General features: G+C 36.0%; 2 protein-coding genes and 1 pseudogene across 2 annotated transcripts; 1 reads left to right on the top strand and 2 right to left on the bottom strand.

Moving 5' to 3' along the window:
- Positions 1-1,295: 1,295 nt before the first annotated feature.
- On the bottom strand, positions 1,296-2,302 carry LOC127681588 (olfactory receptor 14A2-like; annotated as a pseudogene).
- Positions 2,303-23,478: 21,176 nt separating this feature from the next.
- Positions 23,479-24,417, top strand: LOC127681578 (olfactory receptor 14C36-like). Its single transcript, XM_052177968.1, has one exon. The coding sequence runs from the start codon at positions 23,488-23,490 to the stop codon at positions 24,415-24,417; it is 930 nt and encodes a 309-aa protein (XP_052033928.1). The 5' UTR covers positions 23,479-23,487.
- A 12,620-nt stretch (positions 24,418-37,037) lies between these two features.
- LOC127681571 (olfactory receptor 14A2-like) lies at positions 37,038-38,045 on the bottom strand. Its single transcript, XM_052177956.1, has one exon. The coding sequence runs from the start codon at positions 38,043-38,045 to the stop codon at positions 37,038-37,040; it is 1,008 nt and encodes a 335-aa protein (XP_052033916.1).
- Positions 38,046-72,089: the final 34,044 nt, after the last annotated feature.

Below are 72,089 nucleotides of genomic sequence, written 5' to 3'. Positions count from 1 at the left end.
TGTGCACTCACCATCTCAAATATATATGATGACACAATTAAAATAAAAGAAATTGTTTTGAAGTTCACGAATCAATTTTATCCTGAAACAAACAGTAAGAGTGTATTTGATCTTTAAAAACATTATGTACCTCATATATTAATTAGCACACAGCAAATCTTTTCATTCTAAAAACATGATAATGTGTGAATAAAAAAAGGCAGAAAATTCAAATACAGCAGGGGAAAGTTGCAGGAAAAAAAAAGCTTTTTGTCTAGCATTTGAGATTTATCATGGGATCATGTGCATTTCAATGGCCTTAGGCCAGCATCCCACTCATACAGTTCTGCAATTTTAGCTCAGGTGACACAGTAACTGCAAGCCCCTTGTTCAATGTCTGAAAGTCAGATAGCTTCACAGGTCAGAGAGCAACTTGCAGTCTCCTAGGATAGTCATAGAGTCTCCTCTCTCCAGTATTTTATTTTTATTAATGTGGCAAAATGCAAAAGGACTTTGTTTTTATTTTTATTTTTTAAAGATTTATTGATTATTATATGTAGGTACACTGTAGCTGTCTTCAGTTACACCACAAGAGGGCATCAGATCTCATTACAGATGGTTGAGAGCCGACATGTGGTTGCTGGGATTTGAACTCAGTACTTTGGAAAAACACTCAGTACTCTTAACCACTGAGCCATATCACCAGCCCAGTTTTTAAAACTCTAAAGAATTTGTTCCACAGAAAGTGCAGAAAAATGGACACACAAATTTTGAACTTTCCAGTGTCTCTGATAATAGTCTCAACCTGGGTGTCCACTATTTGTCTTTTTGGACGTGGCTTATATGATCTTTTCCAGGTTTGTCGTTGCCTCAAGAATTTGATACTTCTTCAAGAATTGCGCCAACAGCAATCTAGGCCTTGTGGGTTGCTTCTGGCCTTTTAGTTCTAATTATTTGAGTAGTTAGTGCAGAAACCATATATAAATTATCCTTCATTGTTTACATGCTTCTTCCACCTCAAAAATTTTGTTATTGTTGGTTTTTTTTTTTTTTTTGGTTTGAAAATTCACTAGATAAGGAGTAATCAAATGGACAGATATTCATTCAATCTTACAATGAAGGTAATATTGCAAACTTTTTAGAAAGATATACAGTGAAAATGAGAATGGCTTTATCATAGAAGAGCAGAAGTTGGTATTGTAACTTTGTAGCGTAGCCTGATATAATACACTTTTTTGATCTTTTATCATATCCGCTTTCATCTGAGTGTTTATTTACTTGAGGCAAAAAATGAGCATCTACTTTTTTTTTGAGAGTCAAAAATTACAAAGCTTGCTGGGAAAATGTGAGCCACAAAACCATAGACAGATACTTTGAACTGTTGCATGGAGTAAACTTTTTGGGCAGAGATTTTGTTGTAATCTCTTCAAAGCATACTTTACATCACTATTTCTCAGGCTGTAAATCACTGGATTAAGTGCTGGAGGCAACACAGTATATAGCACAGAAAATAGCCTATCTGTAAGTGATGCTGTACTTGAGGGTGGCTTTAGATAGACAAAACAAGCAGTGGAAATAAAAACACTGAAAACAGTGAGGTGAGGGAGGCAGGTAGCAAATGCTTTAGACTGACCTTTAGTGGTAGGAATTCTCAGCACAGTTGAGAAAATGTAAAAGTAAGAGATCACAATACAGATGAAACAAGACATGCCCAGACAAACACCAATTCCTAGACTTGTATAAATGACCACAAGTCTGTGAGAGCAGGAAATTCTTAACAGTGAGGGAACATCACAGAAAAACTGTGGAATCACAATGGAGCCACAGAAAGGCATGGAAAATGTCCCAGCTGTGTATAAAGCTCCAAAAAGTACCCCAATAGCCCAGGAAACACCCACCATCAGCACACATTTACCACTACTCATAATGACTTCAGAATGAAGGGGAGAGCAGATAGCAATATAGCGGTCATATGACATTGCTGTCAGGACAACTACTTCCCCAGTTGCAAAAGAGGTCATAAAAAACACTTGGAGGGCACAATCCAAAATAGAAATTGAATTATTGTGAGTTATGCTATGGAAAAAAAATTTGGGATTGGAACAGAAATAAAGAAGACATCCAACAAGGACAAATTCTTCAGGAAAAAGTACATGGGTGTTTGGAGTTTCAGATCCAGAGTGATTAGAGTGATGAGGAGGAGGTTATTCATTATGATTGCTAGGTACATTACCAGGAAGAACAGCCCACATACAGTCTGTAGCTCAGGAACACCTGAGAATCCCATAAGGATGAAACCTGTTATTCTAGTGACATTGGGCATGCTAGAGTCTTCCACAGCCTGTCAGGTATGAGAAGTAAGCAACAATTAACGCATTGATATACAGAAATGCTCAGTGGAAGTGAACCCATGACACTACCTAGATAGTGAAACATTGTTTCGGCCCTCATTTTAACTTTATCAGTTGCCACTTTAATGGATGCATAAGTTGTAATAATTTACCATTTATAACTATTGTGCCATGTTATACTATAAATGTTTAGAAAATTTTTGAATTATATATCATCCATTTCTTAATAGAACTGACTCTTTCCTTGAAATTATAGTCATTCAGTAGATAAAAAAAAAACCAAACCAAAACAAACAAACAAACAAAAAACAGCAGAATAAAACCTTCAAGTCTCTCCCTGCACTATTTCATTTCCTTTGTCTTAACATTGATTCAGAGGACTGATATGTCTTGTATGGCCACACTTACCATTTAGCAAGAATTTGCCTAATGTTAATAAGTGTCTTTCTTGTACCTGTCATGTTTTCTAGACTCTTTGAGTAGAAATTTTGGTTGACTCAATCTTGCTTGGACAAAAATATTTTTCATGTATTTTTCTCAGTGATGAGCTTGTGCCCCTAAGCAGAATGATCATTTTCTGGGTACCTTTTGTCTCCTTCCAGATTAATATATAAAATAGCAAACACTTTGTGATGCAAAAGATCATTTCAGTTCCAAGCAGAAACAGTTTTCTGTAGATTTACTCCTATTCATCATTAGCAATTTTTTTAAATTTTATTCGATATATTTTTTATATACATTTTAAATGATTTCCCCTTTTCAATTTTAATATTACTAATATGATTCATTATGCTTAGAAGAGAGATAACTGTCAACCAAGTCACAGTTTGATCACTAATGGGTGAGATCAATAGCTCTTATCCTTTTTGCTAATAATCTATGACTTCTTCTTTCTATTTTCAAATACATACTTATATATTAATATTCTATGAAATTCCTTCCCTGACTTTTAAAGTTCTTTTGTATTTATTTCTGTGATGATTAACCACTTCTACTTTGTTGAAACTTTCTAAAATCTATGCCATACGATTATCACAACAAAACAATTCAAATTCCTTTGCTTAAGAAAATAATACTACCCATCACATTAAATTTATATGTAAAATAGGCATGCATTGTAATTGCAAACTCTCAGTTATACTTACAGTAAATATTTAAACATATACAAATAATATCTCTATTATCATGAATGTAAACAAGGTAAAACAAGCATACATTTTTTGTTTAAGATTTATATCATCTTAAAATTATAAAGTCATATAATATTGATATAATAATGAGTTTGCTAGAGTTGAATGGTGAAGCTTCCTTGAAAATGGAAGATATGAACTGTCCAGTGAAGAGCATTTATACATGCACGCTTGTGTGTTTGTGTGTGTGTGTGTGTGTTTGTGTGTGTGTATAAAAGTAATAAATGTGTTTCTCCTTCTTGCTCCTTCTTACAGGATGACAACTCTGTGACTAATTATATATTATTAAATGCCTAGGCCATAAGATTTGGCTCTTACCCTGGCTAACCCATAATTTATTTAACCCATTCAAACTACTTTATGTGTACCACATTGTTACATCTCCCTCAATTTCAGCCTTCTTCCTTGGATACTCCCTCAAAGTCTCCTCCAGAATCTCCATCAAATTTAACTCAAATCTTCTTGCAACTCCTTTTATTCTATCACCAAGTCTCAGAATCCTCTCTCTTCCTACCAGTGACCCACCTCCTATTTTCTGTCTCAGCTCATTAGACATGTTTTTTATTGATAGATGGTGCTCAGAAGAGATTCTCCATACATGTGTATAAATGTACACTAATGCATATACATGGATGTAATATTTTAGCAAAGCAAAACAACAACAGAAAGAAGATACTGTATTTGAAAGAGAGAGGACAGGTACATAGGCTGGGGGTTAGGGTCATGCAAGGAAATGGAAAAAATAGTTTAATTAAATTGTATCCTCAAAAAAGGTCTTATAAGAACAAAAGAGAAAAAAAGAAGAAAAGGTGAATGGTGAGAGCCTTTGCTTAGAAGATGAAACACATGTCTCTCTTGGAGACAATGTGAATTCATTTTCCAAAAGCTACATGATGGCTCACAATTGTCTTCGACTCCTGTTCCAAGGGATGTACCACCTATCTCTTGCTTTTATAGGGGGCAGATATGTACAGTGTACACAAACATCAATGCATAAAACACACAAATACACATGGAATTATAATAAGAAATATGTCTTCAAGAAAGTAAATACCTAAATTAGGAAACTGATTCACACACTCACATTTGTAGTATGGACATGTTAGGATTTCCTTATGATTTATTTGTAAAGGAATCTTGAGAGACCACCATATCAAAATATATCATCCAATTTTGCTTTCATATTTCTCTTTAACATTCAATGTTATGATTATTTCTTAATAAGATCCATCATATGCTGATATCCTGCTGATTCAAACTCTATCTGTAAGTACATTACTAGATGCTATATTTAAGTATTGCTTTACTCATTATTGATAATGGATACAAAGTTAAATTAATTCAGAATTTTTCAAATACCTGGAACATGGACTGGTCATCAGACATGTATAGGAAGGATTTCCCACAGATCCGGTTAAAAAGGAAAAAAATTCAAAAATATCAACATTCAGACTTTTGAAGGATCACATTAATGCTTGTGAACTCTATAATCATCAATTGTTGTTACAATTTCAGCCTCTGAGAAGACTCATACATAGGTCCTAAACTTTATCCCTTTCTTAATACAGAATAAAGCAAATAAAAATAAGAAAGTCATTTATGGTGTTTTACATTACTTTTAAATTTCCTTTGAAACACCATGAAATCCACATGTCTCTAATAGCCCTTTTTAAGGATATTAGCTACAGCCATTATACTCCCCAAAGGAAAATCTTTCTCAATACCCTTGCTTATTACTTACTTTTCTCTGAAGACAATTAATGTTAAGATAATTGGCATTTTCTATAGGAAGGACTGATCATTTCACAGAAAATACATAGAAAAGTCATGGAGAAATTGGTTCACACTTTCTCCAGGATCATATTAAACTAAATGCATATTATTTGGCTCATGACTTAAGCATAGGAATCATGCACACAGGATAGAAAGGAAGACCTGTTGTCCACAGTAAGGATCACATTCAACCTGAAATTATGAAAACAAATGCCAAGACAATGCCGATGCTTTGCTCATCCTTTCCTTTTTATTTAATTAAGGACCATATTCAAAAGAATGGTAACCTTACACTCAAAGTGTCTTTCCAAGGTCAGTCACTCCTATTTGAAAGACCATCATGGCTATGTCAAGACATTTCTAATGTCATTTTATATCACATGCACTTGAAAATGATTGAAAATCATGATGGTTTTATTTTTTGGCAACTTGATACCCAAGTGTATAATGCTTACACAATATCATATGTCTCCTGGTGCATAAACTTTCAAATTCATTGCACAAGGCAAAATTCACTTTGTTTTAAGGTTCATAAACTTTTAATGGCATCATTATTCTTCAGGAGTCTTCTCTTCAAATTTCATCTGAAGCTTAGGTTGACACATGATCTGTGAGCCTTTATAAAATCAAAATATAAATTACAAAGTATGTATACACAGTGGCACAGTAAAACATTCCCATTAAAAAGGTGAAAGGGATGGCAATACATAGCACAAAAATATAATAGTTTGAAACAAAACTAAAACATTAAACATCCAATACTTCAGCTCCAAATATGGTACTTGGGACTTATCATGCTATCATGTGGGCTTTAATAGTATTAGGCAGCTCCACAACTCTACTGCTGGCACCCCCTCACTGTCATCCTTATCGAAGATGGGCCATCTCTGGACTGACTTCTTTCTTTGGTAGATGTTTCAGAGTCCTGGCATCACCAAAATTATAAAATTCCAACTCTAACTTGGGATTCATTTCCTAATTACATGCAGTGACCAATCAAGGGGCGCTTCTGGGAAATTTTACCTTGCTACAGACTCTCTAGTTTCAATAGTCTGTAGAAACTTTGGTGCCAGCCTCTATATTCCCTTCAATATTGAATATTTGCTTAAGAATGATAATAAGAATACTGTAGTTTTCAGGAGACAGCAGCTGTTGGCGAAGATGCGCAGAAAGAGGAACACTCCTCCACTGCTGCTGGGGTTGCAAATTGGTACAAACACTCTGGAAATCAGTTTGGTGGTTCCCCAGAAAACTGGGCATGTCACTTCCAGAGGATCCTGCTATACCACTCCTGGGCATATACCCAGAGGATTTCCCAGCATGTAATGAGGATATATGTTCCACTATGTTCATAGCAGCCCTATTTATAATACCCAGAAGCTGGAAAGAAACCAGGTATCCCTCAACAGAAGCATGGATGCAAAAAAAAAATGTGGTATATATACACAATGGAGTACTATTCAGCCATTACAAACCATGAATTCATGAAATTCTTAGGAAAATGGATGGAGCTGGAGAACATCATACTAAGTGAGGTCACCCAGTCTCAAAAGATCAATCATGGTATGCACTCACTAATAAGTGGATATTAGCCTGGAAAACTGGAATACCTAAAACATAATCCATACATTAAATGAGGTACAAGAAGAATGGAGGAGTGGCCTCTGGTTCTAGAAAGACTCAGTGTAGCAGTATACAGCAAAACCAGAACAGGGAAGTGGTAAGGGATGGGTGGGAGAACAGGGGGAGGGAAGGAGGCTTATGTGACTTATGGGAGTGAGGGAACAGAAAAAGGGAAATAATTTGAAATGTAAATAAAAAATATATCAAATAAAAAAAAGAATACTGTAGTTTTACTTTTCTCAAGGCAGATAGAAATAAATGACTTAAGAAATCTATTTTGTATAGCTCACAATCCAAGGTGCAAGAATATAATTGAGGGTATTGGCATATGCTTAAATTGAAATTTAGCACACCAGTCTTCAAAATCACATGACAATAAATGCATTATTCAAAACATAAATGATATTATTGATTTTAGCCAATGTCTCTGTCTCAGATAGGGTTTCTTTTGCTGTGAAGGTACTTGATGACCAAAGATGACCAAAGATGATTAAAACAATTCTTTTTTGTAATTCTGTAAAATATATATTTATATAAAATAATTTTATAAGTTAATATTTTAATATATGAAATAAAATTTAATATATGTTATCCTATATATTAGGGGAGAAGATAAAAATAAGAAATTAAGGGGATTTTTTTCTTTTTTATTTAATTGGTTATTTTATATATTGACATTTCAAATGTTCTCCCCCTTCATACTTACCCTTCACAAACCTCCACCCATCTCCTCTCCCCTCCTCCTCCTCCTCCTCCTATTAGGGTTCTCCCCACCCAACCACCCATTCCTGCTTCAGCACCCTAGCATATCCCTGCCCTGATCATTGAGCCTCCACAGGACCAAGGGCCTCCCATCCCAGTGATGCCCAATAAGGTAATCTTATTGTAGCTAGCTGCTACATATCCAGCTAGAGTCATGTGTCCCTGCCCCCACGTGTACTCTTGGTTGATAATTTATTCTCTGGGAGATTTGGGGTGTCTGGTTGGTTGATATTGTTGTTCTTCATATGGTGTTGCAAGGCCCTTCAGTTCCTTCAGTCTTTTCTGTAAATTCTCATTGTGGTCAGCACACTAATTCAGATGTTTGGCTTCTTCTTTTAAAACAACAACAACAACAAAAAGGTATATTTTATGTATATAAGTACACTGTTGCTATCTTCAGATACCAGAAGAGGCCATCACATCCCATTACAGATGGTTGCAAGCCAATATGTGGTTGCTGGGAATTGAACTCAAAAAACTCTGAAAGAGTAGTCTGTGCTTTTCACTGTGAAGCCATCTCTGCAGCCCTACAAGGCACCTTTTTATAAAAGAAAACATTTCATTAGAGATGGTTTCCACTGTCCAAGGTTCAATACATTATCACCAGGGTGAGAAGCATGGCAGCATGCAGGCAAACATGGTGCTAGAGGAACAAATAATTCTATATTTTGATCCAAAAGCAGCAAGACGTTTGTCATCAACCATCAGATAGGAAAATGGTGTCTACATTGGGCAACACTTGAGATGAGGACCTCAAATCCCATGCCCACAGTGACACAATTTCTCCAACAAGGCCACTGCTACTCCAACAAATCTCATACTTTCGAATAAATATTTACATAAATATTTACACATCACAAACCTAACCACATATCATTTGAACATATGAGTCAACAAAGAATGCAGACCTATCATCAAAGGGAATAAGACATATTATACTTCAGTCAAAAATGAATGTCCATGGCATTGGCACATGGAATCAGGCTTTCTCAAATATATAGTTATATAGTTACAGAAGAAAATTCAGTTGCAAATTAAAACATTTTTTCAAATATGCTCATGGAAATATTAGCTAAGTGAGTTACAGAAAAACATGGAAATTTCACATTTCCAATATATAATTATATAGCATTATAGAATTAGGTTATAGAAAATAATCACTACAATCAATGAAAAAAGTAAATTGCTCTTAAATAGGATAGCATACAGAGATAATTCAACAGTTCAGAAAGTATTATCAAGATGGTTTGCACATAAATTTGATATTATTCTGAAATTTTCAATGTATGAAAACCTAATTATATTTTTTGGCTCAAGAATCAAATTACATGTAAAGATTATTTGGACAAAATTTCTCACAAGAATATGAATATTTCAATGCAAAAACTAGGTAAGAGTTGACTACTCTTACCTAGTGTTTGGTAGGTATCAGCAATTAATGTAAATATCTAGGCCTGGCTGATTAAGTGCTGAGGACAAGTTAGTGTTGATTCATCAGCCTTAAAGTGGGTATGAGTAACAAGCCTACAAGTTTCAGGAAACACTATGAAAGAGGTGATGGAAAGAATGTAAGAGCCAAAAGATTCAGAATGGGCCATGTGATTCTCTCTTCTGAACCTAAATAGAAAATGCCATTCCTGAACTCAGCATCTTCTGTTACTTACACAAAGCATACCCAAGATTAAACCCCTAAATATTTGCAAACTAGGGAAGGGATTATGAGGCCTGAATCCTTCCATGAATGCTATTGACAGTTAAGAGTTGTAAGTAAAATGATTGTCATTGTCATTAGTTGGGTAGCCTCTGTTCCATGCTCCAGTGAAAAGTTATATACCCATGCTCAGAAAGAGGCCCTGAATTATCCCACCGGGCCATAGAGCAAAAAGACATGAAGTGAAGTGAGGACTTACTCAGTATAAGGGATAGGGAAGGGATAAGATGTAAGGATGAAAGGGTGAATGTTAGCAGATATATTATATCTATTTATAAAATGATAAGGAATAAAACAAAGCAGAAAACATTTTTCTTGTAATTTTTTTGTATTCCACATTGATTTCACATTAGAGTTCAAGAAAAATCTCAAGCATTATCATGTGGAACAAGCTGTCACTTCATTATACTCTATTAGTTGCCTAAAATTGTGGCTTTCAAGAATCACTCTGGATAAGGAGTCAACAAATGATTTGTGATACTATACATTCTCATTCTGTGTCTAGGTTGGTATTGTTCATTCTGTGTTCTAATGTTCAGTGAAGAATATCTCACTTAGAAACTACAACACTTGAGGAGATTTCAAATAAATACTCATTATGTTATTTGTGATTTACTTGTTCTTTCATGTTCCTATCTCTTTTGTTCCTAAACTACACTAAAATAAATGTAAATGATAAAGCTTCTTAATTTAAAAGAAGAATCAAATAAAATAACATGAAACCTTCATTCTGTTTTTATCTCTTTCAGAATCAGATTTGTTCATTTTCTTTTTTCTTGAGAAAGAAGTGTTTCATAAAATCATGAGTCACTTTCCTCAGTATACTGAGAACCTAATATTGAGGATATATAACACTTGATTCATTTTTCACTGCACTTCCTCTGCATTTGAATATTGCATAAGAATCTAAGAAATTTAATGGCTACTAAAACTTGTTATATATGCCATTCTTATATTATCTCACTATAAACATGTCAAATGTTGTCAGCAATAGTTGGCACTATTGCTATTATTTTAAGCTCTATTCATGTATTTAAAATTTCACATTTCCCAGAAGTATCACATCCTTATTTAACAGAAACAATGTAGTAAAAGGAACTAGCTTTGTCATGGTTAAAAATAGTTGTAAAAGTGCCTACTATTGTAATAATAATTAGTCTCAGGTTTGGATTTCTACCCTGTCTTTGATCATTCTTTTTTCAGTTAAGAGATTCAATATTTTTATATTTATTAAACTCTTTAAAGCACTAGACCTGGGCAGATATCTACCCTCTAAATTATTTGTATCTACTTCCCTAACAATAACCCCAAGTTATAACTTGCTATGCGCTATTTGGGGTCCTCCTAGCTACAATTGACCAGCGTTCATGGCCAGGATTTCATATCTGACTTACCCCATAGTTTCATCTTCTTGGCTCAGATGGTAAAACAAAAATTCTGCCTACCTCTATTCTATTCAGATATGAGCTATTGCTATCTTCATTCAATCAGTAGTTTTAAATTAAAAAGCAAAGTTAGACAGCATCACTTGTTCTACTTGGATATTTCCCCATCCTTGAGAACAACCAGATTTGGGGACCAATATTTATCATTACACTATGCAACAACAGAACAAACCTCAATATTTCCCATTTTTCATCTGAGTAAAAAGTTACTTTCTTTCAATAATAATCAATATATAGCAGGAACAACTATGAAACAATTATGAAAATTGTAAGGTAATTGTAACATTTAAAAATTTCACTCTGGGGATGCCATCTTTGTGCTCAGGCTGACAGGACATGCAACCCCAAGTACCGAGATAGCCGGGTATAAGACCTCTGAAGACTAAGAACATAGAGCTGCGGACTGCTGCCTGTGCCCATGTCCTGGGCTGAGCAGCGGATCTTCTGGGAGCCAGGCAGGCGTGGGTCTTGGGCCCTGCGGGAAGTCAGCAGATGCCATCTCTACACACAGGCAGAAAGGACAGGCAACCCCAGATACCGAGATATCCCAAGATTAAGACCTCTGGTGACGCAGACCACCGAGCGGTGGGCCACCACCTGCGCCCAGCTCTTCTGTGAGCCAGCCAGGCATGAGTTCAGTGTCCTGTGGGAAGTTGGCAGCAGCCATCTTTGTGCTCAGGCTGAAGGGACAGATGACCCCAGGTACTGAGATATCTTGCGTATAAGACCTCTGAAGACAAAGACCACCAAGCTGCTGAGTGCCGCTTGTGCCCAAGTCCTGGGCTGAGCAGCAGAGCATCTGTGAGCCAGCAAGGTATGGGTCCTTTGCCCTGTGGATCCCCACCACAATCTTCATGCCCTGACAGAGCAGAGAGGCAGCACCAGGTTCAATCCACAGAGACAACCTAAATATACCATTACTTAGGGCAGAACACCAGGGATCAAACAGCACCCAAGAGGAGGGCAGCAAAACAGCAATCTGTGCCAGGGGAAACCCAGTCATCCAGCTGTGCAGAAATAGCCTTAAGAGGAGGTTCAAGCACTAGCCAGTGACAACAAGACATACTAACACAAGAGATAACCAGATGGCAAAAGGCAAACGTAGGAATCTTACCAACAGAAATCAAGGCAATATGGCACAATTTGAACCCAACTCTCCAACATCAGCAAGTCTGGGAAACCCCAACCGACCAGAAAAACAAGATTTGGATACAAAATCACTGGTCATGATGCTGTTAGAGTTACTCATGAAGGACATAAATTAATCTCCTAAAGAAATTCAGGAGAAAAATGATCAAAAGTTAGCATCCCTTACATGGGAAACACAAAACTCACTGAAAGAAATGCAAGAGAATATGGTTCAAAAGATGAAAGCCAATAAGGAGGAAACTCAAAAATCACTTAAAGAAATATAAGAGAACTTGGGTCAACAGGCAGATGTCATGAAAGAGGAAACACAAAAATCTCTTAGAGAATTACAGGAAAACACAAACAAACAAGTGAAGGAACTGAGCAAAAGCATCTAGGATCTAAAAACAGAAGTAGAAACAACTAGGAAATTGCAAAGGGAGACAACTTTGGAGATAGAAAACCTTGGGAAGAAATCAGGGGACATAGGTGCAAATATCAACAACAGAATACAAGAGATAGAAGAAATAATCTCAGATGCTGAAGATACCATAGAAATCATGGACTCAACAGTCAAAGAAATGCAAAATGTAAAAAGCTTGTAACCCAAAACATCCAGGAAATCCAGGACACAATGAGAAAACCAAATCTAAGGATTATAGGCATAGATGAGAGTGAAGAATTAAAACTTTAAGGGCCAGCAAATATCTTCAACAAAATTATGGAAGAAAACTTCCCTAACCTAAAGAGAGAGATGCCCATGAATATACAAGAACCCTATTGAACTCCAAACAGACTGGACCAGAACAAAAATAACTCCTGTAACATAATAATCAAAACCCCAAATGCAATAAACAAAGAAAGAATATTAAAGACAGTAAGAGAAAAGGGCCAAATAACATATAAAGGAAGACCTATCAGAATTACACCAGACTTCTCACCAGAGACCATGAAAGCTAGAAGATCCTAGGCAGATCACATGCAGACTCTAAGACAACACAAATGCCAGCCAAAACTACTATACCCAGCAAAATTCTCAATCATCATAGATGGAGAAACCAAGATATTCTGTCACAAAACCAAATTTACACAATATCTTTCCACAAACCCAACCCTACAAAGAATAATAGGGGGAAAACACTAATACAAGGAGGGAAACTCCACCCTAGAAATAGCAAGATAATAGCCTTTTTTCATCAAACCCAAAAGAACATGACCAATCAATTATGAAAAATGACATCAAAAATGATAGGAAGTGATAATCACTATTCCTTAATATTTCCTAATATCAGTGGACTCAATTTCCCAATAAAAAGACATAGACTGACAGACTGAATTCATAAACAGGATGCTACATTTTGCTGCATACAGGAAACACACCTCAGTGTCAAAGACAAATACTACTTTAGATTAAAAGGCTGGATGACAATGTTACAAGCAAATGGTCTCAGGAAACGGGCCAAAGTAGCCACACTTTGTAGTCAGTATAAATTTGTAGTCAGATAAAATTTACTTTCAACCTAAAGTCATCAAAAGAAACATGGAGGGACACTTCTTGCTGGTCAAAGGAAAAACACACCAAGAAGAACTCTCAATCCTGAACATCTATGCTCCAAATGCAAGGACACCCTCATTCGTAAAAGAAACTTTCCTAAAGCTCAAAGCAAACATTTCACCTAACACAATAATTGTGGGTGACCTCAGCACTTCCCTCTCCTCAATGGATTGATCAGGAAAACAGAAACTAAACAGGGACACAGTGAAACTAACTGAAGCTTTGGATCTTTTAGATTTAGCATATATATATATGTGTGTGTGTGTGTGTGTGTGTGTGTGTGTGTGTGTGTGTGTGTGTATAGATATATAGATATATAGATATATAGATATATAGATATAAACATTTCATCCTAAAGCAAAAGAATATACCTTTTCCTCAGCACCTCATGGTACCCTCTCCAAAATTGATCATATAATTGGCCACAAGACAGACCTCAACAAATATAAGAAGATCGAAATAATCTCATGCCTCCTATCAGATCACTATGGAGTAAAAGTGGTCTTCAATAGCAACAAAGAAAACAGAAAGCACACATACACATGGAAACTGAACAATATTCTACTCTATGACACCTCGGTCAAGGAAGAAATAAAGAAAGAAATCAAAGACTTTTTAGAATTTAATGAAAATAAAGACACAAAATACCCGAATCTATGGGACACAATGAAAGCAGTGATAAGAGGAAAACTCATAGCCCTGAGTGGCTCCAAAAAGAAAATGGAGAAAGTATATGCTAACAGCTTAACAACACACCTGGAACAAAAAGAAGCTAATTCACCAAGGAGGAGAAGATGGCAGGAAATCATCAAATTCAGGGCTAAAATCAATCAAGCAGAAACAGAGAGAACCATACAAAGAATCAACAAAACCAGGAGCTGGTTCTTCGAAAAAATCAACAAGATAGATAAACCCTTAGCCAGACTAACCAAAGTGCTCAGAGACAGTATCCAGATTAACAAAATTGGAAAAGAAAAGGGATATATAACAACAGAAACTGAGGAAATTCAAAAAATCATCAGATCCTACTACAAAAGCCTATACTCAACACAACTGGAGATTCTGGAGGTAATGGACAGTTTCCTAGACAGATATCAAACACCAAAATTAAATCAGGGTCATATAGATCATCTAAATAATCCCATAACCCCTAAAGAAATAAAGGAGGTCATAGAAAGTCTCGCAAGCAAAAAAAGCACAGAACCAGATGGCTTTAGTGCAGAATTCTCTCAGACCTTCAAAGATGATTTAACACCAATACTCTTTAAACTATTCCACAAAATAGAAACAGAAGGAACACTACCCTACTACACTACTTCCTTCTTTGAAGCCACAATTACGCTGATACCAAAACCACACAAAGATCCAACAAAGAAACTTCAGGCCAATTTCCCTTATGAATATCGATGCAAAAATACTCAATACAATTCTTGCCCAGCAAATCCAAGAACATATCAAAACGATCATCTACTAGGATCAAGTAGGCTTCATCCCAGGGATGCAGGGATGGTTCAATATAAGGAAATCCATCAATGTAATCCACTACATAAACTCAAAGAAAAAAGCATATGATCATCTCATTAGATGCAGAAAAAGCATTTGACAAAATCCAGCATCCTTTCATGGTAAAAGTCTTAGAAAGAACAGGAATTCAAGGCCCATACCGAAACATCCTTAAAGCAAAAAACAGCAAACCAGTAGCCAACATCAAACTAAATGGAGAGAAACCTGAAGCAATCCCACTAAAATCAGGGACTACTCAAGGCTGCCCCCCCCATCTCCATATCTTTTCAATATAGTTCTAGAAGTCCTAGCTGGAGCAATTAGACAACGTAAGGAAGTCAAAGGGATACAAGTTGGAAAGGAAAAAATCAAACTATCACTATTTGCTGATGATATGATAGTATACTTAAGTGACCCTAAAAACTCTACTACAGAACTCCTACAGCTGATAAACAACTTCAGCAAAGTGGCTGGCTACTAAATCAATGCAAGCAAATCAGTAGCATATATACTCAAAAGATAAGCAGACTGAGAAAGAAATTGGGGAAATGATACCCTCACAATAGCCACAAACAGCATAAAGTATCTTGGGGTGACTCTAACCAAAAAAGTGAAAGACATATATGACAAGAACTTCAGATCTCTGAAGAGGGAAATCGAAGAAGATCTCAGAAAATGGAAAAACCTTCCATGCTCATGGATTTGCAGGATTAATATAGTTAAAATGGCCATGTTTCCAAAGGCAATCTACAGATTTAATGCTATCCCCATAAAAATCCCAACCCAGTTCTTCATAGAGCTAGAAAGAGCAATTCTCAAATTCATCTGGAATAACAAAAAACCCAGGATAGCTAAAACTATTCTCAACAGTAAAAGAACTTCAGGGGGATTCAGTATACCAGACTTTAAACTCTACTACAGAGCAATAGTGATAAAATGTGCATGGTATTGGTCCAATATCAGGCAAGCAAATCAATGGAATAGGATTGACGACCCAGAAATGAACCCACACATTTATGGTCACTTGACCTTCGACAAAGGAGCTGAAAGCATCCAGTGGAAAAAAGATACTATTTTCAAGAAATGGTGCTGGTTCAGTTGGAGATCAGCATGCAGAAGAATGCGAATCGATCCATCCTTGTCTCCTTGTACTAAGCTCAACTCCAAATGGATCAAGGACCTCCATATAAAACCTGACACACTGAAACTAATCGAAAAGAAACTGGGGAAGACCCTTGAGGACATGGGCACAGGGGAAAAGTTCCTGAATAGAACACCAATAGCTTATGCTGTAAGATCAAGAATTGACAAATGGGACCTCATAAAACTACAAAGTTTCTGTAAGGCACAGGACACTGTCAAAAGGACAAAACATCAACCAACAGATTGGGAAAGGATCTTCACCAACCCTAAATCTGACAGAGGGCTTATATCTAATATATACAAAGAACTCATGAAGGTAGAACCCAGAGAACCAAATAACCCCATTAAAATTGGGGTACTGAGTTAAACAAATAATTTTCACATGAAGAACTTCGGAGGGCTTAGAAACACCTTAAGAAATGTTCAACATCATTAATCATTAGGGAAATGCAAATCAAAACAACACTGAGATTTCACCTCACACCAGTCAGAATGGCTAAGGTCAAAAACTCAGGTGACAGCAGGTGCTGGTGAGGATGTGGAGAAAGAGGAACATTCCTCCACTGCTGGTGGGATTGTAAGATGGTGCAACCACTTTGGAAATCAGTCTGGCGGTTCCTCAGAAAACTGGGCATAACACTTCCAGAGAACTGCTATACCATTCCTGGGCATATACCCGGAGGATTCCCTGGCATGCAATAAGGACACTTGCTCCACTATGTTCATAGCAGGCCTATTTGTAGTAGCCAGAAGCTGGAAAGAACCCAGGTGTCCCTCAACTGGAAGAATGGATACAAAATAGGTGGTATATTTACACAATGGAGTACTATTCAGCCATTAGAAACAATGAATTCATGAAATTCTTAGACAAATGGATGGAGCTGGAGAACATCATACTAAGTGAGGTAACCCAGTCTCAAAAGATCAATCATGGTATTCACTCACTGATAAGTGGCTATTAACCTAGAAACTTGGAATACTCAATAAATAATCCACATATTAAATGATGTCCAAAAAGAACAGAAGAGTGGACCCTGGTTCTGGAAAGACTCAGTGCAACAATATAGGAGAATACCAGAACAGGGTAGTGGGAAGGAGTAATTGGAGGAACAGGGGGAGGGAAGAGGGCTTATGGAACTTGCGGGGAGTGGGGACCTGGAAAAGGGGAAATCATAAATAAAAATAAATAAATAAATAAATAAATAAATAAATAAATAAATAAATAAATAAATAAAAATAAGTCACTTTGTATTTGGCAATTCAAAAGAAAATGTTTTATTATCTCTCCTATCATGATGAGTTTTGAGATGTGCTTCAATTTCTATTTGTATTTGCTTTATTAACTTAAATGTATCGTCTTGAATCTTAAACATTATTATTGTTATTATTATTATTATTATTATCATTGTTGTTTCACTGTTATTATTTAGTCTTTTTTTTTACTGTCCAGTCATTATCCCACTCACTATCTGCCCTCTGACTGTTCCTCATTCTATTCCTCTTCCCCTGTCTACTAGAGGTAGAGGGGAAGTCCCCACCCCCTTACCCTCATGGCAGTAGACATCCCCACACCCTGGGGCATGAAGTCTTTTGAGGATTAGGTGCACTTTCTCTTACTGAGGCAAGACCAGGCAGTCCTCTGCTGTATACATATAAGGGCCTCATATCACCTGGAGTATGCTGTCTGGTTTGTGGCTCAGTGTCAGAGATCTTGGGGACCCAGGTTTGTTGAGACTGCTGGTCTTCCTATGGGGCAGCTGTCCTCAGATTCTTTCAGGTTTTCGCAATTCTATTACAGGGGGCCCAGCTTCTGTCCATTAGTTGGGTATAAGTGGTACAGGGCTCACTTTCCTGAGTTTTGCAACCAAAGTTACTAATGGCCTGAGAGTGGGAGTGATGATCCTGACCCTTGCCACCTGCAAATTGGGTGAGCTAGCAGCAGGTATACTTGAGAGTTCACCCTGGTCTTGTGGAGGCAGTAGATGTAGTGGGCTACACAATTCTGCTACCATCTAGACCTTTGTATTGGACCACCTTTACATCTACCTCATTTATAAACTGCTAGAGCAGATCCAAAGCAGCAGTATCATGTCTATCATGCTTCTCAGGTTTGATGTAGGGCTCACTCTCTTGAGGGTTGCAAACAGAAAAGAATATATCCATTTCTCTAGAGTACCACAGCCAGTGGGGATAGGATTAGCTGTATTAAACCCTTGTACATCAACAAGATTCCAGGTATCACCCAGACCAGTGAAGTCCACAAGGTCTCTAAGAATAATATATGCTACAGACACTGATATAGATAGTATTCCATGACTACAGATTCCTATATGGTATTTAGTGACAGCACAAGTTGGGATTTCATCGATGCGTCTGGTACCGAAGCAGGCATACTTATATCAGGGTGTCTTCACAGCTCCAGTTCCACATCACACTTTTCTAGAATGTTGTATTTGTGCTTAAAAGATCACCCTCGAAATGGCTAAGGTCCACACTGGGATCCAGAATACCAAGTATAGGTTCTGAATGACTAATAAAGAATTTCTATTGGCTTAAATCTGTGTGCAAGTAATTTTCTCTGTTTAATGCCCAACAAAATTTCTGGAGTCTGCAGTAAAATCCCAAGAAAATGACATCAAGCATCAGGGCTCTCAGAGCCACAGACAGTGGGGAAGAATGCAGTTATCAAGGGGCTTCAAGGAGTGCACAACCTGAAATGTTCCAGGTCCCCTGGCCGCCTTTTGATCAATTGCTACCTAATGCTTCAGAAGAATATGAAACCTACAACCTAGGGGAAAAATAGATTAGAATGTTGTCTGCCCTGTCACTGCTGCAGATAAATTTTCACCAAACTACTTACCTGGGGCACACAAAATTTTCTGATTTGTTCAACCAAGGTATGGTATGACACAACTATGCATGATAAACTTGCATGTGATAACTCAGTCAGATGCCAGAGAGCCCTTACCCATGCAGGGTTCAGAAAGAGAGCTCAATACCCCAGAGAACTTGTGGAAACTACTCTCACTGAGGTGCAGTCTGCTAAGAAAGGAATATAAATATTTTATAGTCTTTATAAATATTTTCTAGATGTGTAGAAGTAGTTACAACATGGACTGAAATCCTCAAATAGTAGCCTAATATCTTGTGGAAATGGTCTCCTCACTTGGGGTCTCCCTACAATGAGTTCCAAATATGGACTGATGTTCATTAGCCCAAACTTCTTGATTACTAACTGAAGATGTAAGCAAAGAAAAAATAAGTTCATTGTGTACACAATTCTCAGAATTCTGGGGGAAAAATCTCATTAAAGTCTGGTAACAGATAGACAGAACTCCTTTCTCTGTTTTGTTTCTTGCCTAGTGTGCTTCATATGGAGATGGATTTAACCACTGTGAGATTATGATGGCAAAACTTTTTCATTCATTTCATAGCTCTTAGGCATGAATTTGGCAAAATTCTTCAGTCATGCCTTTGTTATGTCAATATAGGTCCTCCAGTCTTCCATAAAAGCTGTTCATTGGACTATCCAAGAGGCTGAGCCAAAACTAAGTCTATTCCCAGTTTCCCCTTGTTTAAGCTGAAAGAAACCAACTTGTGAAGGATCCTCTTATGTCCATTAAAAGATGGATATACTGTGTTGTACATTATTTTGAATTTAAAAAAATTGAGTGTAATTTCTAATTTACATTTTCACATGTTTTATAAACTGCAAAAAGTAAAACAGGAACTGAAAGACTTAAATATGTTTTAATAAACTCATGAAATTGAAAGGTGACATTTGGATTTGAATGTATGTATTGAAGAAAACATGTTGCTATTAGTCTCTGTTGTGATGAATACTCAAAGACTTGTATCTTTATTTCAATCCTTTGGATTCAAATTTTACTTTTTATTTTCTTCTTTTTTCTTTAGTTTTTAAAGAGGATGGTTACTGTTGTGTGTGTATTTATTTTTATATCTCTCATAAATTACTATCATCTTGGAGAGAATAGATAATGAGAGATTCAATATCTGCTTTATTTGAATTGTGAAAACTATAGATTTTTTTGTCCTGTGCTCCATACTTGTGCCAGACGTGTTACTTTAGATCATGGAGATTACCTGTATATTCACACAGTGTTGATTAGCTACATCACCATCACCATACTTTCAGGGGACTCAGGTGATACAAGGTCTAGTCCTTCAGCCTGTGTCTAATGCTGAATTTTAATTGGGTCCATTCTTACCACTTCTATGGAAACCATTACCTATCTAAATTACATCTGGGTATTTTGTCCTAATTAAAGACTGTGTTCCAAAAGTCTTTGTACTCAGGAGGATAACAATGACTTAGATAAAAGATAACAATACTAGTGACTTTTTAAAATACAAGTTTAGTATTTTACTAAAATGAAGACTTCTACAATCCATTATAGATAGGAATATTTGACTGAAGTATATGTAAGGTTTTGATTAGGAGAAAATGAGCAATACAGAGATTCATTCTCATTTTTGAGTGAAGAACAACACATGGGTAAGTGTACTGAGACCATGGTTTTTACCTTGACTTCCCTCTTAATTATTGGGGAATTGCCTAGCATCCCCTTCCTTCAGTTTGTAAAGTTTTAAGAAAAAGAAAGAAATTTCTTCTACAAGTATGAAATATTTAAGAAAAAAATACATGTCACATTTTTCACCTTTAATATAACCAATAATTTCCTTAAGAGAATGTATGAAAACAAAATCTATACTTTAGAAGAAAAGCAATCACAAAAAAATCTTGCTATTTTGTTGCCATTTCAGTTTAAGTTTGACAGCAATATCATAGAATATGGTACACTATCGGATCATTGACAAATTATCAAACTTGATCATTGTGTTTTTGTGCCACTTGACTAGCAATTTATACTTACAAATTCCTTTTATTTTTTTCTATAGTTACAAAATGTATACAATGTTATGTAAACAAATTCATTATTTATATCTTAAATTTACCTCATATTATATATTAATATATATATATTGTACACATAAAGTAGATAAATATAGCCTTGCATAAAATTTATATAAATCTGCTTTCACAACATTTTGAAATATTTATTTATTTGTTAAATTTTTGAAATTATAATAAATGTCTGCTTTTTAGGTTACTTTTCCTACCTCCAAACTGTCACATATACCTTCTTTGCTATCTTTCAATTTCATAAACTCTTTATTCATTAATAGATGTTTTAATGACACACATACACACACACACACACACACACACACATTCCTGACACATATGTTTTGCTGCCATGGATGTACCTTCCATGTTTATGCAGTGTCCTTAGTTCACTATGTGTATGCTGTAATCTGATACCAGTTCCTCTGCATGACCAGTAAATGTCCATAACTGCTGAGCTAGTTCAAGTATTCAAAATCAGTCTTAGAAAAACTGATAGAGTGTTCATTTGTATTAAACTCATCTTTTATTCTTCTATTTCCACTATACATAGCTTTCAGCAGAAAACCAAAAATGTTTTATTTTAATATTTTAAAATAGAAGTAAAAAATTTAAAGTAAATTGATAAAACCATTTATAGACTTTAACTCTAGTATTCATAAACACGAAATGATCACCTTTAAGAATGACTTAAATCCTATCATTAGATTTTACCATAAGTTTAAAAATTACCGTAAGTTTAAAAATGATATTTTGTTTTATATGTATCTATTTTTGTTTATAGGATGTGTTAGTAAAGATGACATAAAACACACACACACACACACACACACACACACACACACACATATGGATTTTGAGGAAGACCTATGAAAAAATAATGCTCTTGTTACACAAAAGACAGTGCTGCCCACTATTCTAAAGATTTCTCCACAGAAACTCAAGTCTAGGTGTTAGATTTTTGTGTAGTCAGTTTGAGTTTGGTTATCTAAAAACAGATCTAGAACTGGGCATTCAATGGTGTCTAAGATTTTCAAAATGATTTTCAGTGCCTCTAAGTATATTTTCCTTAAAATATCAACATCAGTCATTTCCTAGTCAATTCATTTAAGTATTTCCTAACTTATTAAGACATGCAATTAATCTACTTCTGAGCATCTATATCAATGTAATATTTTATTAGTAATGCTATTTATTTACATTTCAGTAAAAGTACCAAATATTTGCAAAGCAAACTTATAACACCAGCATTGTTCTGATAATCGAATTAATGCTGCATGATACATGTCTAATTTGCTCAAGATCTTCCAAGTCATAAATCTAAGTGGAAAGGCAGAAAAACAATGTCAGTTTATTTGAATCCATCCAGTGAATTAATTCTTCATTCTTTTCTCTAGGTTTATAAGGAAATTGACTTGTTTCATTAAAAGTAGAAAAATTTGCCTCAAGCGTGTGAAGTTAACATTGTCTAGGTTTTTAGGAAAATGGCCTATTTGAAGGTCTCCCACTTTATCTTGATCATCTTTATTTCTCATTTCCAATCTGTCTTTTTATGACCATGTCTCTCACAATCACTCCTTTCTCCCATCCCTCCATGTAGAGATGTACATACATGTGTATATATGAAATAATCATACAACATAAATGCATTTCACATGTAAATGCATATAAGTTAATAAATGCATACAAAGTTTTAAAAATTTATTATACATGTTAAACATCCCTGTGTGTTTTTAACTGGTGCAGGTAGTTTATGAAGAAGAGGAACTCACTGTATTATATAACTTAATATTAAGGAACAATATTTCTTAAGATAATAGAATTCATGTAATGGCTATTATTATGGAAATTAATTCTAAGTGCTTAACATCATACCATACCATTTCACAGACAGCCACATATATGTGTATTAACAACTAAGCATAACAAAAACATAGGAAACCAAAATGAAATACTTGATTTTTCAGACATAAGGCCAGTTTTTTTTATTCGATATAATTTATTTACATTTCAAATGATTTCCCCTTTTCTAGCCCCCCCACTCCCCGAAAGTCCCGTAAGCCCCCTCCTCTTCTCCTGTCGTCCCATCCACCCCTTCCCACTTCCCCGTTCTGGTTTTGCTGAATACTGTTTCACTGAGTCTTTCCAGAACCAGGGGCCACTCCTCCTTTCTTCTTGTACCTCATTTGATGTGTGGATTATGTTTTGGGTATTCCAGTTTTCTAGGTTAATATCCACTTATTAGTGAGTGCATACCATGATTCACCTTTTGAGTCTGGGTTCAGACATAAGGCCAGTTTTAGTAAACAAAAATAAATACTTTCAAAGCATGGTGACTTACCAAAGTTATTCTCAGTTGTGGCTTTTCTCTTTCAGATAAACTTATGCTTTGAGACTATGCTTAACTCTACCCTGGTGACAGAGTTCTTGGAAGTTTTTGCTGAGACTTGGAAGCTCAGAATCCTACTCAGTGTGCTGTTCCTGTTGATGTACCTGGGCAGCCTTTTAGGGACTCTTATCATCATAATTGTTACTATAGTTGACCAGACCCTGAACACACCCATGTACTTCTTTTTGAGGAATCTTTCTATTTTAGACATGGGGTATATATCTGTTACTGTGCCCAATGCTTGTATCAACTCTCTCACTGATCAGAGGAATATGTCTGTTGCTGGGTGTGCAGCACAGATCTTTTTGTTCTTATTTTGTGCATGTGTAGAGATTCAGTTTCTAACCATCATGTCCCAGGACCGCTATGTGGCCATCTGCAAGCCTCTCCTCTACCCTCTGATTATGAACCATCAATTCTGTGTTCAGATGACACTGGCTTCCCTACTTACCTCCCTTATCCTTGCAAGTGTGCACACTTTCAAAACTTTCCACCTATCATTTTGTCACTCTAATGTAGTCCCTCAGTTCTTCTGTGATATTCCCTCTTTGCTGATGCTTTCATGCTCTGACACCTTTAACAACAAGCTTTTACTTCTTCTGACTGCCATTGGGCTCAGTGGTAGTTGCTTTACCTTCATTGCTATATCATATATTCGCATAATATCGACTGTCTTGAAGGTTCCTATCAAACGAGAGAGAACAAAAGCATTTTCCACCTGTGTCCCTCACATTATTGTAGTGTCTGTGTTTCTTAGTTCTGGTGCCTATGCATATCTAAGACCTTCAGCAATCTCAGAATTAGTTGAGGATATGACTCTTTCTGTATTTTATACCACTGTTCCTCCATTCCTAAACCCTATTATCTATAGTCTTAGAAACAAACAGATAAAAAAGGCTGTGAAGAAAGTAATATTCAGATTTTTCATAGTTGAATAAAATATAGAAAATATATGGACAAACAAATATGCACACATACATCAAAGCATTTTATACTATTTATTGGAGAGATGATTTTTGCTTTATATATAGTGCTTATAATTTCCCCTCCCTCTACTCATCCTAGTTCCTTGCTCCTCACCTGTCCTCCCATCCTGATATCCCCCATCCATATCCTCCCATAAGTACATAATAAAAATAAAAAAAAATAAGGTTAAAGGAACAAAAGAAGCCTTGATAACACATTATGTGGCAAGAAGCTATAATGTTACCTTTGAGTTTGATTTCTTTTTCCATCTACTGATGGGCAGGCAGCCTACACTTAATTGTATTTTATTTACTTATAGTGAGTCACCCTTGGAGGAAACTACATTACCCTTAAAAGTACTTGTCAATTAGAGATTTTTTTTTCTGGGTCTTGTGTCCACTTCTCATTTCAACGCTAAGGCCCCATTTAGTTAGACCCATGTATGCCTGTGCATGCTGCTTACATGTTTGGGCATACATGTGCATAGATCACATTAATTTAGAAGCCTTTGTTTTTTTAGTGTCCTCCATCACCTCTGGCTCAAATATTGCTTCTGCTTCCTCTTGCACTATGCTTGCTGATCCCAGATGAGAAAGTTTTGATATATGCATCCTACCATTTGAATATGATTGTTCCAAGGCCTCTCAATCTTTGAATGACAACTGGCTGTGGGTCTTTGTATTTGTTCTAATCAACTGCAAAATGAAGTTTCACTGATAAGGGCTGTGCAAGGCACTAATTTATGATTATGGTAGATTGTCATTAAGAGTCACTGTATTGCTAAATTTTAAATTTTAATTTAATTTAAAACTTATAGAAGGATATTATTTGTTATTATCCTATGTCCTGGGGCTATCAAATTTCAGGTTCACCAGAGCAGTGGTAGGTATGTGTTCTGTATCAGGACATAAACCTAAAGTCAATTCAGGCATTGGTCAGTTACTCTCACAAACTTTGTGTCCCTGTTGTACTACTGTATCTTGAAGGCAAGACACTATTGTAGATCAAAGAGTTTATTTCTGGGTTTATGATATATTTCTGCTTTGGTAGTATATAAAGTACCAACATATAGAAAATCCACTGAACATAGTAGCTAAGGCACCTTGTAGGCACCAGCTTGATATCTCCATGTTCAGTAGAGAAGTATAGGTTATCTTCAGCAATGGGCCTTACTGTCAGTGTTTGGGGAGCAATCTATAGACATGAGCTGTGTTGCTTGTACCATGGGATCCCTTTATCTAACAATTGTACTTAAGAATACCTATCGGGGTAATGAGGGTTTCATTTGATGACAGTCAGGTGGGACTATGTCTTCTCCATTATTCTGCAATTCGCTGTGGATTGTTTTCATATGAATTTATATTTTAAGAAGCTTCTATTTCATTAGGTTTCTGTAATACTCTTGCAACAAGAACTTGTGGGCTGTCTCTTCCTATATTCCCTTTCTCATCCCATTTTTCTCTCCCTCAACATTACTTAATTCTCCCATTTGGGTCCCCATATCTCACCATGACACTTTACTCTATTTCCATTTTCTAATGATATCTAACTGTCTAACTGTCCCCACCTCCTCCCTTACTCTATAACCAATTTCTATCATTCTGTGGATTGGAGATTGGTTATCATTGACTGAAAGACTAATATTCACAAGTAAGTTTAAACTTACCATATTTGTCTACCTGGGTCTGGGCAACTTTACTCACAATGATTTTTTTCCCTAGTTCCATCAGTATACCTGTGGCATTTCTTGATTTCATGATTTTAAATTTTATTTATTGTTCTCTCATAAAATACATCACAACTGCCACCTACTCTCTCTTTCCTTCCCCCAGTCTTTCTAAATCATCTCTCCTTGAAATCAAAGGCTCCTCTCAATTTCCCATAAGAAAACAACAAGTATGCAAATAAAGTCACTTGAACTTGGCATAACAAGATGAAAAGAAACTAGACCTGTATCTTCATATCAAAGATAGAAATTGCAACCCAGTAAAAGTAAAAGGGTTATTCAATCAGAAAAAGAAATAGAAACACCCCCACTCTGATTGCTAGAAATCATTTTCTTTTTTGACAAATGATTAATAACCCATTCTGTATATGTACCACAATATCTTTATTCATTCTTCAGTAGAGAAAATCCTAAATTGCTTCAAATTGCTGAATAGTATAAATGGAACAGCCTTAAGCATGGCTGAGCATTTGTCTCTGTGGTAGGATAAAGTGACACTCAGGTATTTGTCTCAGAACAGTATATCTTGAGATAAATTGATTTCCATTTTCCTGAGGAAATGCTAAACTTATTTCCATATTGTCTACAAATTTCCATATCACCCATTAACAGTTTTGATTTGCATTTCCCTAATGATAAAACATACTGGGCATTTATTAAATGTTTCTCAGCTATTTGAGCATACTTCTTTGAAAATTTTCTGTTTAGATATATACTTTATTTTTTTAAAACTGGGGTTATTTGTTTTCTGGATATCTAGTTTCTTGAGTTCTTTATATATTTAGAATATTACCCTTCTATTTGAAGTGGAGTTGTTAAAAATGTTTTGCTAGTTTCTAGGTTGCCACTTTGAATGATTGTTTTCCTTTGGTATGCTGAAACTTCTCAGTTTCAAGGAGTTCCTTTATAAAATATTTATTATTATTTTTTTGTTTCACAGTATTCCCTCCAGTCCTAATTATCTCCTCTTCACCTCACAGTTGGCCTTGACTCTTGCAATGTATCTCCCAAAATAATACACACACACACACACACACACACACACGCGCGCGCGCGTGCACACACGCACGCACACGCACATGCATATACACACACACATACACTGTATCTCCCAAAATAATACACACACACACATGCACACGCACACGCACATGCATACACACACACACATACACTGTATCTCCCAAAATAACACACACAGACAAACACACACACACACACACACACACACACACACACACACACACACATGAGAGAGAGAGAGAGCACATAAATCCACACAGACACAGTATATATATGCATATAGATACATATGTATGTGTATGTGTATATACATACACATTGTCATTGGTTTGGTGCAAGATCTCTGGCTTCTGTGACACCATAAGTATTGCATCCTCACTTAGACCACTCCCCATTTTCTTGTTGTTAACTTGTGTCATGGAGATCCTGCAGCTTTGGTTCAGCATGACTAGAACTTTCCTAATCATTCCCAGATGATATAGATTTAGTAGTGTTTGAACTCAGAGCCTTAGATCTGGGCCTGTCTGGTACCTGAGAAGGTAAGTGAGCTTCCTTTTCATTGCTGTACCACAAGGGAAAGTTCTCCAGCAATGCTTCAGGTAACTCACACTCTGCTGCCATCAGAGAGAGGCAGAGTCAGTTCTCCTCCTCTCCTGCCCTCAGGGCCATTTTATCTGTGAGCACACACACACACACACACACACCTTCAGAGTAAGCTCCTTTGTGCTGCTCAGTCAAGGCACAGGGCCTACACTCCCAAGTGCTGCAGCCTCTAAGAGATGGGCCGTCTCGCCCATTCTGATAGCCTCCAAGGTGGTTCATCTGTACCTTTGCCATCAAAGCTAGCTCCAGGGTGGTGCCCAAGTGCTACAGCCAGTGAGGGGGCAGGGCTAGTTATCAGGCTCTCATTCCTTCTGAGGCTGCTCCCCAACTCCCATGGGTGGCAAATGGGGAATGGTGAAAGTATTATCTTCACATTCAGGCCACCAATCACCAAAGGAGATTAGGAGTGCCAGGTCTCCAAGCTATAATCTTCATGAGTGGCTCACCACAGACTAGCCACCAGGTCCAGTTTCACTGTTATGCCGGGCAAGGCTCAGGGCCTGTTCTCCAAAGGGATACTGCCTAGCAGAGATGTTGCAGACCTCTAGAATTCTCCAGTCAGTAAGAGACATGTCCAGGTCTGCACAACCCATATAAATTTATGTGGATCACTTTAAATTCATCTTCTTAGTACAGCCATTTCATTTTTCAGCAGCATTTGTTGAAGATACTTTTTTTTCTTTAGGTATGTTTTTCTTTATTAAAAATCAGTTATGTATATGTGTTCCATAGGTGTGTAGATTTATAAGTGGATTCTAATTAAAAACAGATTTCTTTAATTGTAGCACCATTTTCTGTAACTCATTTTGAAGCCATCAATGGTGATGCATCTAGCATCAGTTTTATTATTCAGGTTCATTTTAGCTATACTAACTATGCATTGTTTAGGTTATAGTTGGTGTGGGGAGTATGTTTGTGTTTCCATATTAATCAAAAAATTGCTTTTTAAATATGTGTGAAGGGCCGTGTTGGAATTTTTATGGGGATTGCACTATATAGAGCTTTTTTTAGGATAGCCATTTCTACTATATTAATTCTACCAATCTATAAGACTAAGAGAATGTTCCATATTATGGTATTTTCTTTACGTTCTTTCATCAACATCTTAATGCTTTTTTCATACAAATTGTCTTAGTATTCTCTTGTTCTGAAGAGACTCCATGACTACAGAGTCTCTTATAAACTCTTATAAAATATAGCATTTAATTTGCAATTACTTACTTCTTCAAAGATTTAGTATATTATCATCATAGTGGAGAAAACATGAGCATCCCAGCAAACGTGGTACTGGAGAAGTTGCTCAGAAAGAGAAGAGACATTGGGCTTCTTCAAAACTTTTGAAACATCATTTCATCTATAATGACACACTTCTTTTTTTAAATATTTTTATTTTCTATATTCTTTGTTTACATTCCAAATGATTTCCCCTTCCTGGATCCCCCCCTCCCCATATGTCCCATAAACCTTCTTCTCTTCATCCATTCTCCAATCACCTCCCTCCTTTTTTCCTCTGTCCTTATATTCCCCTCCAATGCTAGATCAATCCTTTCCAGGATCAGGACCCTCTCCATACTTCTTCATGGGAGTCATTTGTTATGCGATTTGTGACTTGGGTATTCAGGGCTTCTGGGCTAATTAATATTCACTTAGAGATTCCATTCCATGTGTATAATTTTGTGATTGGGTTACTTCACTTAGGATGATATTTTCCAGATCAAACCATTTGCCTAAGAATTTTGTGAATTCATTGTTTCTAATTTCTGAGTAGTATTCCATTGTGTAAATATACCACATTTTCTGTATCCATTACTCCTTTGAGGGGCATCTGGGTTCTTTCCAGCTTCTGGCTATTATAAATAAGGCTGCTATGAAAATAATGGAGCATGTGTCTTTATTGCAGGCCAGGGAATCCTTTGGGTATATGCCCAGGAGAGGTATAGCAGGGTCCTCTGGAAGTGTCATGTCCAGTATGACTTAAAAACAAAACACTAAATATCATAAGTTATCTTAAATATGTTCAAAACAATAATAAGAAAGCATTTTTAAAAGCAAAAACTTCTTAAATTTTAAAGTAATTTCCCCAAGTTAGATATAATTACTTTATAGACAATGTTCTTGTAAAATGAATTTATCTAATTTCAAATGTAATATTTGAAATTGCAATATTTGAAATTTCAAAGTATAATATTTGAAAATAATTGTTTTCTAATTGTTTGTACCAATTAGTAAACTCCACAGTTATTTTTCAGAGTAATAATAGTTTACGAGTTTTTCAATTTTACCCGTATTACAAAGAATAAAAAGACATAATCATAAAAAAAAAAGAGAATACCTGAAAGCTTTAAAACAATAAGCTAATATATACAAGATGGGTAGAAGTTAGGAAATCATCAAACTCAGGTCTGAAATGAAGCAAGTTGAAACAAAAAGAACTATACAAAGAATCAATAAAAACAGGAGCTTGTTCTTTGAGAAAATCAACAAGATAGATAAACCTTTATCAAGACTAACCAAAGGGCACAGCGACAGTATCCAAATTGACAAAATCAGAAATGAAAAGGGAGAAATAACAACAGAAACTGAGGAAATTAAAAAAAATCAGATCTTAATACAAAAGCCTATACTCAACAAAACTGGAAAATCTGGATGAAATGGAAAATTTTCTAGACAGATACAAACTACCAAACTTTAATCATGACCAGATAGACCATCTAAATGGTCACATAACCCTGAAAGTAATAGAAGTGGTCATTGACAGTATCCTAACCAAAAACAAAAAAAAAAAAGCACAGGACAAGATGGTTTGAGTGTAGAATTATATCAGACCTTCAAAGAAGACTAAATACTAATACTCTTCAAAATATTACACAAAATAGAAATAGAAGGAACACTACCCAACTCTTTCTAAGAAGCCACAATTTCACTGATATCAAGACCACACAAAGATCCAATAAAAAAGGGAATAGCAGACCCATTTCCCTTATGAATATCGATGCAAAAATGCTCAATAAAGTTCTTGCCAACTGAATCCAAGAACACATCAAAATGATCATTCACCATGATCAAGTATGCTTCATTCCAGGGATGCAGAGATTGCTCAATATATGTAAATCCATCAATGTGATCCACTATATAAACAAATTCAAAGAAAAAACCACATGGTCATTTCATTGGATCGCAAAAAAAGCATTTGACACAATTCAGCATTCTTTTATGCTAAAAGCCTTGGAAAGAACAGTATTTCAAGGCTCGTACCTAAACATAATGAAAGCAATATACAGCTAACCAGTACCCAACATCAAACTAAATGGAGAGAAACTTGAAGCAATCCCACTAAATCAGACAAGGCTGCCTCTCTTTCCATATTTATTCAATATAGTACTTGAAGTTCTCGCTAGAGCAATTAGACAACAAAATGAGGTCAAAGGGATACAAATTGAAAAGGAAGAGGTCAAATTATCCCTTTTTGCAAATGATATGATAGTATACTTAAGCAACCCAAAAAAATTCCACCAGAAAATTCCTACAGCTGATAAACAACTTCAGCAAGGTGGCTGGATATGCAATTAACTCAAGCAAATCAGTAGCCTTCCTATACTCAAAGGATAATCAGGCTGACAAAGAAGTTAGGGAAATGACACCCTTCACAATAGCCACAAACAATATAAAGTATCTTGGTGTGACTCTAACCAAACAAGTGAATGACCTGTATGACAGGAACTTCAAGCCTTTAAAGAAAGAAATCGAAGAAGACCTCAGAAGGTGGAAAAGTCTTCCATGCTCTTTGATTGTCAGGATTAATATAGTAAAAGCGAACATCTTCCCCAAAACAATATACATATTTAATTCAATCCCCTTCAAATTCTCAACACTATTCTTCATAGAGTTAAAAAGAGCAATGCTCAAATTCATCTGTAATAATAAAAATACCCAGGATAGATAAAACTAGTCTCAACAGTAAAAGAACTTCTGGGCAATCAGTGTCCCTGATCTCAAGCAGTACTACAGAGCAATAGTATTAAAAACTGCATGGTATTGATACAAAGACAGTCAGGTAGATCAATGCAATAGAACTGAACACCCAGAAATGAACCCAAACACTTATGGTCACTTGATCTTTGACCAAGGTGCTACAACTATCCCTCGGAAAAATATTGCCTTTTCAACAAATGGTGCCGCTTCAACTGAAGGTCAGCGTGTACAAAAATGCAAATTGGTCCATTCTTATCTCCTTGTACTAAGCACAAATCTAAGCAGAGCAGGAACCTTCACATAAAATCAGACACACTGAAACTTATAGAAAAGAAACTGGGGAAGAGCATTGAGTTCATGGGCACAGGGCAAATTTTTCTGAATAGAACAGCAATAGCTTATGCTCTAAAATCAAGAATTGACAAATGGGACCTCATAAAATTACAAAGTTTCTGTAAGGCCAAGAAAATGGTCAAAAGGACAAAACTTCAACCAACAAGTTGGGAAAAGATCTTTACGAACCATGCATCCAACAGAGGGCTAATCTCCAATATATACAAAAAAACCCAAAAAGTTAGATTCCAGAGAGCCAAATAACCTTATTAAAAATGTGGTACAGAGCTAAATAAAAACTTTTCACCTGAGGAATATCAAATGGCTGAGGAGCACCTAAAGAAATGTTCAACATCCTTAGTCATCTGGGAAATGCGAATCAAAACAAACCTGAGATTTCAGCTGACACCAGTAATAATGGCTAAGTTCAAAAACTCAGGAGAAAACTGGTGCTGGAAAGGATATGGAAAAAAAGGAACACTCCTCCACTACTGGTGGGGTTGCAAGCTGATACAACCACTCTGGAAATCAGTCTGGCTGTTCCTCAGAAAACTGGGCATGATACTATCAGAGCACACTGCTATACTACTCCTGGGCATGTACCCTAAGGATTCCCTGGCATGTAATAAGGACACATGCTCCACTATGTTCACAGCAGTGCTATTTATAATAGCCAGAAGCTGGAAAGAACCCAGATGTCCCTCAATGGAGGAATGGATACAGAAAATGTGGTATATTTACACTATGAAATACTACACAGCTATTAAAACCAATGAATTCATGAAATTCTTAGGCAAGTGAGTGGAACTGGAAATGTCATCCTGAGTGAGGTGACCCAATTACAAAAGAAGACACATGGTATTTACTGATTCGTAAGCAGATATTAGCCCAGAAACTCAGAATACTCAAGAAACTATTCGCATATCAAATGATGCCCAAGAAAAAGGAAGGAAATACCCTAGTCTTGGAAAGTCTCAGTGCAGCATTATAGGTGAATACCAGGCTAGAGAACTTGAATGGGCTTGATTGGGGAACACAGGGAGGGAAGAGAGCTTATGGGACTTTCAAGGAGTAGGGAATCCATAAAATGAGAAATCATTTGAAATGTAAATAAAAAATATATCAAATAAAAAAATTAAAAAAAAGAAAATTCACTTCTTGCATGTGTTCAGTGTTAAAACTATATTGTTGGTTACTAGGTCAAATATATTTTACACAATTTTACTTAAAAACAAATCTCTTCCCCTGTGTGTGTACACACCTGCACACAAGCCTGTGTGTGTGTTATACTGACTACATAATAGAAAATAACGCAGAGATTATTTGAGTATCTTATTCTCCACTAGAAGAGTCAAAGATACTCATGCACACATATTCTACTAAAAACAAAATGGTCTTCATGTGAGATGGTTTGGGGCAACAAAAGTCCTTGTTATAGAAGTTAGTCAATTGTTTCAGGTTATTAGCTTTCCACCAAAATTCAAAGGAATAATATATGGGACAAAGATCTGTGCAGATGGTATTTTATAAATATATCTCAAATGAAACAAGAGAATGGATACCATTTGGACATTTTCAGAGAAAATGTGTACACAAAAAGAATGTCTGATAGAGGCCTAATCTCCAGGAACTTTGCTAAGATATTCCAACCATATGCAAAAAGGAAACTATCAAACATATCACGGTAAATAAATCACTACTAAATTGCACTGCCTTAATTTTTTCCATATCTGTAATATTTTAAAAATTTTTTACACAGTGTATTTCAATATTTATCAATAGAAATTTGAAATTTGAACCATAGAACAAGTCAGATTCTTCATATTCCTAACAAAGAGTTGCTCTTCAGAAAATTTTCTACCAGTTAGTCTTGAGAAAGGGAATGTTTTCACATTTAATTAGAATTTGATTTACCAGTAAATTACATGAAATGGCTATACAAAGTGTAGCTTGACTTGGAAACAGAAATAATAACATATGGTTGAAGCTATAGGGCTGTAAGAAAACTTGAAGTTCAGAGCTAAATTGTAATCTCTTCTTATCAGGATAATGTAAATATAAGCAGTGAGGAACATATTTTACATTTTATAATCTTTCATGTGGATTCATTTGAAAGTTTACATAGTCACAATGTCTCTAACAGATTTTTTTTTTCAGTCACACGGCGATTCCCTTGGTGTCCCCACTCAAGGATGTTTCTGGATAGTATTTTGAAGAGTCCATGGTTTTCAAGACTGTTATAATTATTGGTGCTTTCCACATATCATATGACTCAGCCAACTGTAAATAGACTAATAGGTCATGAAGAACGTGTTCATATTTTCCAAGAAACAGAGTAATTGTGTATTTACTCAATTATACAGTACATATAATTGGAGATAATATAGTTTTAAAAAATGTTCCAAAATACAACATTAGGAACTCTGAACAAAGATTCCTGAAATACTTCCAATATAATTCACTTTTTTCCTTACTGTATCAAATATATAGAAGAAAATTTACACTAGAAGCCAAGAATTGATTCTATGTCATTTTGGTAGGTGCACTACAAACCACAAAGTCAGATTGTTGCAGGCTCATGAAAGAGCTGGTCACAGTGTGCCTATATTCAGAAAGTAGAAAATGAAACTATAACCCTCTATGGTATTCTACTCAGTTTCTTTATTTCTAAGCAAGTTGACAATCCAGAAAATATCTTTACCCTCAGCCAGGGTATATCTTCCTATCAAGGACAATCTTTTCTAGAATTGCCCTCACAGACATGCCCATACTAAAACATTCTTTTTTCTTAGTTGATGCTATAATTCATGAAATTTAGAGAAAACAATAGCCATCGCATATTATTCTCTTTTCAACTTGATCCCCAAATGCATTACTTTTAAGCATAACATTACACAAATATGTTTACTACTATAAAAATATCTAGTCTTAAGCTTCTAACATCAACATCACTCAAATATCCCTGGTGCCTTAAAGAGATGAGTCAGTTGGTAAGAGCAGATATCGATCTTGCTGAGGATAAAGGTTTTCTTTTCTAGAACTTCCATTAGGTTATGAAGAATTACTCATCATTTTTACCATAATTAACTGTTTTGGTTTTTGATGTTAGATGTACTCATCTTCTCAAATACACACAATGACATAATTTAAAATATAAGATATAGTTTTTAAGTTCATGATTCAATTTTCTCCTGAAATGAAAAGCAAGAGTGCATTTGACCTCAAAACAAAAACAAAAACAAAACAATAAAATGTACTTCATATGTTCAATGACACTCATCAAACCTTTCAATTCTAAAAGCAGAATAATGAATGAACAACAAAGAAAGACTAAGCTGAATCCAGCAGGAAATGTTCAAAAAGTTTTAGCTTTTTGTCTAGCATTTGATATTTATAATGGGATCATCTGTATTCGAACGGCGTTAGGCCAACATCCAACTCATCCGGCTCTGCTACTTTAGCTCAGGTGACACAATAACTGCAAACCTACTGCTCAATGTATGAAAGTCAGAAAGCCTCACAGGCCATAGAGCCCCTTCAAGTCTCCTTGGATAGTCACAGATTCTCCTCTTGCCAGTATTTGTTTTATTAATGAGGTAATATGCAAAAGGTGTTTGTGTTTTTAAAACTCTTTAGGATTTGTAAGGTTATTTAGACTCCTTAGACTTGTAAGTTTGTTATCTCTTATGTATTAACAATATTGTAAGACAAGAGAAAGTGCAGAAAAAAAGGACACACAAGTTTTAAACTCTACAATTTCTCTAAGATTATAGTGTCAACCTGGGCAGCCGCTATTTGTCTTCGAGAATTTGGCTTATATGGTCTCCATATAGATTTTCTTTGCCTCAAGAATTTGATACTTCTTCAAGAACTGAGCCTACTACAATCGATGCCTAGTAGGTTGCTTCTTGTCTATTCTTTTTAATTATTAGAAAAATTAGCACAGAAATTACATGTGAACCTACCTTGATTGTTCACATGCTTGCACCATCTCAAAAATTTTGTGGTTATTGTTACTGGGTTTTATACAAATAGAGAGAAGGAATAAGTTTGGTGGATGTGCAGTCTGGTATGGGGAACGGGCTGCCTCTGAGGCCCATGCTAAGGCATCTCTTCCCCCCAAGGGACCAGCCTCAGGACTGAGAGTTTAGTATAGAATAGAGTTTATTCAGTCCATAGAGAGGGGAAATTAGAGGGTAGGGAGAGAGAGAGAGAGAGAGAGAGAGAGAGAGAGAGAGAGAGAGAGAGAGAGAGAGAGAGACAGAGACAGAGACACAGAGAGAGACACAGAGACAGAGAGAGACAGAGAGATAGGGACAGAGAAACACAGAGAGACAGATAGAGACAGACAGAGAGATGGAGAGACAGAGAGACAGAGACAGAGAGGGGAGAGAGAGAGCTTAGGAGTAGAGCAGAGCACAAGTAGAGAGAGGTAGGGAGGAGAAAATGGGAAAGATGGGAGGCAGGACAAGAGGACAGAGCAAGAGCAAGAAGGCAAGAGAAAGAGGGAGAGAGGGAGAGAGAGAGAGAGAGACAGAGAGACAGAGAGAGAGAGAGAGAGAGAGAGAGAGAGAGAGAGAGCCTAGCCGTTCCATTTATAGAGAGTCAGGCAAACCTGAATATTGCCAGGTAACTGTGGGGCAGGACCTAGACAAAATGCTAATAACTGTTAGTTTGTTTTGTTGGTAAAGCAAGTAGATAATGAGTGTTCAAATCACAGGCTATTCATTCAATCTTACCATGAAGAAAAAATTAACAATCCTTTTAGAAAGGTATACTCCCCAAATGAAAAAGGCTTTATCATACAGATAAGAAGCTGTTAATGTAACTTTATAGGTTAGTCTAATATGATTTTCTGATCATTGAGCATATCAGCATTCAGCTGAGTGTTTGTAATTTTGCAAGGAATAAATGAGTATCTACATTTTTTGAGAGTCAATAATTACAAAACTTAGTTTTAAAATGCAAAGCAGTATACCATGGACATATGCTTTGAACTGTAAAGTAAAGTGAACCCCTTGAACAGAGATTTTGTTGCAAATTTCTCAAAGCACACTTGACATCAGTATTTCTCAGGCTGTAAATCACAGGATTAAGTGCTGGAGGCAACACAGTATACAGTACAGAAAATACTTTATCTATAATTGATGCTGTACTTGAGGGTGGCTTCAGATAGACAAAGCAACCAGTGGCAATGAAAATACTGAAAACAGTGAGATGAGGGATGCAGGTGGCAAATGCTTTGGACTGACCTTTAGTGGTAGGAATCCTCAGCACAGTGGAGAAAATGTGAAAGTAAGAGAGCACAATACAGACGATACAAACCATGCCCAGACAAAGACCAACTCCAAAACTTGTATAAATGACCACAAGTGTGTCAGAGCAGGAAATCCTTAACAATGAGGGAATATCACAGAAAAACTGTGGAATCTCAATGGAGCCACAGAAAGGCATGTAAAATGTGCCAGCTGTATATAAAGCTCCTACGAGTACCCCAGTAGTCCAGGAAACACCCACCATCAGCACACAGTTACCACTGCTCATGATGACCTCATAGTGAAGGGGAGAGCAGATGGAAATATATCGATCATATGACATTGCTGTTAGGACAAATAATTCTCCAGATGCAAAAGAAGCCATTAAAAATACTTGAAGGGCACAACTGAGAATAGAAATTGAATTACTGTGAGTTATGCTATTGATAAAGAAATTTGGGATTGGAACAGAAATAAAGAAGAGATCCAACAGGGACAAATTCTTCAGGAAAAAGTACATGGGTGTTTGGAGTTTCAGATCCAGAGTGATTAGAGTGATGAGGAGGAGGTTATTCATTATGACTGCTAGGTACATTACCAAGAAGAACAGCCCACATACAGTCTGTAGCTCTGGAGTATCCGAGAATCCCATAAGGATGAACCCTGTTATTCTAGTGACATTGAACATGCTAAAGTCTTCCACAACCTGTCAGGTATGAGAAGTAAGCAAAAATTAACAGGCAGATGTATAGAAATGTGCAGTGAAAATGGGCCCAGGACACTACCTAGATATTCAAACATTGTTACATTCATTCCCCTTTTATCTTTCTATTAGGTGCCAATTTTACTAGATATATAAGTTGTACTAATTTACCATTTATAACTATTGTACCATGTTTTACTGTACATTTTTAGAAAAATTATGAATTATATATCATTCTTTCCTTGAAATTGCAGTCATTCATTGGGCAAGAAACAGCAGAGCAAACCCTTCAAGTCTTTCCCTACACTATTTTATTTTCTTTGTCTTAAACTTGGTTCAGAGCACTCTGAACACATATGCTTTATATGACCACACTTACCATTTAATAAGAATTTGCCTAATGTTAATAAATGTCTTTCTTGTACCTGTAATGTTTTCAAAATATTGCTACCTGACACATTTTGTCATGTTTTCTGGACCGTTTCAATAAAACTTGGATTCCTTCTTTGTTGGATCAATCTTTCTTGGACAAAACCTTTTTTCACATATATTTCTCAATGATAAACCTGTGTCCCTAAGCAGAGTGATCATTTCCTAGGTACCTTTTTCTCCTTCCAGATTGATAGCTAAAATATTAAATACCTTGTAGTGCAGAAGTTCATTACATTTCCTAGAAGAAACAGTTTTGTCTAGATTTTTCTCTATTCACCCTTAGCAATTTTAATCTTACTGATAAGATTCATTATGCTCAGAACAGAGATAACAGTCAACAATGACATGGTTTGACTAGGAATAAATGAGATCAATAGCTCTTTTACTTTTTTCTAATAATCTACAACTTCTTCCTACTTTCAAATATATAATTATGTGTTTATATTTATCAAATTCCATCCCTGACTTTTACAGTTGATTTCTATTTATTTCTGTGATGGTTAATCATTTCTAATTTGCTGGAACTCTCTAAAATCTGAGCCATAAGATTTCCATAACAAAAGAATTTAAATTCCTTTGCTTTAGAAAATATTACTATCCATCACATTAAGTTTACATGTAAAATAGGCATGTATTGTAATTGCAAACATTCAGATATAATTATATTAAATTATTAAATATAAACAAATAAATATGTCTCTAATCATGAATGTAAACAAGGTAAAATAAGTATAGATTTTTTTGTTTAATATATATATCATCTTAAATTTATAAAATCCTAAAATATTGAAGATATACAATGAGTTTGCTAAGAGATGAGAGTTGGTTCCTCCTTGGAAATGGGAGATGTGGACTTTCCCAGTCAAAAGACTTTGCTTGTGTGTGTGTGTGTGTGTGTGTGTGTGTGTAATTATTAAATCTGTTTTTCTCTCTATATCCTGCTTCTAGCATGACTACTTCATGACTATTTATTATTAAATGCCTTGGTCATGAGCTTCGTCTCATTCCCTGGCTAAATCATAATTTATTTAACCCCTTTAAACTACTCTGTGTCTCCCTCAGTTCCAGCCTTCTTCCTTGAATTCTTCTTCAAGGTCTCCTCCAGCATATCCTTTTAATTTTTCTCAAATCTTCTTGCATCTCCTTTTATTATCTCACCAAGTCTCAGAATCTGCTGTCTTCCTGCCAGTGACCCACGTCCTATTTTTTTGTCTCAGCTCATTATCCATAAGCTTGTTTGTTGAAAGGTGATGCTTATAAGAGATTCTCTCTCCATGTGTATACATGTACACTTATTTACATACATGCTAGTAATATCTTAGTACACCAAAACAAGAACAGAAAGGAGGTACTCTATTTGAAGGAGAGAGGACAGGTATATGGGCTGAGGGTTAAAGTGATGAATGGAAAAGGAAAAATATTTTAATTATATCATATTCTCAAAAATAGTTGTAATTCCTTTTTAAAAACACCTTTTACTCTTTTTGAATTTCACAGTATTCCCTCCAGTTCCAATTAGCTCCTCTTCAGCTCACAGCTGGCCTTGACTCATGCAATGTATCTCCCAAAATAACACACACACACACACACACACATGCATGCACACAAGTACACAAGTATACACAGACACAGTAGATATATGCATATAGATACACAGTATCTATATGCATATAGACATTATATATATATATATATATATATATATATATATATATATATATATATATATATATATATATATATATATATATGCAGTGAGTCATTGGTCTGATTCAAGGTCTCTGACTTCTGTGACACCATCAATATTGCATCCTCACTAAGACTTCTCCCTGATTACCTGTTGTTAACCTGGGTAGTGGAGATCCTGCAGCTTTGGGTCAGCATGATCGGCACTGATTCTAATCATTCCCACATGGTATAGATTTAGTGGTGTTTGAACTCAGTCTTGGATCTGGCCTTGTCTGGTACCTGAGCTGGTAAGTGAGCTGCCTCTTTCTTTCTGCACCACAAGGGCAAGCTCTCCAGCATTGTTTCAGCTAGTTCACTCTCTGCGGCCATCAGAGTGAGGCAATCAGCTCTCCTGCTGTTATGTCATCAGGGCCGTTTTATCTGTGAACACACACACACACACAGACACACACACACACAGACACACACAGACACACAGATGCACACACACACACACACACACACACACACACACACACACACACACCTTCAGGGTAAGCTCCTTTGTGCTTGCTGCCCAGTCAAGACACGGGGCCTATTCTCCCAAATTCTGTAGCCTCTAAGAGATGGGCAATCTCACCTGTTTTGATAACCTCCAAGATGGTTCATCTCTTCTTTTGTCATCAAAGCCAGCTCCACTGTAATGCCCAGGTGCTACAGTCAGCTAGTTATCAGAAGGCCATTCCCTCTGAGTCTGCTCTCCCAACTCCCATGGGTGGCAAATGTGGAATGGGGAAAACATCATCTTCACATTCAGGCCACCTCACCACAGAAGATTAGGAGGGTCAATTCTCCAATCTATAACCCTAATGAGTGGCTCTCTACAGACTAGCCACCAGGGTCAGTTACACTGTTATGCCCGGGGAAGGCACAGGACATGTTCTCCCCAGGACTACTGCCTATCAGAGATGGGGCAGCTCTCTAGAATTCTCCAGCCAGTAAGAGACATGTCCAGTTCAGCAGAGCCCATGGAAATTAATGTGGATCAATTTAGATTCTTCCTGTTTGTTTGTTTGTACATATTTTCTACATTTTTTTTACATTGCAAATGTTTTCCCCTTTCCCGATTCCCCTCTCACCTTAAGTCCCATAAGCCCTTGTCGCTCTGTCCATTCACCAATCAACCTCCTCCCACGTCTCTGTTCTGGTAATTCCCTACATTGCTGCATCAAGCCTTTCCAGAACCAGGACCCTCTCCTTCCTTCTTTGGAATCATATGATATGTGAATTGGATCTAGGGTATTCAGAACATCTGAGCTAATATCCACATATCAGTGACTGCATTTCATGTGTGTTCTTTTGTGATTGGGTTACTTCACTTAGGATGATATTTTCCAGTTCCAACCATGTGGCTAAGAATTTCATGAATTCATTGTTTTTAACTGCTGAGTAGTATTCCATTGTATAAATATACCTAACATTTTCTGTACCCATTCCTCCAATGTGCAGCTATTTAATTTTTCCAGCAGCATTTTTGAAGAAGCTTTGCATTCAGGTATTTATTTCTTTATCAAAAATCAGTTGTCTGTAGGTGTTCCACAAGTGTGTGGATTTATAACTGGATTCCAATTAACAACAGACTTCTTTAATTAGAGTGCTATTTTCTGTAAGTCATTTTGAAGTCATCAACGCTAATACCGCTTACATCTGTTTTATTATTCAGGGTTATTTTAGCTATCCTGACTCTGCTTTGGTTTATAGTTAGTATGGGGAGGATGTTTCTGTTTCCATATTATGCTGAAAATTGTTTTTTAAATAAATGTGAAAAGGTGTGTTGGAATTTGTATAGGAATTGCACTATAGATAACTTTTGTTAGGATAGACATTTCTAGTGAATTAATTCTCCCGATCTATAAGATTGAGAGAACTTTTCATCCTATGATAATTTCTCCACTTCTGTTCATCATCTTAGTGCTTTTGTCATAGAAGTTGTCTGAGTATTATCTTGCTGTGAAGAGACTTCATGACTAATGGAACTCATAAAATATACCATTTAATTTGAGATTACTTACTTCTTCAAAGATTTAGTATATTATCATCATAGTGGAGAACACAGCAGCAGCCCAGCAAACATGAAACTGGAGAAGATGAGAGTTTTCCATTCAGTTCTATAGTCATCAGGAAGAGACATTGGGCCTGTCATGGACTGTTGAAACATCATTGCATCTATACTGACACACTCCCTCTGACAATGACACACTTACGCAGCTAAGAACAAATCTCCAAATTCTTTTCAAGTAGTGGCACATCGTTATGACTAACTTAAAATATATTAGCCTATGAAGACCATTATTATTCAAAGCACAGCACAAATCTTTCACGTGGTTGGTTAGAGTCACTCCAAGATATTTTATATTATTTGAGGATACTGCGAGGATGTGTCCTTGATTTGTTTCTCAGTCTGTCTGCTCTCATCATAGAGAAAGACTGGTAATGTTTGTGAGTTCATTTTGTATCCAGCTACTATGCTGAAATGCTTAGGAGCTATAGCAGTTTTCCGGTGGAAATTTTGGGGTCATTTTATATATACTATCATATCATCTGCAAATAAAGATATTTAATTCTTCCTTCCTAATTTCTATACACTTAATGACTTTCAGTAGTCCTATGGATCTGGGTAAGACTACAAGTACTAAATTATATAGGTATGGGGAGAGTGGACAACCTTTTCTTGTTCCTGATTTGAAAATTGTTTTTCAATATATCTTTATTTAACTTGATGTTTGTTATAGACTTGAACACTATCTTTAATATGTTGTGGTATGTCCATGACTTTCACCATGAGATGAACACTGAATTTTGTCAAAAGTCTTTTCTAAATTTAATATCATCATCATGTGGAATTGTCTTACAATCTGTGTATATGACAGATTTCATTTATTGATTTACATATTTTGAAGCAACCCAGAAACATTAGGATATAGCTTATTTGGTTATGATAAATGATATTTTTGTTGTATTCCAAGATTAATTTGAAAGTATTTTATTGAGAATCTTTTGCATATATGTTTATAAGGGGCATTGGTTTGTAATTCTTACTTTGTTGAGTTTTTAGGTTGTTTTGGAATCAGATTGACTAAGTCCTTATAAAAAATTGAGGACTGATATATTTAATTTGCTTAACTGATCTTTATTTAGCTTCAGTATTTGCTAACTATCATGAAGTTTACCCATTAATTTTAGATTTTTCAATTTGGTGAAATACAGTTTTTTAAAGTAAGTCCTTATAATTTACAGGAACTTCTTAATGTCCAACACTATGCCCTGCTGTTCATTCTAATTATGAAAATTTTGATGTTCTTTCTCTGAATGTTAATGTGTGTTTTAAGGATGTTCTTTCTCTGAATTTTAATGTGTGTTTTAAGAATGGTTTGTCAATCTCATTGATTGTCTCAATAAATGAACACTTTAATCGATTATTTGTATTGTTTTATTCTGTTTCTATTTCAATCCTCTTGGACTACTTCATTTATATTTTGTTGTAGAGTTTTAAAGTGTGCTGCTAAGTTACTAGTATGACATCTGTTTTATATATATATATATACATACATATATATATATATATGTGTGTGTGTGTGTGTGTGTGTGTACGTGTGTGTATGTGTGTGTGTAAGTATATGTTTGTGTGTATATAGTATATTCTATAGACATATATAACTTAGATACACATATTATATATCAATACATGTATCAATATTATATATATTCACACATATATCAATACATACATCAGTATGATACATATGTATATAGACTTAATTGCCTTAAATGGAAAATGTAATGGAAATGAAATAAACAAAATCCAAATAAATATAGAGTCTCTTTGTGGTAGCCAACTTCTCCTCGTCTAAGGGCATACCTGGAATCTTGTTGATATACCCTGCTATAGTCCATTAGAGTACTCTGCTTTTCCTGTTCCCAGCAGATATCAATTGCAAATACCTCCTTATTTAGAGGTGAAACATTTCATCTTCTTCCCTTTTTTAATTGTAAGATTCATTTGCCTTGATCCTGTGTAGGCATTTTGCACTTTGACAAGATTTTAAATTTTTGTCTTATTGGTCTTTTTCTTTATTTTGATTTTCATTTTGGTTTTCACAGAAAGCATGCACAAAGTTGGATAGGTAGGAAGGTGAGGGCTCTCAGAGTATATAGATTGCCAGTAAAATGACCTCTCCTTATACCTTTTGTATATTACAAATTTTCTTTCATTTCCTGATTACCACAATTCAAATTACTAGTACTGATATAGCTTTTCAATTTTTCTGATGTCTCTTCTTTTTCTTCACACTATGGGATCCCTTTCCTCTATTCAACTATGAGCAAATGTGATGTTTACTCCTGTCAGTGAGGTGTCACACAAAATCTGGTAAACTATAAAAGTAACTCAAAGGGAAAGAAAATAGATGACACTAAATAATAGAAATTTATGTATATATTAAGGATATATAATGAATACAGCCATTTTTGGTGAATTCTATATGAAAATGAAATGATTACCATAAAATTCAAGACAATGATTATATTTGATGTACATGACACAATTGTTCAGAAGTTAATTGTTATGGAGTCTACAAATGTTAGTTATTAGTTGTGCATTGTATTTTATATAGTTTTCATGAAAAGACATTTATTTTAAGTCTAAAAAGTAAACTTTATAATATAGAGTGATGAGGTTTACAAGAAGTGAGAGTAGATTATAGCTCATCAGCTAGTATGGCTACAGAGATCTTCACAGCCTTCGGTAGCCATAGAGCATCTAGGCTCCCATGTGGAGGACAGTTGTGAACTATCCCAGGTGTATCCCATAATGAACTGATTCTTATTCACAGTGAAATTACAGGGTAGATATTGGAAGATTATATTAGATTTCTGAAAATTATCTGATACTGTCAAATGTGTCATTTGATTACAGTGTTCATGTTACTTTTAATACTTGAATTATAAATTTCAGAAGTACATGCTGAAATTATAAAAAAAGAAACTATCCACTTTTGATTTTTGATCTAAAAGAAATTATATATATATATAAAACAGTTCTATATTGATTCGTTTTTTTTTACTTTTTTTTATTCGATATATTTTTATTTACATTTCAAATAATTTCCCCTTTTCTGGTCCCCCACTCCCCGAAAGTCACATAAGCCCCCTTCCCTCCACCTGTTCTCCCACCCACCCCTTCCCACTTCCCTGTTCTGGTTTTGCCTTATAGTGCTACACTGAGTCTTTCCAGAACCAGGGGCCACGCCTCCATTCTTCTTGTACCTCATTTGATGTGTGGATTATGTTTTGGATTTTCTAGGCTAATATCCACTTATTAGTGAGTGCATACCATGATTGATCTTTGGAGACTGGGTTACCTCACTTAGTATGATGTTCTCCAGCTCCATTCATTTGCCTAAGAATTTCATGAATTCATTGTTTCTAATGGATGAAGAGTACTCCATTGTGTATATATACCACATTTTTTGCATCCATTCTTGTGCTGAGGGATACCTGGGTTCTTTCCAGCTTCTGGCTATTATAAATAAGGCTGCTATGAACACAGTGGAGCTGTATCCTTATTACATGCTGGGGAATCCTCTGGGTATAGCCCAAGAGTGATACAGCAGGATCTTCTGGACGTGAGGTGCCCAGTTTTCTGAGGAACCACCAGACTGATTTCCAGAGTGGTTGTACTAATTTGCAACCCCACCAGCAGTGGAGGAGTATTCCTCTTTCTCCACATCCTCGACAACACCTGCTGTCTCCTGAGTTTTTAATCTTAGCCATTCTGACTGGTTTAAGGTGAAATTTCAGGGTGGTTTTGATTTGCATTTCCCTAATGACTAGTGAAGTTGAGCATTTTTTAAGATGCTTCTCTGCCATCCGAAGTTCTTTAGGTGAGAATTCTTTGTTTAACTCTGTACCCCATTTTTAATAGGGTTATTTGGTTTTCTGGGGTCTAACTTCTTAAGTTCTTTGTATATATTGAATATTAGCCCTCTATCTGATGTAGGGTTGGTGAAGATCTTTTCCCAATTTGTTGGTTGCCGATTTGTCCTTTTGATGGTGTCCTTTGCTTTACAAAAACTTTGTAATTTTATGAGGTCCCATTTGTCAACTCTTGATCTTATAGTATAAGCTATTGGTGTTCTGTTCAGGAACTTTCCCCCTGTACCGATGTCCTCAAGGGTCTTCCCTGTTTCTTTTCTATTAGCTTCAGAGGGTCTTGTATGCTGGGGAATCCTTTGGGTATATGCCCAGGAGAGATATAGCAGGGTCCTCCAGAAGTGTCATATACAGTTTTCTGAGGAACCGCCAGACTGATTTCCAATGTGGTTGTACCATCTTACAGCCCCACCAGCAGTGGAGGAGTGTTCCTCTTTCTCCACATCCTCGCCAACACCTACTGTTTCCTGAGTTTTTGACATTAGACATTCTGACTGGTGTAAGGTGAAATCTCAGGGTTGTTTTGATTTGCATTTCCCTAATGACTAATGATGTTGAGCACTTCTTAAGGTGCCTCTCAGCCATATGAATTTATTCAGGTGAAAATCCTTTGTTTAGATCTGTACCCCATTTTTAATAGGGTTATTTGGTTCCCTGGGGTCTAACTTCTTTAGTTCTTTGTATATATTGGATATTAGCCCTCTATCAGATGTAGGATTGGTGAATGTCCTTTCCCAATTTGATGTTTGCAATTTTGTACTTTTAGCAGTGTCCTTTGCCTTACAGAAACTTTGTAATTTTTTGAGGTCCCATTTGCCAATTCTTGATCTTAGAGCATAAGCTATTGGTGATCTGTTCAGGAAATTTCCCCTGTGCCCATGTCCTCAAGGGTCTTCCCCAGTTTCTTTTCTATTAGTTTCAGTGTGTCTGGTTTCACATGGAGGTCCTTGATCCACTTGGAGGGAAGTTTAGTTCGTGGAGATTAGAATGGATCAATTCGCAATTCGCATTCTTCTGCATGCTGACCTCAAATTGAACCAGCACCATTTGTTGAAAAGACTATCTTTTTTCCACTGGATGTTTTCGGCTTCTTTGTCAAAGATCAAGTGACTATAGGTGTGTGGATTCATTTCTGGATCTTCAGTTCTATTCCATTGGTCCACTTGTCTGTCACTGTGCCAATACCATGCAGTTTTAAACACTATTGCTCTGTAATATTGCTTGAAGTCATGGATACTGAATCCCCCAGAATTTCTTTTGTTGTTGAGAATAGTTTTAGCTATCCTGGGTTTTTTGCTATTCCAGATGAATTTGAGAATAGCTTTTTCTAACTCTGTGAAGAACTGAGTTGGGATTTTGATGGGGATTGCATTGAATCTGTAGATCGCTTTTGGCAAGATGGCCATTTTAACTATATTAATCCTGCCAATCCACAAGCATGGCAGATTTTTCCATTTTCTGAGGTCTTCTTCGATTTCCTTCTTCAGAGACCTGAAGTTCTTGTCATACAGATCTTTCACTTGTTTGGTTAGAGTCACACCAAGATACTTTATATTGTTTGTGGCTATTGTGAACGGTGTCATTTCCCTAACTTCTTTCTCAGCCTGCTTATCCTTTGAGTATAGGAAGGCAACTGATTTGCTTGAGTTGATTTTACAGCCATCCACTTTGCTGAAGTTGTTTATCAGCTGTAGGAGTTCTCTGGTGGAGGTTTTCGGGTCACTTAAGTATACTATCATGTCATCAGCAAATAGTGATAATTTGAATTCTTCCTTTCTAATTTGTATCTCCTTCACCTCCTTATGTTGTCTAATTGCTCTAGCTAGAACGTCAAGTACTATATTGAAAAGATGTGGAGAGAGAGGACAGCCTTGTCTAGTCCCTGATTTTAGTGGGATTGCTTCTAGTTTCTCTCCTTTTAGTTTGATGTTGGCTACCGGTTTGCTGTATATTGCTTTAACGATGTTTAGGTATGGGCCTTGAATTCCTGTTCTTTCCAAGACTTTTAGCATGAAAGGATGCTAAATTTTGTTAAATGCTTTTTCTGGAGCTAATGAGATGATTATATGGTTTTTTCTTTGAGTTTGATTATGTAGTGGATAGCATTGATGGATTTCCTTATATTGAACCATCCCTGCATCCCTGGGATGAAGCCTTCTTGATCATGGTGGATGATCATTTTGATGTATTCTTGGATTAGGTTGGCAAGAATTTTATTAAGTATTTTTGTATCAATATTCATAAGAGATATTGGCCTGAAGTTCTCTCTCTTTGTTGGATCTTTGTGTGGTTTTGGTATCAGCATAACTGTGGCTTCATAGAATGAGTTGGGTAAAGTTCCTTCTGTTTCTATTTTGTAGAATAGTTTGAAGAGTATTGGTGTTAGGTCTTCTATGAAGGTCTGATAGAACTCTGCAATGAAGCCATCTGGTCCCGTGCTTTTTTTGGTTGGGAGACTTTCTATGACCCTTTTAATTTATTCAGGTGTTATGGGACTGTTTAGATGATCTATTTGATCCTGATTTAGTTTTGGTGTCAGATATCTGTCTAGGAAACTGTCCATTTCCTCCAGATTCTCCAGTTGTGTTGAGTATAGGCTTTTGTAGTAGGATCTAATGATTTTTTGAATTTCCTCAGTTTCTGTTGTTATATCTCTCTTATCATTTCTAAGTTTGTTAATCTGGATACTGTCTCTGTGCCCTGTGGTTAGTCTGGTTAAGGGTTTATCTATCTTGTTGATTTTCTCAAAGAACCAGCTCCTGGTTTTGTTGATTCTTTGTATGGTTCCCTTTGTTTCTACTTGATTGATTTCAGCCCTGAGTTTGATGATTTTCTCCCTTGTACTCCTCCTGGGTGAAAAAGCTTCTTTTTGTTCCAGGGCTTTCAGGTGTGTCATTAAGCTGTTAGTGTATGATCTCTCCATTTTCTTTTTGGAGACACTCAGGGCTATGAGTTTTCCTCTTAGCACTGCTTTCATTGTGTGCCATAGATTTGGGTATGTTGTGTCTTCATTTTCATTAAGTTCTAAAAATTATTTAATTTCTTTCTTTATTTCTTCCTTGACCAATGTATCATTGAGTAGAATAATGTTCAGTTTCCACGTGTATGTGGGGTTTGTGTTGTTTTTGTTACTATTGAAGACAACTTTTACTCCATATTGATCTGATAGGAGGCATGGGATTAGTTTGATCTTCTTATATTTGTTGAGGTCTGTCTTGTGACCAATTATATGGTCGATTTTGGAGAAGGTACCATGAGGTGCTGAGAAAAAGGTATATTCTTTTGCCTTAGGATAGAATGTTCTATATATATCTGTTAAATCTAATTGGTCCAAAGATTCAATTAGTTTCACTGTGTCCCTGTTCAGTTTCTGTTTTCCTGATCGGTCCCTTGAGGTATGTGCCGTGTTGAAGTCATCCACAATTATTGTGTTAGGTGCAGTGTGTACTTTGAGTTTTCCTAAAGTTTCTTTTATGAATGAGGGTGCACTTGCATTTGGAGCATAGATGTTCAGGATTGAGAGTTCTTCTAGTTGTATTTTTCCTTTGACCAGCAAAAAGTGTCCCTCAGAATCTCTTTTGATGACTTTGGGTTGAAAGTCAATTTTATCTGATATTAGAATGACTACTCCAACTTGTTTCCTGAGACCATTTGCTTGTAAAATTGTCTTCCAGCCTTTTACTCTAAGGCAGTGTATGTCTTTGACCCTGAGGTGTGTTTCCTGTATGCAGCAAAATGTCTGGTCCTGTTTTCGTATCCAGTCGGTTAGTCTATGCCTTTTTTTGGGGCATTGAGTCCATTGACATTAATATATATTAAGGAATAGTGATTATTTCTTCCTGTCATTTTTGATGTTATTTTTTAAATTTGATTGGTTAAGTTATTTTGGGTTTGATGAAAGAAGGTGACTATCTTGCTTTTTCCAGGGTGTAGTTTCCCTCCTTGTATTGCTGTTTTCCTCCTATTATCCTTTGTAGGTCTAGGTTTGTGGATATATATTGGGTAAACTTGGTTTTATCATGGAATATCTTAGTTTCACCATCTATGGTGATTGAGAGTTTTGCTGGGTATAGTAGTTTTGGCTGGCATTTGTGTTCTCTTAGAGTCTGCATGAGATCTGCCCAGGTTCTTCTAACTTTCATAGTCTCAGTTGAGAAGTCTGGTGTGATTCTTATAGGTCTTCCTTTATATGTTACGTGGCCTTTTCCTCTTACTGCCTTTAATATTCTTTCTTTGTTTAGTACATTTGGTGTTTTGTTTATTATGTGATGGGAGGAATTTCTGTTCTGGTCCAGTCTGTTTGGAGTTCTGGAGGCTTCTTGTATATTCATGGGCATCTCTCTCTTTAGGTTAGGGAAGTTTTCTTCCATAATTTTATTGAAGATATTTCCTGGTCCTTTAAGTTGTAAATCTTCACTCTCATCTATGCCTATAATCCTTAGGTTTGGTCTTCTCATTATGTCCTGGATTTCCTGGATGTTTTGGGTTACAAGCTTTTTGCATTTTGCATTTTCTTTAACTGTTGAGTTCATGGTTTCTATGGTATCTTCAGCATCTGAGATTCTTTCTTCTATCTCTAGTATTCTGTTGTTGATATTTGCATCTATGTCCCCTGATTTCTTCCCAAGGTTTTCTATCTCCAAAGTTGTCTCCTTTTGAGTTTTCTTAGTTGTTTCTACTTCTGATTTTAGATCCTGGATTGTTTTTGCTTAGTTCTTTCACTTGCTTGTTTGTGCTTTCCTGTAATTCTTTAAGAGATTTTTGTGTTTCCTCTTTCATTACCTCAGCCTGTTGACCAATGTTCTCCTCTATTTCTTTAAGTGATTTTTGTGTTTCCTCCTTATTGGCTTTTGTATTCTCCTGAATTTCTTTCAATGCTTTTTGTGTTTCCCTTGTAAGGGCTTCTAACTTTTGATCCATTTTCTCCTGAATTTCTTTAAGTATGTCCTTCATGTGTTCCTGTACCAGCATCATGAGCAGTGATTTTAAATGCAAATCTTGTTTTTCTGGTGTGATGGGGTATCCAGGACATGCTCTTAAAGGAGAATTGGGTTCAGATGCTGCCATATTGCCTTGATTTCTGTTAGTGATGTTCCTGCATTTGCCTTTTGCCATCTAGTTCTCACTGGTGTTAGTTGGTCTTGTCAATGCTGTACTCACCAGTGTAAGCTGCCTCTTCCTAGGTGGCCTCTGGTGCACAACTGACCTCCTGCACTGCCTGGAGACCTAGTGCTGTGTCCCAGTCTGTTCAGATCCAGAAGCAGACACTTGAAGGCTCCCGCGGGGCCTGTTGGACTCACCAGAGCACACTGAGTCCTCCCAGCCGGCCTCTTGGGTGCCCCTCTGTCCTCTTGCAGGACCTGGAGATGTGTTGTTGCAGCCCAGGCTGTTCTGAATCCCGAAGGGGAGATCTGAAGGCTCCTGCCAGAGGCCTCAGGACTGGAACCTAAGCTCTGCTCCACTGGAACAAGCTGTGTGCTCTCAGTCTTCCTCCTGGTACACACCTGGCCTCTTGCACTTCCTGGAGACCGAGTGCTGTGGCCCAGGTTGTTCAGATCCAGACAACTGAAGGCTTCCGCTGGGGCCTGATGGACTCACCAGAGCACACTGACTCTTCCCAGCCGGCCTCTCGGGTGCCTCTCTGTCCTCTTGCAGGACCTGGAGATGTGGTTTTGCAGCCCAGGCTGTTCCAGATCCTAAAGGCAATGACACACTTCTGACAATGACACACTTACTCAACCAAGGACAAATGTCCAAATTCTTCTCAAGTAGTGTCACATCCTTATAACTAAGTATGAAAATATGTTAGCCTATCAAGGCCATTCTTATTCAAATCACAGCACAAATCTTTCACTTGAATGATTAGAGTTCCTTCAAGATATTTTTTTATTATTTGAGGATACTGTGAAGATGTGTCCTTGATTTGTTTCTCAGTCTGCTTTCTGTTATTATAGAGAAAGACTACTAATGTTTATGAGATAATTTTATATCCAGCTACTGTGCTGAAATGCTTATAAGATATAACAATTTTCCAGTGGAATTTTAGGGTCACTTATGTATACTATTATATCATCTGCAAATAAATATGTTTAATTCTTCCTTCCTAATTTCTATACACTTAATGACTTTCTGTAGTCTTACTGATCTGTGTAAGACTTCAACTATTAAATTATATAGGTATGGAGAGAGTGGACAACCTTCTCTTGTTCCTGATTTGAAAATTGTTTTGTTGGTATATTTTCATTTAATTTGATGTTGGTTATAGTCTTGAACACTGCCCTTAGTATGTTATGGTATGTCTTTGTATCCATGACTTTCACCATGAGGTGAGCATTGAATTTTGTCAAAAGCCTTTTCTAAATTTAATATCATGAACATATGGGTTTTTCTAACAGTCTGTTAATATGACAGATTTCATTTATTGATTTACATATGTTGAAGTGTCCCTGCCCCTCTGGAATAAAGCTTATTTGATTATGATAGATGATCTTTTTGGTGTATTCCTAGATTAACTTGCAAGTATTTTATTGAGAATTTTTGCATGTATGTTTATAAGGGACATTAGTTTGCAATTCTTTCTTTGTTGGGTCTTTAGGTTGGTTAGGTATCAAATTTACTCTGTCCTTTTAAAAAAAATTAAGGACCAATATATCTGACTTTCTTATCTGATCTTGATTTAACTCCATATTTGCTAACTATCATGAAAATTATCCATTTCTTTTAGATTTTTCCATTTGTTGAATTACATGTTTTTTAATTAAGTCCTTCTAAATCTCAGGACTTCTTAATGCCCTGTTTTTCAGTCTAATTGTACAAATTTGATCTTCTCCTCTGACTTTTAATTTTAAGAATGGTTTGTCAATCTTATTGATTGTCTAAATAAATGTACTATTTAATTGATTAATTTTATTGCTTTATTCTGTTTCAATTTCAATCCTATTGGACTATTTCATTCTTCTTTTTGTTCTAATGTTTTTAAGTGTGTTGTTAAGTTACTAGTTTGACATCTGTCATATACATCTAACATATATATGTATATATACATATAATTTATATGTATACATGTGTGTGTTTTTGTGTGTACTTAGTATATTACATATACACATGTACAATATTGATACACATGTTATATATATCAATATATGTATCAATATTATCTATATATTCACACATATATCAATATAAATATCAATATGATATATAGAGAGAAGCTTAATTGCCTTAAATGGAAAAAGTAATGAAAATAAAAATAAACAGAATCCAAAAAAACATGAAGTTTCTTTGTGGTGGCCAACTATTCCTGGTTTTAGGGCATGCCCTGGAAACTGGTAGATATACCCTGTTATAATCTATTAGAGTACTCTGCTTCTGCTTTTCCTTTTCCCAGAAAATATCAATAGCAAATACCTCCTTATTTAGAGCTGGAATCTTTTATCTTCTTCCCATTTTTAGTTCTAATATTCATTTGCCTTGAACCTCTGTAGGCCTTTTGCACTTTGGCAAGTTTTGACATTTTTGTCTTATTAGTCATTTTGTTTATTTTGATTTTTGGTTTCTATTTAAAGAGAGACCATGCATAAAGTTGGATACGTAGGAAGGTGAGGGCTCTGGGAGGATATAGATTATCAGTACAATGAACTCTCCTTATAACTTCTATATATTAGAAGGAAATTTTCTTTCCTTTCCTGATTGCAACAATTCAAATTGCTAATATATATATATGTGTGTGTGTGTGTATGTGTGTGTGTGTGTGTGTGTGTATAAAATCAACTTCATATGGATTCTTTAATGTACTCTTATTCTACATTTCTCAGAGTCTCTGCTGCAACTTGCACTGTGAAGGTTGCAACAGAAATCTGTCTCTTCACTTTGCTCCAGGCCTTAGAAGTATTAACTTTGCTATTAATATCAAAGAGAGCATCATAAATTCCTGGGAATGATTCTTTTTCATACTAGTTTTGGACACTTGGAGCATAGATGATATGCCTGTTGTTAAAACATATACCTGTCCATTAATTGTAAAAGCAGCATCCAAGAGAAAAAAGGCATTACACATGAACGTCATACTCCTGATTTTCTGATTTGTTACCTGAACTTAAATGCAATCATTTCCTGGCACATTAATACACATAATTTTTTCCTTTATTGAATAACTCAATGTGGTTCAGCCTTATAAAAATAACAGTAAGGACAGTAAGCCTGAACTGTGCTTAGATGGTAAAAGGTGATTTGCATTTTGCATAGATAATAAAAATAAACTCTATGATATGGATATTCATGTTGTCTAAGGAGACAATTGATCTGAGAGGAAAAGTGAAAACCTAATTTTACTTAATCATATTTGCGCTAAGAGATGATGTTTATTTCATACTCCCTGCTGAGACATAATGTGATCATGAAATTGTGTGTATAGCCAACCTACTGTGTAGTACTACTTTTGAAAAGATATATTCATAATTTCCACATGCTTAATTTAAATAATCACAAATCATTATAAATAAAATTTTGCCTTCTACATGTCCTAGGTATATGACTATTTCTGTAATCGCCAAGCAACTTCTTATACTGAATCAGGAATAGCATGAGATTTATAATAAGAATTATACCAAACAACTTAAAAACTTTGTCTTCTTACTTTAGCCTAATTCAAATTTGCAAAAGTTGCCATGGAATCTCAACCTTCCTAATACTGAGATCATTTATTAAATTTCTTCATGCTATGGTGATCCCCAACCATAAAATTATTTTGTGGCTACTTTGTAACTATAACTTTCATGATATTCTGAAACATAATGTAAATGTAAGATACGTGGGATACCTAATATGGGACCCCTGAGAAATAGCCTTTTGAACCGTAAAGGGATCACTGACCAATAGCTTGAAAACTGCTAGTCTAGCATCAGTATGGCAGATTGTTTTTAATATTCTTTTTTATAATAAAACACAGATCCCCCCAGCCAAGTTTTTTCTCCCAGCCAAGTTTTTAGGAGAGTTTTTGTACACCTCTGAAACTGGTGAGATGAATATCTGTTCTCTATTACTTTAGTCATCCTAACTCTAAAATATGGGGCTGAATAATGTCTGCCTACCCTATTTTAGGGCTTTCTCTCCAAACTCTCCCACATTCTACTCACAAACTTTTTCCAAAATCCATGAGCCACAGATAGATTGTCACAGCAACAATCCCCTATTAACACAATGTTTGTCTTTTTCTGTATGCCTTTTTTTTTGCTGTGACAATATACATCCCAAAGTCAAAAAAAAAAAAAAAAAAAAAAAAAGGAAGGAGGAGCATTTTTCTCTCATGATTTAAGGGTACAGATTACTATGGAGGAAAAGTCATGGCAACAAAAATTTGTGGAAGCTAAGCATGTTGCTTTCACAATCCAACAGCAGAGAGATAAAGGCTGGGGGTCCCTCATAATGCTACATATACTTAGTGTGCATGACCCTAATTTTGTTAAAAATGATGGTTAAAAATACAAGATTTCACAGTGACTTGTCTCATACTTGATTCTAAAAGTAATCAAGTTGACTATAAGATTAAACATCATATTCTCCAACAATTCAAAATGACTTGGAGAAAAAAGAATAAGGCTAAAGATATCACAGAATGTGATTTAAAGACACACTATATAGCCCAGTACCAAAAAAAAAAAAAAAAAAAAAAAAAAAAAAAAAAAAAACCAAACAACTCATGGGTACATAAAAACAAAAGAGATGACCTAGAAACACACCTTCACATTTCCAAAGATGTCAAAAAATTCTCAATGAAGAAAAAAATGCCCCTTCAAAAAGTGGTGCTTGTTCAACTAGATAAATGAATATAATTATATACCATAATTGTTTTACCATTTATAATAATCAATTTCATAATAAATAAAAGACCACATGACCTAAAATAATAATAATGCTATAGAAACTATAGAGAAAACAATTCAATATGTAGATGTTGATATAGACAAGGACTTTTGGAAAAGGCTCCAATTGCTAACGAATAGTGTGATGAATTATAAAACATGATTTAATAAAATTTTAAGAGTTCTGTGAAGCAAAAAGAATAATCAAATAAATGGAATGTCAATGAAATTTGAGAAAATTTCTACTAGCAAATATTTCCAAGAGCAATGAAATCTAGAATATACAAATAACACATTTAATAAATATCTAAATCCTAGCAAACGGAATAAACATACACTACTCAAAAGATGAACAACAAAAATCCAATAAACATAAAAGTGTTCAGCATATTAATAATAAAGGAAATTTAAATCAAAACCAGAAAGGGATTCTTTCTCTCTACCATAACTAACAAACAAGAACAAATGCTGGTGAGGAAGTGTGGAGATGAGGAAAGGTATACACAATAATAGTTGGAGTGCATTTAGAGTCTGTTTACTATGGGAATCAATATGAAGGCACCTCAAGAAATCTATGAACAAAACTACCATATGATTCTTCTACACCACTTCTGGATGCATGCCTGAAGAACTCTCAACATATGACAGAGATAACCGCTTAACTGTGCTTATTGTCACACTATTCATAGAAGTCAAGATATGGAACCACCCTAGATATCAGTCAATGAATTAATGGAAAAGAAGATGGTATATATGAACAATGGAATTTTATTTCATCACAAAGAAGAATGAAATTATTCTGTATACTAAAAAACTGATGCAAATAGAAATCATCATACTAAATGAAGCAAGCAATACACAGAAGGGTAAATTCATGTTTTCTCTAATTTGCATTTTCTCAGATCCTAAAAGACCTTAAATATAAGATGGGACACTGGAGAAATGACGCAGGGAAGTAGGACTTGTACAAGTGACAACATACTGAGGGTAGTTAATGAGACTGGGTTGAGGAAAACATATATATCATGTCCCAAATAAAATATTTATGTGGAAAATAACTAGGTACAGTGAGTTTATATCACTAAAAGTTTGAATATTAATAATAAATATTATAATATTTTATACACTAGAACAATTTTAAACTCATATTAGGATCATCTTTTCTTACCTGTAGAAAGGCTTCACTAGTAAGCCTAAAGGATCAATGAATGCATGTTCCAGATACATCCACTGGTCATAATTCTCAGTAATATGGTGTTAAAAGTAAAATTAATAAAGTTATATCTTTATGAATATATGAACACTGCCTGGAAAAGTAAAAGTTTGCAACAAAATAAGCCACACTGATACATTTTAAAACATAATACTCTTTGTACATTCTGGAGGGTCTCACCAACTTTCTACCTCCTGAGGTTGCCTGTTTCCTTTCTTGCATGAGATACTCTACAGTGAGGAGAGCAAACTTATAGACCCCACCTCCAGCAAAAAGAAAGGGCATTGAGTGAGGCATGGGGTTGCTATCCCATAGTCAAAACTCTGACCCATAATTGTTCCTGTCTGAAAGAGATACAGGAATGAAAATGAAGAGTAGCATGAGGTAAAGAAGGTCCAGTGACAGACCCAAAGTGGGACCTAGTGTAAGTGGAGACCCTAAGGCCTGACACTATTAATGAGTCTATGGAGGTCTCACAGAAAGGGACTTATCATTACCATCCTCTGAAAGACGGAACAAGCAGCTGAAGGAGTAAGATGTAGATATTTACACCCAACCAATGGCCAACTTTACTCTGATTGATTTAGTACATACTTGCTTTTTTCTAACTCTTTCAGTCTATGGTTGAACTTGGATGAAACATTTGTAAAATTATTGACTGCAGAAATCAGCTAATCTGAAACAGAGATCCAAATTATCAAATGCTTTAAGAATATGGTTTCTAAAGTAGGAAAGTTGGTGATGTCTGCAGTTGTGTCACTGGATGCCAAAGCAGGTAGATCACTACAGCCCAAGAGTAAAAGAAACAAGGCCTTGTGGTTTTTAATGGTCTCTAGGCAAATAATCATGTGGAACCAATATAGAAAACTATTTTATGAAGTATTAAATACTTTTTAGCATCTATATAATTAAGAACAGATCTCAAGAGAAAAAGAATATCTAATCTAGTACAATAGAAATAACAATGAGAAATTATTAGAAACACAGGAGCCAATTTGAAAGGTAAATTGAAACATACCAAATGTAAGCCTTCATCTCTTGTGGATGCTGCATTGAAATATTGTAGATAGTTTCAGCATGCTTCTTCAGAGTTACAGCATAACATTGACAGTCAAAGGGAAGCACTATACAATTTACCAGTTCAAATACCATTCCACCTCAAACCTGGGCAACAGTGAGGTGACATTTAAATGTTGGATCCTAAAATAAAATAAAATAAAATAAAATAAAATAAAATAAAATAAAAATAAATGTTGGATCCTAAAATGTTTCTACCAGCTCATATATTTCATAGACTCTGTGATAAAGAGGATAGCTGCTGACATTGTTAGATTTCTAGGAGAAAAAAAATGCATCTTTTTAAGATAGCTTATAACAAGCCTTACAGCATTATATTTACTGTAGTGTTTTAAGGTGGTTTGAACACTGACATACAGGGATCATGTAAACTTATGTCCCTAGACCATAGCTAAGGTCTACAATAGGCATGTACAGATAAATACACATGTACACATGCTGCCAAAACAATATAAAAACATTCCTTGGTAAACACTCCTGAGAACTGTCAACCAAAATATAAGAGATATGGAAGTTTGTTGAGAGGCCAAAGAATGGACTATGTAGTGCTGCATGAGAAAATAAATCATTTAAGGAGAGAGTTTAGGAATTAATAAACACCAGTGAAGCAATATTATGAAGTAGAGTCATGTATCACTAAAAATCCATGGATAAAGCTCTGAGAGGCAGAATGCTGACCAATGGAGAAAACAAACAGAGAGTACCCCAGGAGTGAAATTGGAGTCTTTCTAAGGAGAGAGAGGTGATGCTCATGAGAAGCTAAATCTTTTTTGTTGTTGTTGTTGTTGTTGTTTGTTGGTTTTTATTCGATATATTCTTTATTTACATTTCAAATGATTTCCCCTTTTCTGGCTCCCCACTAGAAGCTAAATCTTTTAAGTCCATACTCCATTTTCAAAAACCTAACCTAAGTTAGAATTAAGTTAAACTAACAGGCTAGTACCTAGGATTAGTTTCCCAGTTGATTCCACCCCCCCCCCCCCGCGCCTCAAAAAAAAAAAAAAAACTGTCTCTTGGTTTATTTCCAACAAGACCACCATTTCCAGGCTACACCTGCAATGAGACCAGTCTCTCCAGGTAATGTCCCCAACAAGCCTGCACCCACATATTACGAGCCCATTCTGTGCCTAACTACACCAATGCAGATGGGAGCAGAAATTAAGTTTATGACTCAAAGCACCAGCAAATTATGTTAAAGTCCTCCGAAGCTTTACAATTAGATGCTTGCACACTTACCTGCTCCTTGCCAATTACTTTAAAGCCTTGCCCCGATAGACATTTGGGGCTCCTCTACTATCAAAACCATCCTGCATATGGGGGAAAATAACTCTAATATAATAAATACCCTGATATGAGGTGAATTAAATTGGCACGTGTCTAGTTTTGAGGGTAGCTGTTCACATTTCCCTGGCACTACACTCCAACAGGAACAAGGAAGATAACTATGAGGAAATCAAGAACTTTTCTCACAGTGAACTGCTGACAATGTGTTTTCATATTTCCTCACTATGTTCTTTCATTATTGATATAAAGAACACTTTAGCATAACCCTTAAGAGATAGAGACTTGGACAGTATTAATGATGGATGAGTTTAATTCTGAATTCAAAATTGATTATCAAGGATATTTGCAATCACCTGGATTTTGATTGGCTAAGTTTAATATATGTTAAATATATCTATTCTCATCAAAACCATCATAAAATCCCATACAACTTTTGACTCTCAACAGATCCCTGGATAGGGGCCAGTAACTTCATCAAGAGAAGCAACTTATAAAGATTCTTTGCTGTCTGAATATTCACATCTGACCTTATAAATTAAGCAGAATGGGAATTTAGAGTCAGATCCAATCCTTTTCCCTATGACTATATTCTTCTTTTCAATCATCTTGAATGAATTGAATAACGAGTTTAATAATTGTGCTGGCTAGTTTTATGTCGTATTGACACAAACTGGAGTTATCTGAGAGGAGGGAACCTCAATAGAGATAATGCCTAATTGGGCTATAGATAAGCCTATAAGGCATTTTGTTATTTAGTGATTTATGGAGGAAGTACAGAAATTATTGTGAGCGGTGCCATCTCTGGACTAGTGATCCTGTGTTCTATAATAAAAAAGGCTAACCAAGTCAGAACAAGCAAGCCAGTAAGTAGCATCCCTCCATAGATTCTGCATCAGCTCTTTGCCTCTGGTTTACTCCCTGACTTAATATGATAATGACCATTGACCTTGAAGTATGAGCCTAATAAACCGTTGCTTCCCAAGCTGCTTTGGTCATGGTGTTTCACCACACCATTGATAATACCTAAGTAAGACAATAACTATTGAGTTTTTTCTTTAATAGTACATATCTGACAGATAAAAGTGTGTGTATAAGATATTACTTACAAGTTAAAAATTAAAATTAGATTAAAATTAGAACCAAATTAAAAAAAAAAAAACCTTCTCACTGCAAAACAGAAAGCAGGGATATTTTAAACATAAGATTCAGAAATTGCTGGCAAGAAGCTTTCAGAGAACCAACTCATATTTTATAAAGTATACATTTTTAAAATTTAACAAAGATTTAGCAATCACTAAATAAAAGAAATAAAAATTAATAATGTTTTTTTTTGCTTTATACCAATTTTTATTCAGTGATTTTTTTTCTGTTTGTTGATCTGGGATACAATAACTTTAAAAAGTCCAAATATTGTCATGTCTTCCTGAGATTAATGAATTTGGAGTGAAAGTGAAGAAAGATGGACACAACATAATTCTAACGAACTTAAATGATGAAGTCAATATTGAATCACCAAATCAATAAAACATAGTATATTTAAGGCAGTATTTCTCAATCTTTTTAATGCTGTGATCCTTTAATAGAGTCCCTCATATTCATAAAACTATTTTTGTTGCTACTTTGTAACTTTGCTAAATGATAAGAAAGATGTATGATTATGATCATTAAAAATGTTATTTGACATACAAGAGGTAAAGACACACAGCATGAGAACTGCTGATTTAAGAGAAAACATTGTGAACAGGTCTGTAAAATGTATGAGTGCAACTGGAATGTGATTACAGGCTCAGGTTAACAAAAGCAGGACAACCAACAATGAGACATCTCTATAGGGCTTTCCAGTGCTCTACTTCCTCTAATGCTTCAGGTACTTCTTAAAGTAAAAGTTATTAATTTAGTTAAAATATACCCATCTGTAAGGATTCATTAATTAAGACTTATCCAATTTTTTGTATATCAGACTCTGATATACAAAAAAACTTGAAGCAATTCCAAGTTTTTGGAAAAACACTTTAAAATCATTGCCAGACTCCAGCTTGCTAATCCCAAGAGACAAAATCAGTATAATTAGTTCAGAGCACTCTGTTCATTGTGTAAAGGCCAAAGGTCAAATACTAAATTCTAGTCATACCATTTCAATTATGATAGCATTAGACATACAGTTGAAATAAGATACTTTCTTTAGTACTGAGAAATGTACTTTGTCTACCATACTATTCTACACAGGGGCACTTTCATAAATTACAATTTATTTAAAGATTTCAGAGGTTGGAAAATGTTTTTCTCAAAATATTTGTTTCATCTCTGTCTGTTGTATAAACTAGTAAATGGAAAAGACATTTTCAGGTTAGGATATGAAGTTGGTCAGATCATTATAAAGTATTCACACTGTAGATCTCTACCTCTACAAACTATTGAGATATTTATTTCCCTTGTCTTGCATGTAAAGAAACATCCACTAAGACATAGTTATAATATAATCAGAGTAGACAAAATATTTGTTAAATGCATGGCATTTAGGAAAAGAAATAGCTATAGACTTTTCTTCATTGTGACCATTTACATGGACCATGGACCAATATCAGGTATCCTAAGGTATTCTCCCTTTCCTTTAAAAACTATTAGTTATTTCTCACAGTATTATTTGTACAGCCCTTAATTTTAGAAGGTTTGTTGTCAAGGCTGCTGAAAGAGGAACTACAGACAGCTTAACTCATAGAATGCAGGCCACCAGTTAGTTATAAATAGAAAAGTGTTCTACAGAAAGGCAGAGACATAAGTACTATATGTCCTGGGTACTTGATGCTGTTATGAAGCATCTCTCTGCCTGTAGTTGTATGATGTTCACATCCTTCATAATCTATCTGTCAGATGAAAATTCTAAGAGTGTTCCAGCTGTCCACTGGGCCATAACATTATCAGTCAAAATATTAGTGCTTGATGAATTTTCAAGCATTGCTTCTTGAACACATTTATGATTTAGTCACCACCCTTGGAAAGAACTTTCAAATATAGATTGTTAACAATGACCACCACCTTTAGTAAGAATTTTGACAATTTTGTTACAATGATTTTGTCAATGGTTCTGATGTAGAAAATCTTACAAAACAAAATGAAGTTCAAGAAGGCACAGTTTAATTGATGAGCCTTTGGTTATTTTTTGCTCAGGGAATAAAACAATGGCAGCTCGAATAGCACTGGCTTACATGACTTTTCCTGAAGCTAGGCTAGTGACCAGGTGATAAGTTCTTATTTCCATTTTTATCCTCAGCTTCCTGATTAGATTTAATAAAAACTGTTAATTAGTAGTTGGTTATGTACCCTGAGGATTTAAAATAGAAATGACTGCTTTTTAAATAAAAGTTTACATCTGTGATTCTTTTCAAATTTTTATATGATTATATTTTAAGATAATCACTAAGATAGCTGATTCCTTCTTTGTAACCACGATTATATTCTGCCCGTTAGGACAATCTGCTGAGAAAATTACCTTCATTGCTTAAACTTTTGTTAATTTATCACAAGTTTCTTAGTTATAAATGTATGTAGCTTCTTGGGAATGCTTTGTTCTTCCTCACCTGTAAGACATAAAATGCTTTGTATGCAAAGGTATTGAGGAACATAATTTTTTAAAAAAATAATCATTTACTAAAAGAAAAATAGAATGTAGCTTCATTGTAATTTTTGTGCTCCTTAAATGATTTTTCTGGGATGTATAAATTATTGGAGAAAAAAATAAATGTTTAGATCTTGATGAAGCTTTCTTCATCTATCTAGTGTGTATGTGTGTGTGTGTATGTGTGTGTGTGTGTTTGTGTGTAAGAGAGAGAGAGAGAGAGAGAGAGAGAGAGAGAAAGAGAGAGAGAGAGAGAGAGAGATTCTCATCCTATTTTTTAAATTTCTTTCTTGGTCCACCAATGATTTTTCCTCCTCTGAAGAAGAAATTTTTTTATTCTGGTCTTTAGCTAGCACCCAAAATTTTAATTTTGCAGGCCCAAATCAATTGCCCACTCTACATCTCACCTCAGTTTAAATTAAAAGTCATATTTGTACTTTGATACTTGGATGCTGCCTCTTGCATATAACTTACTCAAACTAAATTTTGAAACTTTCAGACATAATTTCAAAACAGAAGAAAACATTTTGTTTTAAATACAATATATTATTGTAAAGATAAATTCTAAATTGTCAGATATTAGAACATTTGGAAAGTTACTTCTTACTAAAATATTGAAACAAAAATACCCTTTTATAGCCAAAACATTCATTTGTTGACCATACTTGATAGAATGGCTGTGTTGTTGCTGTACCTGGGCATTCCAATAAACTTGGTTGAAGAACTCTTTTGTTTCCAGCTGTCATAAAGAGATTTGAGTACAAAACCTTCACACAAGCTTTGTAGCTATACAAATTATAAACAAGAGAATTCTCACAAATCCAATGCATAGACATAAATGTCCATTAATATGAAAGTGAAATGTTAAAATACATTTCAGCAAAAATAAGAGTTAACATATCTATATTACAAGTTGGTGTGAATTATGTGGCTGCTGTGTGGTGCTTCTTTGATTTACTTTTGATTTGGGGGATCAATAAAAAGTTCTATTGTTTTACTGTAGTTATCTTGGTTTTTCTGTTTGTTTGTTTGTTGTGGGATTTGTTCTGGTTTTTACTATACTTTATAAGTATAATAAGTCAATGTATATTCACTAAATGAAAAACTTTATGTTTTCTGTGTGAAAACTGTGCATTTACATTATATATACAATTTATTTATAATATAATACCAAAGTCCTGTAGGATATAACATGAGGTAAGAAAGCATAATAGGCATGATTTTGAACTCAACCCTCTGCTTGCAGGTAACCATGGGAAGTTATTTGACTTTGCTGAGTCACAGCTTCCTCTTCTGTACAGTATGATAAATAAGCACTTATATCACATGATAGCTATATCACATAAAGATTAGATGGGCAACAATGAGGAGAGCATCAGATATGTTTCTGGTACATGCATCAGATAAAAGATAGTTAATAAGACAGAAACACTAAAATTCAATGAGTACAGATCTTTTGGGGATGACATCAAGGGTAATTTGAGTAAAACTTTAATTTGTTTTTAATTTTACAAATTATATTATTTACAAAAACTTGAAAATAGATAAAAGTATCACTTTGATTTTTAATGTTATATATGTTTATATTTTAATATAAAATCGCAGATATGTAATTTATTGCATTCCTTGAGAAATGAACATTTAACCAAAGAATGAAAAATGAATTGAGGGTTGTATATCTCAATCACATTTAATCTAAATTTACTTGTTCTTAATCCTAAAAGTTATGGTCCAGTTCCAGATATTATATAATTATCTAAGTCCAGTGATGTGTTAAAATACTAGACAAATCTAATATCAAAAATTATCAGGGCGGCGGCGGTGGTGGCAGCACTGCAGCAGTGGCTGGTCCAACCGAAGGGCCATCAGCAGTGGAACCAAGGCGACACAGGGTCCAGTTAGGCCCTGCGCCCACGACCACTGACCTTCGCTGACCAGCTGGGCTGTAAGCAGCTGTGGATTTACGGTGCCTTTCACCACACAGAAGCCACTTCAGAACATCGTGGGGGTCTAAGCGTGACGGGCGTTGGCCTGCACCCAGGCCCTGGGCTGTTCGGGGGGCCATCGGGGTGCCAACCCAGCCAGGAGGGGTTTTTTTTGCCTGCAACGGCACGCATGCCGCCATTTTGCCTATAGGACCCCAGGGAGATCTAGCAGGCAAAGCCAGCTAACAGGCATAGCCTGAGGCTAACAAAGCAGGGGTCTAGGGCCCAACAGGCCCTGGACTGACCCCAAAAACTGGGCGGCTTGGTGGGCCATCTGTGTGTCAACCTGCCCAGGAGGTTGTTAGCCCAGGAGACTCTCCCTGCACTTTCAGGGAGCGCGAGCACACACGCCCACCATCCTGGCCACCTGACAGACCCAATTAACAGTCATAGCCTGAGGGGAACTTTGCTCTGACCTTGGCCTCCCAGGCTTTTACCTGGACCCAGGGCCTGAGCAGCTAGGCTAGCCTTGTATGCACCAACCCGGTTGGGAGATCGGCTGTCCAGCAGAGTGATCAGCACGCTGAAAAGGTCCCGCAGCATACACCATCAGCATTCCCTGAGAGAACAATCGGGCACCATCTGGTTCATAGACACAATCTGGGGCAAAGCACACTAGAGCTGCAAGGGCACCCAAGAGGAGGACAGCACATCAGCAATCTGCTACAGGTAAAACCCAGCCATATAGTGTTGCAGTAATAGCCCCAGAGCACCTCAGGAGACCCAAACACCAGCCAGGAACAAGACCAACTAACTCCAGAGAACAAGATGGCAAAGGGCAAATGCAGGAACGCTACTAACAGAAATCTAGGCAATATGGCAGCATCTGAACCAAACTCTCCAACATCAGCATGTCCTGGTTATGCCAACACACCAGAGAAACAAGATTTGGATTTAAAATCACTGATCATGATGCTACTAGAAGAACACAAAAAGGACATAAATGAATCTCCTAAAGAAATACAGGGGAACATGAATAAGCGAGAAACCTGTATAATGGAAACAGAAAAATCACTAAAAGAAATGCAGGAGAATAAGGCTCAAGAGACAGAAGCCAATATAGAAGAAACGCAAAAAAAAAAAAAAAAAAAAAAAAACCTTAAAGAAATGCAGGAGAACTTGAGTCAGGAGGCAGAAGTCATGAAAGAGGAAACACAAAAATCTCTTAAAGAATTACAGCAAAACACAAACAAACAAATGATGGAACTGAGCAAAACCATCCTGGATCTAAAAACAGAAGTAGAAACAACTAATAAATCGCAAAGGGAGAAAACTTTGGAGATAGAAAACCTTGAGAAGAAATCAGGGGCAATAGATGCAAATATAAACAACAGAATACAAGAGATGGATGAAAGAATTTCAGATGCTGAAGATACCATAGAAACCATTGACTCAACAGTCAAAGAAAATGCAAAATGCAAAAAGCTTGTATCCCAGAACATCCAGGAAATCTAGGATACAATGAGAAGACCAAACCTAAGGATTATAGGTATAGATGAGAGTGAAGATTTACAACTGAAAGGGCCAGCAAATATCTTTAACAAAATTATGGAAGAAAACTTTCACAACTTAAAGAGAGAGATACCTATGAATATACAAGAAGCCTACAGAACTCCAAACAGACTGGATCTGAGCAGAAATACCTTTCGCCACATAATAATTAAAACCCCAAATGCTAGAGAACATCATACTAAGTGAGGTAACCCAGACTCAAAAGGTGAATCATGGTATGCACTCACTAATAAGTGGATATTAACCTAGAAAACTGGAATACCCAAAACATAATCCACACATCAAATGAGATACAAGAAGAAAGGAGGAGTGGCCCCTGGTTCTGGAAAGACTCAGTGAAGCAGTATTCGACAAAACCAGAACGGGGAAGTGGGAAGGGGTGGGTGGGAGGACAGGGGAAGAGAAGGGGGCTTACGGGACTTTCGGGGAGTGGGGGGCTAGAAAAGGGGAAATCATTTGAAATGTAAATAAATTATATCGAATAAAAAAAATTTAAAAAAAACCCAAATGCACTAAACAAAGAAAGAATATTAAAGGAAGAGAAAAAGGCCAAGTAACATATAAAGGAAGACCTATCAGAATCACACCAGACTTCTCACCAGAGAGCATGAAAGCTAGAAGATCCTGGGCAGATCTCATGCAGACTCTAAGAGAACACAAATGTCAGCCAAGACTAGTATACCCAGCAAAACTCTCAATCACAATAGATGGAGAAACCAAGACATTCCATGACAAAACCAAATTTACACAATATCTTTCCACAAACCCAGTTCTACAAAGAATAATAGGAGGAAAACTCCAATACAAGGAGGGAAACTACACCCTGGAAAAAGTAAGATAGTAACCTTCCTTCATCAAACCCAAAAGAAGATAATCACTCAAATATAAAAATAACATCAAAAATGAAAGGAAGTAATAATCTCTATTCCTTAATATCTCTTTTTTTAAAGATTTATTTATTTATTTTTATGTATATGAGTACACTGTGCACAGATGATTGTGAGCCACCACCATGTGGTTGCTGGGATTTGAACTCAGGACCTTTAGAAGAGCAGTCAGTGCTCTTAACTGCTGAGCCATCTCTCCAGCCCCCTTAATATCTCTTAACATCAATGGACTCAATTCCCCAATAAAATGACATAGACTAACAGACTTGATAAGGATACAGGATGCTACATTTTGCTGCATACAGGAAACACAACCAAATGTCAAAGACAAAAACTACCTTAGGAGCCAGGCGGTGGTGGCGCATGCCTGTAATCCCAGCACTCTGGGAGGCAGAGGCAGGAGGATTTCTGAGTTCAAGGCCAGCCTGGTCTATAGAGTGAGTTCCAGGACAGCCAGAGCTATACAGAAAAACCCTGTCTCGAAAAAAACAAAAAACAAAAAACAAACAAACAAACAAAAAAAAAACTCCCTTAGAATAAAAGGCTGGAAGACAATTTTACAAGCCAATGGTCTCGGGAAATGAGCCGGAGTAGCCATTCTAATATCAGATAAAAATTGACTTTCAACCTAAAGTCATCAAAAGAGACAATGAGGGACACTTCTACCTGGTCAAAGGAAAAATCCACCAAGAAGAACTTTCAATTCTGAACATCTATGCTCCAAATGCAAGGGCACCCTCACTCGTAAAAGAAACTTTACTAAAGCTCAAAGCACACATTGCACCAAACACAATAATTGTGGGGGACTTCAACACTCCACTCTCCTCAATGGACCGATCAGGAAAACAGAAAATAAACAGGGACACAGTAAAACTAATTGAAGCTTTGAACCAATTGGATTTGACTGATATTTATAGAACATTTCACCCTAAAGCAAAAGAATATACCCTTTTCTCAGCACCTCATGGTACCTTCTCCAAAATCGACCATATAATTGGTCACAAGGCAGACCTCAACAAATATAAGATGATCAAACTAATCCCTTGCCTCCTATCAGATCACTATGGTGTAAGAGTGGTTTTCAATAGCAACAAAAACAACAGAAATCCCACATACACATGGAGGCTGAACAATACTCTACTCAATGACACCTTGGCCAACGAAGAAATAAGGAAAGAAATCAGAGACTTTTTAGAATTTAATGAAAATAAAGGCACAACATACCCAAATCTTTGGGACACAATGAAAGCAGCGCTAAGAGGAAAACTCATAGTCCTGAGTGCCTCCAAAAAGAAAATGGAGAGAGCATATACTAGCAGCTTAATGACACACCTGAAATCCCTGGAACAAAAAGAAGCTATTTCACCCAGGAGGAGTAGAAGACAGGAAATCATCAAACTCAGGGTTGAAATCAATCAAGTGGAAACAAAGAGAACCATACAAAGAATCAACAAAACCAGGAGCTGGTTCTTTGAGAAAATCAACAAGATAGATAAACCCTTAGCCAGACTGACCAAAGGCACAGAGAAAGTATTCAAATTAACAAAATTAGAAATGAAAAGGGAGATATTACAACGGAAACTGAGGAAATCCAAAAAATCATCAGATTCTACTACAAAAGCCTATACTCAACATAACTGGAGAATCTGGAGGAAATGGACAATTTCCTAGACAGATACCAAATACCAAAATTAAATCAGGACCAAATAGATCATCTAAACAGTCCCATAACCCCTAAAAAAATGGAAGGGATCATACAAAGTCTCCCAACCAAAAAAAGCACAGGACCAGATGGTTTCAGTGCAGAATTCTATCAGACCTTCAAAGAAGACCTAATACCAATACTCTTCAAACTATTCCACAAAATAGAAACAGAAGGAACCCTACCCAATTCCTTCTACGAAGCCACAATTACACTGATACCAAAACCACACAAAGATCCAACAAAGAAAGAGAACTTCAGACCAATCTCCCTTATGAACATCGATGCAAAAATACTGAATAAAATTCTTGCCAACCGAATCCAAGAACACATCAAAACGATCATCCACCATGATCAAGTAGGGTTTATCCCAGGGATGCAGGGTTGGTTCAATATACAGAAATCCATCAATGCAATCAACTACATAAACAAACTCAAAAAAAAAAAAAACCAAAAAAAAGCACATGGTCATTTAATTGGATGCTGAAAAAGCATTTGACAAAATTCAGCATCCTTTCATGCTTAAAATCTTGGAAAGAACAGGAATTCAAGGCCCATACCTAAACATCGTTTAAGCAATATACAGCAAACCAGTATCCAGCATCAAACTAAATGGAGAGAAACTTAAAGCAATCCCACTAATATCAGGGACTAGACAGGGCTGCCCCCTTTCTCCATATCTTTTCAATATTGTACTTGAGGTACTAGCTCGGGCAATTCGACAATATAAGGAGGTCAAAGGGATACAAATTGGAAAGGAAGAAGTCAAACTATCATTATTTGCAGATGACATGATAGTCTACCTAAGTGACCCCAAAAACTCCACTAGAGAACTCCTACAGCTGATAAACAACTTCAGCAAAGTGGCAGGTTATAAAATCAACTCAAGCAAATCAGTGGCCTTCCTATACTCAAAGGATAAGCAGGCTGAGAAAGAAATTAGGGAAATGACCCCCTTCACAATAGCCACAAACAGTATAAAGTATCTTGGGGTGACTCTTATCAAACATGTGAAAGATCTGTTTGAAAAGAACTTAAAGACCCTGAGGAAGGAAATGGAAAAAGACCTCAAAAAATTGGAAAACCTCCCATGGTCATAGATCGGAAGGATCAATATATTTAAAATGGCCATTTTGCCAAAATCAGTATACAGAGTCAATGCAATACCCATCAAAATCCCAACTCAATTCTTCACAGAGTTAGAAAGAGCAATTATCAAATTCATCTGGAATAAAAAAGTACACAGGATAGCTAAAACTATTCTCAGCAACAAAAGAAATTCTGGGGGAATCAGTATCCCTGACCTCAAGCAATACTACAGAGCAATAGTGTTAAAAACTGCATGGTATTGGTACAGTCACAGGCAGGCAGATCAATGGAACAGGATTTAAAATCCAGAAATGAACCCACACACCTATGGCCACTTGATCCTCGACGAAGGGGCTGAAAACATCCAATGGAAAAAAGATAGCCTTTTCAACAAATGGTGCTGGTTCAACTGGAGGTCAGCATGCAGAAGAATGCTAATTGATCCATCATTGTCTCCTTGTAATGAGCTCAAATCCAAATGGAACAAGGACCTCCACATAACGCCAGATACTCTGAAGCTAATAGAAAAGAAACTGGGGAAGACCCTTGAGGACATCGGTACAGGGAGAAAGTTTCTGAATAGAACACCAATAGCATATGTTCTAAGATCAAGAATTGACAAATGGGACCTCATAAAATTACAAAGTTTCTGTAAGGCAAAGGACACCATCAAGAGGACAAATCGGCAACCAACAAATTGGGAAAAGATCTTCACCAATTCTACATCAGATAGAGGGCTAATATCCAATATATATAAAGAACTCAAGAAGTTAGACTCCAGAAAACCAAACAACCCTATTAAAAAATGGAGTACAGAGTTAAACAAAGAATTATCACCTGAAGAACTTCAGATGGCGGAGAAACATCTTAAAAAATGCTCAACTTCATTAGTCATTTGGGAAATGCAAATCAAAACAACACTGAGATTTCACCTTACACTAGTCAGAATGGCTACGATTAAAAATTCAGGAGACAGCAAGTGTTGGCGAGGATGTGGAGAAAGAGGAACACTCCTCCACTGCTGGAGGGGCTGCAAATTGGTACAACCACTCTGGAAATCAGTCTGGCGGTTCCTCCGAAAACTGGGCACCTCACTTCCAGAAGATCCTGCTATACCACTCCTGGGCATATACCCAAAAGATTCCCCAGCATGTAATAAGGATACATGTTCCACTATGTTCATAGCAGCCCTATTTATAATTGCCAGAAGTTGGAAAGAAACCAGGTATCCCTCAACAGAAGAGTGGATGCAAAAAATGTGGTATATATACACAATGGAGTACTATTCAGCCATTAGAAACAATGAATTCATGAAATTCTTAGGCAAATGGATGGAGCTGGAGAACATCATACTAAGTGAGGTAACACAGTCTCAAAAGATGAATAATGGTTATGCACTCACTAATAAGTGGATACTAACCTAGAAAACTGGAATACCCAACACATAATCCACACATCAAATGAGGTACTAGAAGAAAGGAGGAGTGGCCCCTTCTTCTGGAAAGACTCAGTGAAGCAGTATTCAGCAAAACCAGAACGGGGAAGTGGGAAGGGTTGGTGGGAAAACAGGGGGAGGGAAGGGGAAAAATTATCAATAATAACATCATTTAGCTATACCTCCAACTCCAAAATCATATGATTTAAGAATGGTCATTCTTTATTACATAGAAAGTATGCATGCTAGCAGCAGCAGCTGATCCAGAAGAAGGGCCA

The sequence above is a fragment of the Apodemus sylvaticus genome, chromosome 1 (genome assembly GCF_947179515.1).
Source record: "Apodemus sylvaticus chromosome 1, mApoSyl1.1, whole genome shotgun sequence".
Classification (NCBI taxonomy): Eukaryota; Metazoa; Chordata; class Mammalia; order Rodentia; family Muridae; genus Apodemus; species Apodemus sylvaticus.
This window is presented reverse-complemented; position numbering and strand designations above follow the sequence as displayed.

What these genes read in the sequence shown, in the direction of transcription:
- LOC127681571 (XM_052177956.1), bottom strand. Translation starts at nt 38,045, where the DNA reads ATGTTCAATGTCACTAGAATAACAGGGTTCATCCTTATGGGATTCTCG.
- LOC127681578 (XM_052177968.1), top strand. Translation starts at nt 23,488, where the DNA reads ATGCTTAACTCTACCCTGGTGACAGAGTTCTTGGAAGTTTTTGCTGAG.